The sequence below is a fragment of the Eumetopias jubatus genome, unplaced genomic scaffold (genome assembly GCF_037043125.1).
Source record: "Eumetopias jubatus isolate StellerSeaLion01/CBP00866 unplaced genomic scaffold, mEumJub1_p1.0 scaffold_11, whole genome shotgun sequence".
In the NCBI taxonomy this organism is placed as follows: domain Eukaryota; kingdom Metazoa; phylum Chordata; class Mammalia; order Carnivora; family Otariidae; genus Eumetopias; species Eumetopias jubatus.
The window spans coordinates 117,725,113-117,786,060 of record NW_028274817.1 but is presented as its reverse complement, the minus strand read 5'-3'; the positions used below and the strand labels follow the sequence as shown (position 1 = coordinate 117,786,060).

Sequence of the window (60,948 nt, the reverse complement as noted above, 5' to 3'; positions counted from 1 at the left end):
GATGAGTTTGGGCAATCCTACACTGACTTCAAATGTGTGGTCAAGCTTACAGAAACACCACAGTTTTCTAAGTCGAAGAAAACATGTCCCTGTTTCTCTCCCTCCTTTTCCCTTGAGCCTGCTCTCCAGAGCAAACCGATGTCAACACTTTGGTGAGGGTCCTTGCAGCCGTCTCTCCCCACCCCCACTACACACACCCACACACCCAAATATACACAAGTTCACACACACACACACACACACACACACACACACACACACCCATATGTGTTATATTTGTATCATTCATTTAAATCATTTTATAAATAACTTTCTCCCCCTGAATTTCAGTTTTGAAATTTTAAAGCACAGTCAAGAAATGATTTGGCAACACTTAAGAAATCACAAGTTCCCTTCTTCCCACATAAACTTCTGCAAACTGTGCGCTAGCTTCTGCTGATGGTAAAGCTGCCGAGTTCAGGAAGTTGGCCAGTTTCTTTCTCTTGAGTGTGCCTACTGACAGAGGGCGGCCCTCCCCGGTGCTGCAGGTGACCGAATGAGAAATTAGGACGACGAGAGAGCCCGGTAAGCCACTTCTAGTCTCTTAACACAGCTTTCCTACAAAATACATGATTTCTGACTGACTCTGAAATATGGTTTGGTGGCAAATGGTGTGAACACAGAAAGGGATGAATGGGGCCAGTAAGTATAAAAAGGTTAAGTATTGAAGCAACTCTCAGTGATAGGTAGTAGATGTTAAAAATCAAATGCAGTGGTCTTACTAATGTGAACAGGAGAACGAGCAAATTCCAAGTTAGGAGCTGACTATTACTCTCTGGTCCTGCCAGAAACAATATTCTCTTCTAGAACCAAAGGGTTGGAAGCGAAGTGAGTGGTGGAAGTGTTTTTCCTTTGCTAACTCTACAAAAAAAAAAAAAAAAGAGGACAAACTCTCATCTCACATGTTCCAGTCACTTACTAGGGCCTACGCAAAGCCTGAAATTAATATACTCCTAGGCGCTTAGTGTTCAATATTATTTGCTCCTTTTCTCGTTCGGGATTTTTTAAGTGAACATGTTACCATTTCTACAATTGTATTCTATAGTGTTTGGACATAGTAGGTGATCAGTTTTTGTTACTGTTGAGAACAGTCAGATTGAAAAACAAACTTTACAGTTTTAAGAAGTGATATGTTTTCTAAAAAGTTTGGTGAGATTTGAGAGCAGTTGTAAAAAGTCTGGTTTCGGGGCACCTGGGTGGCTCAGTCGTTAAGCGTCTGCCTTCGGCTCAGGTCATGGTCCCGGGGTCCTGGGATCGAGCCCCGCATCGGGCTCCCTGCTCGGCGGGAAGCCTGCTTCTCCCTCTCCCGCTCCCCCTGCTTGTGTTCCCTCTCTCGCTGTGTCTCTCTCTGTCAGATAAATAAATAAAATCTTTAAAAAAAAAATAAAAGTCTGGTTACAAGAGAATCTCATCCATAATGTACCTCATCTTGTTTCCATGCTCATCCAGTGCTTAGTAAAGTTCTTGGAGTTATTTATTTTTACAGCCATTTAGTGTATATTTAAGTTTTTGAGGTGAATTTTCTTTTTTCTTTTCTTTAAAGTTTTAATTTTATCTCCAGCTAGTTAACAGACAGTGTAATATTAATTTCAGGTGTACGATGCAGTGATTCAACACTTCCGTACAATACCCAGTGCTCATCACAAACGTTCTCCTTCATCCCCATTACCTGCCCCCACCCCCCATCACCATCGGTGTGTTCTCCAGAGTTAAGAGTCTGTTTCTTGGTTTGCCTTGCTCTCTTTCCTCGCCCCCTTTGCTCATCTGTTTTGTTTCTTAAATTTCACGAGTGAGGGAGATCATACGGTATTTGTCTTTCTCTGACTTACTTCGCTTAACATTATACTGTCTAGCTCCATCCACATGGTTCCAAATGGCAAGATTTCATTCTTTTCGATGGCTGAATGAAGTTAATTTTGAAATCCATGTGATGCCCATTCTGGATCTCGAAAGGAAATTAAGTCTGTACCGGAGTTTTATGATGCTTTATCAACTGACTGCAACGGCCCAACAGGGCCACTGACACATGCGGCACCGGGGTTGAAGTTATCCTATTTCTACTTGGCACGTGAAGCTGCTGCGGGAACCACAGCCAATATGATTGTATTATAAGAAAGTGAAAATAGAGTAATAACAACATCAAACTAAGCCTGGAAGCGTGTCCTGCCTCCCTCCCTCCCACTGGAGATATAGGTAGAGGTCAAGGACCTCGCGGGCCCCTGGCCTGAGAGCAGGGGTTGTTAACCTTGACTACGCATTAGAATCACAGGGGAGCCCCCAGACTGAGGAAATCAGAATGTCGGGGGCTGGGCCTGGCTGTTCGTAGCTTCTCAACCTCAGAGCTCTCTCAAGGTGAGCCCAAGAGCCACAGCCTTAGAACAGTGCCCCAACAGCTCTTTCAGTCCTTGGCTTCAAGAGCACAGTCCTTTTGTAGGGGGTGAGAAGGTCCCAGGAAGACCTGAAGCTCCCTCATTAGCCCCTTGGTTGGATCCCAGAAAGCGAAATAAAGGCTCTGAGTGTGCTTCTCTGAAAGGCCCAGGCTGTGGTTCAGGGCGAGGGCAGCGGCCGACTCTCATTCTTCTCCAGGGGCTGCTTCTCATCCTGCCGTGTAGTAATCCTCAACACTGCACGGTGGGGTGGGGGGGCGGGGGTGACGTGGAAAATCCAGACTTAAGGAACATCCGGGCATGTGCGTGGGGGAGGATGGCGTTCCTCATGGTTAGTCTTTGCAAGTCAGTTGGAGATCATTTGTAAGGGCATCTTCAGGTCACCTCCAGAGTCCATTGAGGGGATCATCATTCCAATGGAATGTCTTGACTTCAGCCGAGTTATTAAACAGAGCTGAGGGATTTGTTGTTTTTTAAACTCTTATCTCCAATTTATGACTCTTCTGGGGCTATGAACACAGAGTAAATCTGAACGCAATGACCCGTTGGTTCTGGGTCAGCATTAGCAAGTGCGGGCCGTGCTGACTTTCCAGAAGGTTACAGATCACTCCTGGTGGGTGCGTATGTCTACAGTCAGTGGGTTTCCAGTTGGTCTGTGGAATTACAGACATCTGGAAGTGCCTGGTGGTAGACGGATCGGTGCAGAAAGGCGACGTGGATAATCCACCCCTGGCATTTGAATCCTGAACGTTCCAGGCGTGGCTATGAGGTCTCTGCAGATCGTCGAAACCAGACCATTGCCAACCAGGCGCTTGCTTCTAGAACTACCAATTTGCTAACTCCTCGGGGATCTCTAGGCTCAGCTGCAGCTCTGTCACCTACCATTTGAGTGACGCTGGGTAAATTAGCCTCTCTGAGCCTCAGGTTCCCCATCTATAAAATGGGGGCTTAGAGTAGCGCCCACTGCACCGATTTTTATGAGGATTACATATAGAAATGTGTGACTTGCACTGGTCCCAGTGTTTGCTTCCTGGTAAAGCGCTCACCAAGTGCTCCCTACTATATTTCTTGGAATTCAGATAGCATGATTTGTCATATTTCTGTGTATAGGAAATCAGGATCCATGTCTTCATTGACATGAGCATTTAATGTGCTAGTGGTTTCTTTTCTCTTCCAAAGCCGTTAGCGAATCCATCAGATTTGGGATGGATAACGTATCTATTGATTAATTTTAAGTTTCCTCTAAGGTGAAAATTCCCGTCAACCACTTCTTTCTCAATTTACTTTCGTAATGTCTCCGTGGTCAACAGTCAACTGCAAATGAATCAGAACCCATGAAAATTAGAAATATATCCAGTCTGGCAAAAATTCAGATCTGGTTGAACGCCACATCAGAGCCAAACAGCTAAGTAATTCAACTGGGAGGATTAATCACGTTTTATAATCAATAGGTTCTCTTGATCCTTTAGCATTAGGGGTTATCAGCGGGACCCATCCTGAGAAAGGGGGTGCAGCTCGGGAGGTGGTCTGAGGCAAAGGAAGGCTTTGAAGAGGGAGAAGGAAGGAGGCATCATTGCAGAAAGGCCGTTTGCAGCTTAGGAGGGGGATGTGCAAAGATAAAAAGCTGTTGTATTTCAGGAAGGCAGGCTCTGCCCCCATCCCCCACCCCCAAGCCCCCGCAGACGGTTTTTGCCCAAGATTGTGAAATTGTGTGGGAAAACGTGTGGGATTGAGGTTAGCATTGCCCAGTGGGGGTACTCCCTTTGTGCCCAGCATGGTCCCTCACCCCGCGGGCGGGGTCCTGGGGGTGGCCCCTCACGGTGTCCTTAGCCAAGGCAGACTTTTCTGAACCCTTCTTCAAACTGCCCTGGTCTTTGAAAACTGTTTGTGGTGCCTACTGGTGTCCAAGAAGAGAAGGAAGATTTGAGGGAGGACTAGGGTGGGTTGTTCTCGTTGGGCTGTTTGGGTCCTTCAGAACCCGAAGGTGAGAGCTCGTCTACTGTGCGCCGCGGACCCAACCAAAGAACGGAGTATGCATGGAAAATAGGAAAACGGTTGTGAAATCGCTTCCTCTACAGCTAGCAACCAGCAGTCTTTGGCAGGGAGGGGAAGTTAAGCAGATTTCTGTGTGTGTGCGTGTGTGAGATTCATATGCTTTCTTTAAAGAAACGGGTCCTGGGGCACCTGGGTGGCTCAGTCGTTAAGCGTCTGCCTTCGACTCAGGTCACGATCCCAGGGTCCTGGGATCGAGCCCCGCATCGGGCTCCCTGCTCGGCGGGGAGTCTGCTTCTCCCTCTCCCACTGCCCCTGCTTGTGTTCCCTCTCTCGCTGTGTCTCTGTCAAATAAATAAATAAAATCTTTAAAAAAATAAAATAAAATAAAGAAACGGGTCCTGACTTTTCCCGGGTGTTCCCAGGCAACATGCAGTAAGAGATCCAGGCCGTGCAGACCCAGTCATCCTCAGGGAGCTTTCTAGGCAGGGAGCTCCCTGGCACGTCTGGACAAGGCCTTCTTTGGGCGGCTGGGCCTTGTCTGGGCAGTGGGTCCCACCGGCCGCTCTCAGTCCCCGCTGCCTGTCCTCTCTCCCTCAGGCACCACAAACTCGGTGGCTCAAAACAACAGAACTGTGTCCTCTCACCGTTCTGGAGGCCAGAAGTCCAGAAGCCGGGGGTTATCTGCAGGGTCGGTAGCTTCTTGGCAGCTCAGAGGGAAACGTTCCAGGCCCTTCTCCTGGCTCTTGGCGGTGGCCGGCAGCCCTCAGTGTTCCTTACAAACTTCCCTCTTCTCCTAAGGACATCAGGCGCTGGACTAGGGGGCACCCTCACGCGGCATGACCTCACTTTGACTCGATTCCATTGCTAAAGACCCTGCTTCCAAATCAGGTCGTACTCACAGGTACAGAGGTTAGAGGTTCAGCACGTCTTTTCGGGGGGTTACAACTGAACCCGCAACACTGTCCTTGTCCTCCACCTCGGTCGCTCCTGTTCTGATACTTCTCTGCCTGCAGCTGTCTCCTCACCTTGCCCCTGTGATCTGAGCCCCAGGGCGACACCATGGACAACCAGGGCTGCCTCCTCTTTAGAGAGCTCTTCTTTTCTTAGAAGGCACAGGGCCTAGGGCCCGTGACACTTTAGGGAAAGGTTTTGTTTTCTTTAAAATCAGGAAAATAATATAATCCAGCCCAGATTGTGTTTGTCTATATGCCAACGAGGTCGTAAAAGAGAATTTCTATATATATATATTTTTTTTAATGGAAGAAGGGGCCCACAAAGGCGAAAGTGCCCTTGGGCCCTTGAAAGTCAAAACTTGGCCCTGTTGACAACCACATTCTATTTTCTGATTTACCAGGTGTGCCGAGGAAAATTCAGGAATTGCTAATAGGTCCCCAGTGAAGGAGATTTAAGTATTTTTAAACATCTATTTATTTTAGATAGATACACAGAGTGAGAGCACGAGCGCGGGCATGCCCGCGAGCAGGGGGAGGGGCAGAGGGAGAGGGACAAGCAGACTCCGTGCTGAGCACAGAGCCCGACACAGGGCTCGATCTCACGACCCAGAGGTCACGACCTGAGCCGAAACCAAGTGTCGGACGCTTAACTGACTGTGCCCCCCCCCCGGGCCCCCCAGGAGATTTAAGTATTGCTCCACGATCCCTTGCCTGAAACCTGTGGGCCAGCATGGCGTCAGAGTTCAGAATTCATATTTTAGCAAGACGATATGGTACATGCATGATACATTACAGAACACTTTTAATGGGTCCAGGTCATGCAACGCGGCTATTTCTGTGGTGAAACAAGAATGCTCACGCTAAGTAGCTAAATACAGTAGCCTTAGGTCCTTTCAGGTCAGGTTTTGCTGCCAAATGAGTTATAAAAAAACAAAACAAAGTCTTCTGGTGCTCAGATTTTTTAGGATTTCAGACTTGCAGAGAGGGGACTGAGAATCTGTGCAAGATGGGACCTGCATTAAGAAAAGAAACATGAACCACTGTCCTGGGTGTCAGAGGCATCATTCTATCAATCGCTGTGTCTGACTTTTTTTTTTTTTTTTTTTCTTTTTGCTTGTGATGCTTTCTCTCATGCCAGGTGAATTGCTCAGGTGATGGGTACTGACTGTTATTTCATATTCAAGGGTAGAACGCCAAATAACTGATGAGAAGCTTCAGTTTCAAGGCCAGAACTTTTCCAACAGATGAGTCTCTGCCCAAGATGAAGGGCTGTGAGTCATTTTCGGTCAGAGCGTGCCAACGTATTCGTAGATCCTTTCCGCAGTGCCGGGCTGAGGCCAGGGTGAGGAGAGTTGAGGCACTCATTTGGGGGCAAAATTTAAGGAAGGGAGGATGCCCAAAATTTGCTCCATAATCAAGATAAACAATATTTTATTTTTTAAAACTTTTATTGATTTATTTGACAGACAGACACAGTGAGAGAGGGAACACCAGCAGGGGGAGTGGGAGAGGGAGAGGCGGGCCTCCTGTGGAGCAGGGAGCCCGATGCGGGGCTCCATCCCGTGAGCCTGGGATCATGACCTGAGCTGAAGGCAGAAGCTGAAACGACTGAGCCACCCAGGCGCCCCTCAAGATAAACACTATTTTAATGTTCTATCAAAAAAAAAAAAAAATCAAACTGGGCAACTCCAGCCTGCAGGCTAGTTGCCTGTTTGTGGTGAATAAAGTTTTATTGGAACCAGAGCCGCGATCAGGGTGAGACGAGTGGGGCGGTGCCTCACGAGTGCAGGCTTGGATTCTGTCTTTATTTAACATGTTGAATACTTAGCCCGTCAGAGATTTGAAGTTGTTACACTAGCATTCGTCTTGATGACGAAGTGTTGGGGTGCCCCCTTAAATGTGACACCCACAGCCCTGCTACCATGCTTGACCATTTTCCCAGGGAGATGCTCCAGTCTCCTGCCGGGGTGCCGGAGTGGGGTGTCTCTGCCATGTGACTGACTTGCCCCTGCTCGGCCTTAGCCACCTCCGCCCTTCTCTGCCGCCTCCTGCTCATCTGCCCGCTCTCCATCTTCCTCCGCTTGGGGCCCGTTCCTGGTCTGCGGCGGGTGGTCTCTCTCCTCAGCGGGCATGTCGTCCTTGACGAGCACTTTGGCGGGAGCCCGGCCCTGCCGGGGGTGGGTGGCCGGTGGCAGAAGTAAGTGTCCTTTCCCCTCTCTGTCTCCGGTTCGGTTTTATTTGCAGGGTTGCACTTTCTGTCTCACTCGCGTAATTGCCCCTTTCCCCCTCTATTTGATTTGCGGAGTGGCCATTTCTCTTCTGCCAGGCTCGATGGTTTCTGGTGACACCTTGGTGAGCATAATTCTCCCTGGCACCCTTCTCCCTCCGTCGGGGATCTGGGTCCCTCTGAAGTGCTTTCGGAGCCACTCTGGGCAGCGAGAGGCATGGGGGTGGCCAAGGGGTGGGGGCTGGCCTGGGAGGCGCAGCTCCTGCTGGGCTGTCGGGGGGGGGGGCGCCCCTCTCTCCTCCGCTCCCGCCCGACGAGTGAGCTGGGGCCTGCTCTGCGCGGCCTCCCCGAGGGGCCTGCCCGCGGGGGTCCGCCCCGCACTTTGGGAGATGACGGGGCTTTTGGGGTCCGTTCGCCGCCGTGAGGCCCTGAGGCAGATGGAGAGAGGCTTGGCGAGTCAGGGTTTTCTCCTCAAGTCTTGGCTAGCTGCCTGCTCGCCACTTCCCACTCCGCCCCACTATGTGTTTCCCTTCAAACTGAGGTTATGTGGAACTGAAGCAACTCACGTTCGTACCTCAGGATTCTTGGAAGGGTGGACTTCGGAACCTCAAGCTCCTCACCCACAAATCTGCAGAATATTCTAATCCCTTCCATGGTGCGCCATTTACTTTAAGTTGCTTCAGACTCTCTGGGAGGCCATTTTCACCCTGGGGAAAAAACCCAAACCAAACCAGTGAATGTCAACAAGTTCTCCTCCTGGTCTCTAGTGTCCCCTAGAGGCTTTTCCGCTCACTTGTTCCTTGTTGTAGGAGAGACCCTCGCCTCTGCAATGAGACGTGGAGGCCGCACGGGACAGCTCTGTCCTCTGGACCCGCCCAAGTAACCACTTAAAAATGCCTCTTCTACCAACAGAGCTGTTCATCATGACTTCCGGGAGACGGGAAGAGTCTCCGATCTGGCCTTCCCCAGCCATCGGTTCCTCAGGGCCCCTTTTAAACATGAATTTTGCATGTTTTATTAATGGATAATTAAAAAATCGGAGCAGGCACCTGACAAGCACTGCCTCGGCCAGGTGATCACGGGCCACATGGACGGAGAGTCACCTTGCTACTCTGTGCTCCTGGTGTGATGGGGCTGCAAAGGCACTTTACTTTTGTGCTCTTCCTCCCCAAGACCCGTTACCCCAGGCTCATCATGAAGGAAACAAATCCCAACTGAGGGACAGTCTACATAACCACCCTTTTCCCTATCTTTACTTTTCTCCATAGTAATTTCCACCATCTAACATACTATCCTGTAGGGTAAGCTCCAAACGGGCAGGCATTTTCATCTGTTTTGTTCATTGCTATATTCCCAGCTTGAAAATAATTCCTGACGTAAAGCATACGCTTAATAAATATTTTTGCATGAATGAATACATAGCTATAGAGCTTTTGAACTGCTGCACGGTATTCCCTTGTATGACCACTACTCAAAGGCATTTGGATGATTTCGGATCTTTTGCTATTGCCAACAGCCTTACATTGAACATCCTTGTGCGTAGTCATTTGCGTATGTGAGGGTCTATCTTTAGGATCTACTTCTAGGAATTGCTGAGTCTATGTGTCCAATTTTTTTTTTTAAGATTTTATTTATTTGAGAGAGAGAGAGAGCACAAATGGGGAGGGGCAGAGGGAGAGGGAGAAGCAGGCTCCCCGCTGAGCAGGGAGCCCAATGCGGGGCTCGATCCCAGGACCCTGGATCATGGCCTGAGCTGAAGGCAGAGGCCTAACCGACTGAGCCACCCAGGCGCCCCTATGTCTCCGATTTTGATAAATATTACGAATTTCTTACTGTCTTAAAGGTGGCATTAATTTAGATTCCTGCCAGCAAAATATGAGAACACCTGTTTCTCCATGTCCTCACCTACACAGAATTGGTAAAAAAAAAAAAAAATGGTACCTTGGTGTAATTTTTTGAGTGAGGTTGAGTATCTTTTCCTACGTTTAAAAAGCTATTTGTGTTTCCTTTTCCTGTGAGCTTTTACTATGTCTTTGTCCATTTTTCTGTTGGGTTATTTGTCTTCTTACTTATGCATGAAATGTCTTTATGTGTCAAATCTCTTACTCCCTTATCTGTGATAAGGACTGCAAATAGTTTCTCCTAACTTATTGTTTCACTTTTGGCATTGTTTGCCATGTTTTGTTGTGAGGCAAAATTTTAATTTGCATGTGGTTGCATTGGTCCGTCTCTGCTTTCTTTCGTTTTTTTTTTTTTTTTTTTTGGCTTCTGTTCTATTTTTTCATTGTTCTGGATTAACGAGGCAATGCAGTTAGACAATAAAAATAAATTAGACTGCATAAAGGATATTAGGAAGATAATCGCTATTTGCAGATGGCTTAATTGCTTACCCAAGAAAATCACAGGGAGAAACAACTGTTCTAAATAACCAGAGAATTTAGTATAGTGATTTGGTATAAAATTAATATATGGAAATCAGTAGTCTTAGTGTATATCAGCAAGGACCTGTTAGAGGGTAAAATAGAAGTAATCCATTCACAAAAGGAGAGCAATGAGCAGGAGTCGCCCTATCAGATACTAACATCCTCCCAAACTGTAATTATTAAAACATGTGCTGCCAGCACGTGAATGATGAACAGATTGATGAAGCAGAGAGTCTAGAAATAGATCTAAATACACAGGAAAGTTGGTATATGATAAAAGGAGTATATCAAGTTGGTGAGCAAAAAATTATTCAACAAATGATGTTGCACATCAGCAAAACAAAAGCAACCTACTGAATGGAAGAAGATATTTGCAATGGTATGTCTGATAAAGGGTTGATATCCAAAATACATAAAGAACTTAACACCAAAAAAATAGTCTGATTAAAAATGGACAGAGGACCTGAATAGACATTTTTCCAAAGAAGACATCCAGATGGCCAACAGACACGTGAAAAGACGCTCCACATCACTCATCATCAGGGAAATGCTAGTCACAACCACCATGAGAGCTCACCTCATACCCACCACGATGGCTAAAATAAAACACACACTGGGCGCCTGGGTGGCTCAGTTGGTTGAGCGACTGCCTTCGGCTCAGGTCATGATCCTGGAGTCCCGGGATCGAGTCCCACATCGGGCTCCCTGCTCAGCAGGGAGTCTGCTTCTCCCTCTGACCCTCTTCCCTCTCGTGCTCTCTATCTCTCAGTGTCTCTCAAATAAATAAATAAAATCTTTAAAAAAAATAAAATAAAATAAAACACACACCAAAAAAACCATGTTGATGGGATGTAGAGAAAAGAACCTAAGTGTCCACTGATAGATGAACAGATAAAGAAGATGGAGTGTGCACACACAGCTATAAAAGAATGGGATCTTGCCATTTGCGACAATGTGGATGGACCTAGAGGGTATTATGCTAAATGAAATAAGTCAAAGACAAATACTATAGGATTTCATTTACACGTGGAATCTAAAAAACAAAACAAATGAACAAATAAAAGAAACAGACCCATAAATACAGAGAACACACTAGTAGTTGCCAGAGGACAGGATGGTGGGGGAATGAGCAAAATGGGCAAAGGGGAGTGGGAGGTACACGTTTCCAGTTACGGAATGAATAAGTCATGGGGATGAAAGGTACAGCGTAGGGAATGTAGTCAGAGGTACTGTAATAGCGCAGTATAACAGCAGACGGGAGCTACACTTGTGGGGAGCACAGCATAACGTATGGACTTGTCGAATCACTGTGTTGTACGCCTGAAACTATGTAACATTGTGTGTCAACTCTATTTCAGTAAAAAAACATAAATAAATACGTAAATGATGTTGGGGCCAGCAGGTCTCCATTTAGAAAGAAAATAATGTGGGTCTGCCCCTCGTATTTTATGCCAAAACAATCCCAGTGGGATAAGATATTTTAGTGTAAGAAAATGAAATCATGAAATTATCAGAAAAAAAGATGAGAAAATCACTGTTGATAGAACTGAAGTGTCAAGTGTCCTTTATGGCATACGTTACCCTGGATGATCTGATTCATACCTGGGGCTGTACTTGCCACGACTGCCAAGTTCATCCCTCCCGTGAGCGCTCTCCTCTGAGCCGAAGGGGCGTATATGTAACTGCCTACTGGACCTCTGCACTGCAAGATCACAGACTCAAATTTAACACGTCAAATTAATATTGCTAGAAGCTACAAACAATACCATTTATCAGCTCAAATTTCTGTAGGTCAGAGTCCGGGTGGGCTTGCCTGGGTTCTCTGCTCTAGATCTCATAAGGCTAAAATCGATGTATTGGCCAGGCTGTGAGTGAGGATCCATTTCCAAGTTCATTCAGGTCGTCAATTTGAGTTCTGTGGTTGTAGCATGGGGGGGGGGGAGTTTCCTTGCCAGGTGTCAGCAGAGCAGCGTTCTCAGCTTCTGAAGGCTGCCTGCGTTCCTTGTCAGTGGCCCCCTCCACCTTTAAGTTAGCAAGAGTGAGTCCAATTATTCTCCTGCTTGCAACCTCTCTGATTCTCCTTTCTGCTGCTAGCTGGAGAAAACTCTCTGCTTTTAAAGACACATACAATTAAATTAGGCCCATCTAGATAATCTCCCTTTGGCCGCATGACATAGCGCGGCGACAGCAGTAGTACGAGGCAGCGAAGGTTAGAGGGGCCCTCTGAGAATCTAGGTAAAGCGCGGCTTTCTTTTAGTAAAAGTAAAACATCAAGCAGCGGCACCTGGATAGCGCTGTATTTGAAAATAACTGCAAATAACTGAGAATGCCTGGGAGTTCTGTTCCGCCTGATTTTTCATCTCTGCAGCAACTGGCTCTTCCTCGCCTGCTATGAACTGGCAGTGATCCCTGATCCTCAGAAGAATCACTACCCACATACTAAGGGTATGACATTGACTGTTCATTAACCCTCAGCTTTAGAAGAACTTAAAAAGGAAGCGCTTACCTGGCCAAACTCACAAGAAGGACAGGAGTCGGGCTCTAGTGAAAAATACAATTTCGTGAACGTTGGTCTCCAGACCCAGTGAAATAAAATTTTGAGAGTTCTTTTGACCATAGTGCTCATCACACCAATCACATTAATCTGTTTATTGCATTGTATAACTACCAAAGGTAATATATTCAGCCCTCGGTTAAGAGAGAGCTGCAGAAAGTGAGGCGCTCTACTAAGTGTTACAGAGGTTGCGTGAAAATATAATACATCATGTCTTCCCTACAGAAGTTTACAATATTAGCCAAAGAATAGCTATTAACGCCAATGTTCATATGATAAGGGACATTGGGGGACTGGTAGCCATTCCACAATATTTTTTTTGAGTGCCGTCTACAGTCGAGGTACTGTTCTGACACAAAGACTTCAAAGTGAGGTGGTGTAGTATCATGGCTACTGTTGGAATCAGAATGACTGGAATCCAGCTCTACAATGTATCATCCTTCTGAAAGCCACTGAAGTGCCTTGAGTTTGTTTCTCCCCTCACAAAATGTGGATAACATAGAACCTATCTCATTGTGTTGCTCCGGGCCTTAACATGGGTGAGAAAATGTTTATGGTTAGCACACTACCTGATACTTTGTTATCATTATTAACAGAAGGTGTCCCCATCACAACAGGAGAGAAGAGATCTGGATACGTACCACCGGAGAGGTAGAGAAAAACTGTGGGGAAGGCCAATGAGGGATACGGTTGTGTAGAGAGATGGTGATATAGATACGGTAGAGGTGACTCTGGCCTGCAGATCTCAGATGATACCATAATGAAAGCTGGATCTGAACTCTCCTTGGGACAGGCCAACTTTCATCAAGAGTTCTGCTAATAGGTCGAAGCTACGAATCTATAGCTTGCTGTGCTACAGATCTAGCATGAACCATAGTCATAGGCCAGCATCAGACCCGTTATGGTGATGGGGTATCTCGATAAATGCCTCTGCAAAAGCTTCCCGGGCTTTCTCACCATCATCATCTCAGATAGTTTCACCTTCGACTTCTTTGAGCACCTTGAAGCTGAATGTGGTGAGAAATGGAAATTGTTCCGAACCTGGCACCGGGTGTTGTATGTGAGTGATGAATCGCTAAATTCTACCCCTGAAACCAATATTGCACCGTATGTTAACTAACCAGAATGTACATACAAATTTGAAAAAGAAAAAAATTAAAAAAAAAAATGAAATTGTTGGGCGCCTGGGCGGCTCAGTTGGTTGAGCGACTGCCTTCGGCTCAGGTCATGATCCTGGAGTCCCGGGATCGAGTCCCACATCGGGCTCCCTGCTCAGCGGGGAGTCTGCTTCTCCCTCTGACCCTCTTCCCTCTCGTGCTCTCTGTCTCTCATTCTCTCCCTCTCAAATAAATAAATAAAATCTTAAAAAAAAAATGAAATTGTTCTGAACCTAATTTAACACAGTTTGTTTAATTGGTAAGAGAATTCCTACTTCAAAACACATGCACAGTGTGGTGAAGCACTGTTAATTTCATGGTGAAATGCCTCGTCAACACTGCAAATCTAACTTCGTGCCTCCACTTTTGATTTTCCTTAGGAAAACATGACCCTCCCGTTTTTGCTTCTGACCTGCCTTTTCCTGTGCATCTCTGATTCTTATGAGTTCTTCACCAAAGCAAATTATTCTAGAAGCTATCCTTGTGACGAGAGAAGACAAAATGGCTCTGTTATAGCAGAGTGCAACAGCCGTCGACTGCAAGAAGTTCCCCCAACAGTGGGCAAGTATGTGACAGAACTAGACCTGTCTGATAATTACATCACACACATAACAAATGAATCATTTCAAGGGCTGCAGAATCTTACTAAAATAAATCTAAACCACAATGCCAATCCACAACACCTGAATGAAAATCCTGATACAAACAAAAATGGCATGAATATCACAGATGGGGCGTTCCTCAACCTACAAAATCTAAACCAGTTACTGCTTGAAGACAACCAGTTATACCAAATACCTGCTGGTTTGCCAGGGTCTTTGAAGGAACTTAGTCTAATTCAAAACAACATAATTTGGGTAACTAAAAAGAACACTTCTGGGCTTACGAATCTGGAAAGGCTCTACTTGAGCTGGAACTGCTATTTTGGCAATAATTGTGATAATAAAACTTTCGACATAGAAGACGGAACGTTTGCAAGTCTTACGAATTTGAAGGTGCTGTCACTGTCTTTTAATAAGCTTGTCCACGTGCCACCTAAACTGCCAGACTCCCTAAGAGAACTTTATCTTAGCAATGCCAAGATTAAAATCATCAGTCAGGAAGATTTCAAGGGATTGAGAAATTTAAGAGTGCTAGATTTAAGCGGGAACTGTCCGAGGTGTTTCAACGCCCCATTTCCCTGTACACCTTGTGAAGGAGGCTCTTCAATTCAGATCCATCCTCTTGCTTTTCAAACCCTGACAGAACTTCGCTACCTGAACCTCTCTAGCACTTCCCTCCGGAAGATTCCGGCAACGTGGTTTGAGAATATGCATAATCTGAAGGTGCTGCATCTGGAATTCAATTATTTAGTTGATGAAATGGCCTCTGGGGAATTTTTAACAAAACTGCCCTCCTTGGAAATACTTGACTTATCTTTTAACTACGTAAAGGCGAAATATCCAAAATATATTAATATTTCCCAAAACTTCTCTAAACTTAAGTTGCTCCAGGCATTGCACTTAAGAGGTTATGTGTTCCAGGAACTTAGAGCAGAAGACTTCCAGCCCCTGATGAGTCTCTCAAATCTAAAGACTATCAACTTGGGCGTCAACTTTATTAAGCAAATCAATTTTACACTTTTCCGTAATTTCTCCAACCTGAAGATCATTTACTTGTCAGAAAACAGAATATCACCCTTGGTAAATGATATCCAGCAAAATGACCTAAGTGGTTCCTCTTCTCCAAGTCATGTCCTTAAGCCACGCTCAGCGGATGTTGAGTTTGACCCACATTCAAATTTTTATCATAACACCAATCCTTTAATAAGGCCACAATGTTCAGTTTATGGCAAAGCCTTAGATTTAAGCCTGAACAGTATTTTCTTCATTGGGCGAGAGCAATTTGAAGCTTTTCATGACATTGCCTGCTTAAATCTGTCTTCAAATGGCAACGGTCAAGTGCTACATGGGACTGAATTTTCAGCCGTGCCGCATATCAAATATTTGGATCTGACAAACAATAGACTAGACTTTGATGATGACAACGCTCTCAGTGATCTGCCCGAGTTAGAAGTTCTAGATCTCAGCTACAATGCACACTACTTCCGAATAGCAGGGGTGACGCACCGCCTGGGATTTATTCAAAATTTAACACAACTGAAGGTTTTAAACTTGAGCCACAACAGCATTTATACTTTAACGGAGCAAGACCTGAAAAGCATGTCCCTGGAAGAATTAGTTTTCAGTGGAAACCGCCTTGACATTTTGTGGAATGCTGAAGGTGACAAGTACTGGAAAATTTTTACAAGTCTCAAGAATCTGACACGGCTTGATTTATCCTTGAATAACCTTAGGCGCATCCCAAACGAAGCTTTCCTGAACTTGCCCCAGAGTCTCACCCAACTATACATAAATAATAACGTGTTAAATTTCTTTAACTGGACATTACTCCAACAGTTCCCGCATCTCCAGGTGCTGGACTTGAGTGGAAACAGGCTAACCTCTGTAACTAACAGCCTCTCCAAATTCTCACCTTCCCTGCGGACGCTGCTACTGCATCGAAACAGGATTTCTCACCTGCCCTCCAGCTTTCTTTCCGAAGCCAGCGGTCTGATCCACCTTGATTTGAGTTCCAACCTGCTGAAGATGATCAACAAATCCACGCTTCAAACTAAGACCAACACCAGTTTAACCATTTTGGAACTAGGTAGAAACCCTTTTGACTGTACCTGTGACATTGGAGATTTTCGAAGATGGATGGATGAAAATCTGAATGTCACAATCCCTAGGTTGACAGACATCGTCTGCTCTAGTCCTGGGGATCAAAAAGGGAAGAGCATCATGAGTCTGGAGCTAACAACTTGTATTTCAGATACCATTGCGGCGGTGCTCTGTTTCTTCACGTCCTTAATCACCATCACTGTGATGTTGGCTGCCTTGGGCCACCATTGGTTTTACTGGGATGTTTGGTTTATCTATCATGTGTGTTTAGCTAAGGTAAAAGGCTACAGGTCTCTTTCCACGTCCCAAACTTTCTATGATGCCTACGTTTCTTATGACACCAAAGATGCCTCTGTTACCGACTGGGTGATAAATGAGCTGCGCTTCCACCTGGAGGAGAGTGAAGGGAAAAATGTGCTCCTCTGTTTAGAGGAGAGGGACTGGGACCCCGGATTAGCCATCATCGATAACCTCATGCAGAGCATAAACCAAAGCAAGAAAACCATATTCGTCTTAACCAAAGAATATGCCCAAAACTGGAACTTTAAAACGGCATTCTACTTGGCCTTGCAGCGGCTCATGGATGAGAATATGGATGTGATTATATTTATTCTGCTGGAGCCAGTGTTACAGCATTCTCAGTATTTGAGGCTGCGGCAGAGGATCTGCAAGAGCTCCATCCTTCAATGGCCGGACAACCCCAAGGCGGAAGGCTTGTTTTGGCAAAGTCTGAGAAATGTGGTCTTAACTGAAAACAATTCCCGGTATAACAATTTGTATGTTGATTCCATTAAACAGTACTAACTGGTGTTAAGCCATGGTTCACCAACATAATAAAAATGCAAAGCAATTACCCTTCGGTCTTAGGTATTTATTGCTGTGTAACAAATTACCCCCAAACTTAGTGGCTTACAGTAACACACTCTGATCTTACTATCTCTGGTCAGGAGTGCAGGTGAGGCTTGGCTGAGTCTTCCGCTCAGCGAGAGCGTCTCTCAAAGGCTTCAGGCTAGGTGTCGTCGGTTAGGGCCACAGGCATCTCCCAGGCTTAGGATCCACTTGCAAGCTCAAACTCATGTGGTTGTTTGCAGGATTCAGTCCCTCCCGCACTGTCGGTCAAAGGCTGCTCTCCGTTTCCAGCCACAGGGATCTCTCCCACGTGCCAACTTACTTCGTCAAAGCCAGCGAGAGAGGGAGGTTGCTAGCAAGGTGGAAGTCACCATCTTTGATAATCTAACCAGGGAAGTGATACCCCAACATTTGGGCCATATTCTGTTTGTTAGAAGTAAATCGCAGGTCCTGCCAGCTCTGTGGGAGTCATCACCTCAGTCCAGGGAAACTAGTCTATGACCAAAATGGCCACGGTTGGCCTGCCATCTTGGTCATAGATTGTGAATAGCAGGAGGCAGGGATTATTGTGGACCAGCTTAACAGCTGGCTTGCTACACCTTCTTTTCAATATCTAAGAACTTTTGTAACTATAACTCATGGTTCTGATGTCAAGTTGCTATTTAGATTTATCATATATCCATTGCCACAGGGTTATATTATGCTGTGGTTGCATTAGTCTTTCTTTTACAATGACTTTTATAAATATTGGCTATAATATTTGACCTCTAGGGTTTAGATGATGTTTAAAGGCTAAGAGGGATATTTTCAGTTATTTTTTTATTTCTTAACCATTTTTTTTAAAGTATGCAGCCAAATTAGATGCATTTGAAGTATCTGCCGATTGCCATTGCTGTAAATCCTGAATGATTAAGAATACTTCATTTCACATGGTGAGCATATGTTAAATATACAGTAGGGAAATAGATCTATAATGTAAAAGAAATTGCCATCTACACTGGTTTTTTTGGGTATACTTAAAAAAAACCTCTGGTAAAGACCAAAGGGCATGGGGCGCCTGGGTGGCTCAGTTGGTTAAGCATCTGCCCTTGGCTCAGGTCATGGTCCCAGGGTCCTGGAATCAAGCCCCATGTTGAGCTCCCTGCTCTGCGGGAAGCCCGCTTCTCCCTCTCCCTCTGCCTGCCACTCCCCTGCTTGTGCTCTCTCTCTCACTCTGTGAAATAAATAAATAAAATCTTAAAAAAAAACAAAAACCAAAGGGCAAAAAGTTTTGATGAAGTTTATATATTAAGGTAATTATTAATAGAGGAATTAATTCTATCTTTACTCCCCACCCAGAAGACAAAGTCAGAATGCCTACCTCTTGGTCCCCTTTATGCAGTTCTCCCAAAGGAAACAACCACCTCTACTACCCCCCTGGTTCCTCTGCCACAGCTTATGGCATCCTCTCTCCACTACAGGTATGAATCTTGAAGAGGCACCTTAGAAAATTTACCTGAGAATAACTGGAAATTAGCCAAGCCTTAAAAAATTCCCTTCAGAAGGAAGGGAAGAAAACTCCCCAATGCACCATCCATCCTTAAGTAGTCTCTTAGTTAATCTTGCAGGATGCATTATCTTTAATTATGTGTTTTTAAGGAACTGAACAACCTGGGGGCGCTTGGGTGGCTCAGTCGGTTAAGCATCCAACTCATGATTTTGGGCCAGGTCATGATCTCAGCATCCTGGAATCGAGCCCCTAGTTGGGCTCTGCGCTGAGCGTGGGGTCTGCTTGAGATTCTCTCTCTCCTTCTGCTTCTGCCTCCGCTCGTGCTCGCTCTCTCTCAAAAAAACCCCAAACTGAACAAAATGGTATGTCATAGTGTTATTTAATAAGGACAAAGTGGAAATCAGCACAAGTTTGCCAAGGACAATTTTAGCTTTGTCACATTGGACCCTGTTCTGTGACCATGACCATGATGTTTATAGGACGGTATTTATGCTTGAGTTTGTTGAGGCATGGGGACAAATATCTAAAAGCAGGATCATTCCACGAAGGTACACCCTCAAAAGAATGGTGGGGGGGGCAGGTACAGCTCATTCCCCTTGAAGCCACGTTCATTCCTTGTCTGGTAGAAGCTCATTCGTTTCCTGATTGTTTTGGTAAAAGGAAAAGGTAGAATTTTCAGTAGCATCAGTAATTATGGATCTATGTGAGGCTCACACAGTTTGGTAGTGTTCTGTTGACAGAATCGAAAGTTAATGAAGGTCACAAACAGTTTTCCCCTCCAAGGTATTCTCAAATATTACAACTGTATTAGTTTCCTAGGGCCACCATAGCAAAGTAGCATGAACTAGGTGGCTTAAAACAATGTAAGTTTATTGTCTCATAGTTCTAGAGGCTAGAAGTCTGAAATCAAGGTATCTGCAGGGCCACGCTCCCTCTGAAACCTTGATGGGAGGGTCACTACTTGGCTCTTCCAGCTTCCGGTGATTGCTGGCAATCCTTGGTGTTCTTTGGTTCGTAGATACATCGCTCCAATCTCTGCCTCCAATGTCACATGGCTGTCTTCCTTCCATGTCTCTCTTCTCTTCTTACATGGACACCAGTCATTTTGGATCAAGGGTCCACACTACTCCAGTGAAGCTTCATCTTAACTAAGGACATCTGCGATGGCCCTATTTTTCAAAAGAGGTCACATTCTAAGATACTAGGGGTTAGGACTTAGACATAAAATTTGAGGGGGGCCAGGGGACATAGTTCAAATGACCACAGCTTTTCTTCTTTGGAAATTACTCGGACTTTCGTGGAAGTTGAAAATGCCCTTGTGAATGGGAAGGTCATTTATGATTGTTGAAAGAATAAAGGCAATTTCCCTCTCAGCTATTAATAAAGCTATTGTGGTGATATGGCCAGGTTTCCGCTGTCATTATCCTTGAACTTAAAGCCATTTCCAGTGAGTACAAAAGAAGTTTACACAGTTGTGTTCTCTTCCCCTCTGCCCTTGAGTACCTTTAGGGAATGGGGGAATTGATAAAGCCCCATGTCTTACTCAGCAATCATGTAGTCTTGGAGGGTACAAGGCAGAGGATAACTGTTTTAAACCTGAAGGGGACATCTCAGGACTCCCTGTGCTAAGGACCCCAAATGGAAAATGGTCTTTATAAATGTCCCTCCAGTGTACCAAGAGAAGAGACTAGATTTCAAATTCATAAGATATTAACAGAAAAACAGAAACCAAAATGCCACTTATGATAGCAGAATTTTGCCATTGGGAAGCTGTTTGAGTCTTTTTATTTCTTTTCTAGTGAGAAATGCATTTCTAAGAGTAGAAAGAAAAGACCTCTCTGTCTTATCTTCCCAGTCTTCTCTCCTTTGACATTGTATCTGGACTATTTTAGGGATAACTCCCTAGTTATCACAGTAATGATAACACCAGAAGAGCAGAGATGATCAAGAGTAATGTCTGGGTTTGCAAGAAAAGCCCCAAATGCAGTTGCCCGAGCCAGAAACCTGAGGCTCCTTGTTGACTCTTTCATCTCACTCCGCACCCAACCATTCACCAAGCGCTCTTGATTCAACCTCCTAAATTTCTTTCCCACCCATCCCCCATCTCCAACTCTATCACTGACACCCCATGTCCTGGCCAGCATTTCCCTTTGGCTTCCTGGTATCCACTCTGGCCCCTCCAATTCAGTTCCAGCAGCCAGAGGGATTCTTGTAAAAGGTGTGACTTCCGAATTAAGTCTAAAAACCTTAACTCCTGAACAAGATGCACAAGGCCCTCTGTGACCCCCCATTTCCTGCCCCTCCAGCCTCCGCTCTGAGCACCCCCATCAGTAGCCTTTGGTTCATGCTGAGAACAACCAAATTCTCTTGCCTCAGCCCCCACACACATGCCCCTGCCCTGAGTCACCTCTTCCTGCAGGCTTCACTTAGCTACTTCCTGCTCATCCTACAGGAAGAGGTTAAATGTCACAGAGAGAGGCTTTCCCCTAACTTCCAAATTTCACTTGGGTGCCCCCTTATACTATCGTCTTAGCATTTATCACAAGTTTGGCTGGGTAGATAACAGTGAAATGGATGGAGTGGTATTAGCACATGGGTGTTCCATTAGGACTGTAGGCTTCGGAGATGAGGGAAGTTGCCTTTTGCCCATCACTCTGTCCCTAATGTCGATTACCATGCCTGATACACAATAAGGGCTCTCAGTAAATACTTTTCAAGCAAATGAATGAATGAATGAAAGTTCAGAGAGACTTCTCCAGCTGCGCACTAGGACAGATACGCTATGAGTAGGAGGTCACACTGTCAAATGTCACACTGTGACATCTATGCAGGAGGCTGGGCTTCTTCCCCCTTCATTTTCCCCTTTCCCACTCCCAGTAGCAAGCATGCTGGTTGACTCTTGGGTACCATATAGCACCAACAATCTTGGAGGCCATGATGCTGATTCCAGGAGGCTCTGAGCCTGGGCAAGAGTCACTTGCATTCTTTTTTTTTTTTTTTTTTTAAGATTTTATTTATTTATTTGACAGAGAGAGGCACCGCGAGAGAGGGAACACAAGCAGGGGGAGAGGGAGTGGGAGAAGCAGGCCTCCCGCCCAGCAGCGAACCCGATGCGGGGCTTGATCCCAGGACCCTGGGATCATGACCTGAGCTGAAGGCAGACGCTTAACTGACTGAGCCACCCAGGCGCCCCAGTCACTTGCATTCTTATCTGAATGTCAGGCTGTGGTTCAGAGCACATAGACAGAGAAGGAGCCAAGGGAAGAGGTCATGAAACAGAAGAAGTTGGCTACCACTGTATAGAGATCATGTGATGGTCCATAAACAAATACATCCTAACAGTGAGTCTGAAATCAGGCTCATAGAAGGTGGTTCCTGACGGTATCAGCATGGGCTGGTTTGCAGGTTCTATGGCCCCATTCAAAGCAAAGTTTCCCCAAGTTAATCCCATACCATGTTAGTAAACACGCCACCAAAAATGTTTCCGAGGTCAAATAAGTTTGGGAACTGCTTGGTTATTATAGTATTTCTAATAGGCATTGTGATCTCCAAGAGGGAGCGATATTACACTGTGTCGCAAACTTGTTTGACCATGGCTTCCTTTTTTTCTCGCAAGGCATCTGCTGGAATTAATGTTCTCTCTTTCTCTTTGGAAATGCTGATTTGAAAGCCTGATAGAGAGTCAGCCAAGCTGGTGAGCCCCTGGAAATGTTTCCAGGTGTATGTTGGCAGTCACTATTCTGACGTGGATTGTTTTGTTTTAAAAGCAGAAAGGGGGGGGCGGCGCCTGGGTGGCTCAGTCAGTTAAGCGTCTGCCTTTGGCTCAGGTCATGATTCCAGGGTCCTGGGATCGAGCCCCATGTCGGGCTCTCTGCTGAACAGGGAGCCTGCTTCTCCCTCTCCCTCTACCTGCTGCTCCCCCTGCTTGTATTCTCTCTTTCTAATAAAAAATAAAAAATCTTAAAAAAAAAAAAAAAAGCAGAAGGAAGGGCACCAGGGTGGTTCAGTCAGTTAAGTGTCTGCCTTCGGCTCAGGTCATGATCCCAGGGTCCTGGGATCGAGCCCCACATCGGGCTCCCTGCTCAGCAGGGAGTCTGCTTCTCCCACTTTCTCGTGCTCTCTCTTTCAAATAAATAAAAGCAGAAAGAAATAATAATTTAGGCCACATGCCTTGAGGCTTTAATAGCCCAGTGATTGGCTCCTTGGACTAGGCCTACCAGGTCTCCACATTATTGCTTCTAAAGAGAGAAGTGACAATACAGCAGATTATAAAGTCAGAAGCAGTAAATAATGAAACTGTAAAATGATAGATTCTTCTTTAGGATGAGGTGATTCATGTTCATTTCGAAAACATTAGTAGCCATATGAAGGGTAATTTTAGTGCTTGACATGAACTGAAAACGGACATGGTACTTCCATTGATTGGGCTAACCTTTGCTGTGGCTGAATGAGCTCTCTAGTGACTTAAGGAATATTGTGACTTCAAAGATATTAAATCCAGTGGGAATGACTACAGCGGTTAGTCTCTGATCTGGAAAGAATTTCCACCATTAAATCAGCAAACCAGATCCAGCCAAGTTTGGGTACTCTAGCGATACTGCTTGCATTGCAAACCACCATGAAATGTGTACATGTATGTTTAATGTACACATACAGACGCATGTGGAGAACTATATAAAGATGGTCATTATTGACTGATGAGTGGATATTAAAATACTAAGTGAATGCAATTTCTTTTAAAGATTTATTTACTTATTTGAGAGAGAGAGAGAGAGCATGAGCAGGGGCAGCAGCGGAGGGAGAGGGAGAAGCAGACTCCCCACTGAGCAGGGAGCCTGATGTGGGGCTCAGTCCCAGGGCCCTGGGATCATGACCCGAGCTGAAGGCAGACTGAGCCACCCAGGTGCCCCAATTAACTAAATTCTTAAAAGAGTCCAAGTCATTATCCAATAGCTATAGGTTATAGAAAGCTGACCACTTTTGTCCTTAAACTTGGGAAAAACAAGAGAGGGTTTATGCATACCTGTTTCCCAAAAGTGGCTTGTTTGGAGGAGAAAGCAAGATGTTTACCAGTGTTTGTGGGCGACTCAGCCCTCTCGCTACTTCTTGATTTAATTCTGTCTGTTCCAGCTTTGCCTCAGTGGCTGCCATTTGCACACCGAACAGTGGAGCTCCCCACAGTTCCACATTGGGTAACCCCAGAAACGCGAATAAATCTACGAACAGCAAGAAGGCATCTGTAGAGGACCCATCTGTAGTGGAAACTGTGGGGTAAGGAAACCAGCCCAGGCCTGAGAGTCTCCAGGAACCCAAGTGGCAGCCTCATGTCTCCAATTAAGCTTGGGTTTTCTCATGGCCAATAGGGGATTATACACACAATAAATAAGGGGCGCCTGGGTGGCACAGTCGGTTAAGCATCTGACTCTTGGTTTCGGCTCAGGTCATGATCTCAGGGTCCTGGTGAATAAGGAAAGGATTAAGGTCTAGGCAGAGAGAGGTAGGGGGCCCCTGGCTGGGCTCTGAAACTATTCCTGGCAGGCAGAAGCACTAAGCCGGAGTGGACAAGAGATAAGGAAACAGGCCACCTGGCCCCAGGTGTGAGGCAGTATTTTTCTTTGGTGGCTACAGTGTAATCATAGAAAATGGCCAAACCTCAAAAGAATTAAGTCCCTAAGGGTGTTATCAATAGTCCCTGCTCAGACCAAGATGGCACAACCATCTCAAGGCCACAAGCTCTCTGGTCAGTTCTCAGTAAAAGACCGCCAGTGACAGCCCCCCATGGCAACCCATTCGGGACCCCTCTCACTCTAGAGAGCTCTCTTCTTTCCTTTCTGCTCTCACCTTCACTTAATAAACTCTCACTTCACTTTACCCTTTTGTGTCTGAGAGATTCATTCTTCGACTCCGTGAGATGAGAGCCCTGCGGTCCTGTAACACTGGGGTGGGGCCCCGCGACGGGCTCCACGCTCAGCGGGGAGTATGCTTGACGTTCTCTCTCCCTCTGCCCCTTCCATTTGTGTTCTCCCTGTCTCTTTAAAATCAATAAATATTTTTAAAAATAGTAGAAATAATAGCCATTTGGTGAGCAACAACTCTCTGTATTATATGTATCCTATCTAATCTTTACCGAACTGCCCCCCCCCCCCGTGAATATCACCGTTCCCATTTACAGGTGACAAAGCAGGTTCCAAAAGGGTAAGGGATGTGCCCCAGCCGGCACAGCTTTGTGTCAGAGTGAGGATTTGTACCCAATTCTTATTTGCTTCCAAACCTAAACTTCTTGCACTTCCCTCTCTGTCTCATGTCCTGCTATTGTAAAGGTCAAATTAGATAATAGGGTGTAATGCATTATGCCGATGTAAGAGATCAGTAGCATAAATGCCCTTCCGCCATCCCTTAATTGGAAAAGTATTATGTGTCTTTTGAGGCCTCTTTTTATCTTATGTCATCTTTTCTTTGAAGCAGTGGTTCTTTTTTTTTTTTTTTTAAGATTTTATTTATTTATTTGACAGAAAGAGACACAGCAAGAGAGGGAACACAAGCAGGGGGAGTGGGAGAGGGAGAAGCAGGCTTCCCGCCGGGCAGGGAGCCCGATGCGGGGCTCGATCCCAGGACCCTGGGATCATGACCTGAGCCGAAGGCAGACGCTTAACGGCTGAGCCACCCAGGTGGCCCTGAAGTAGTGGTTCTTAAACTTTGGCGAGTGCATCAGCTGGAGGGCTTATTAAAACAGTCTGGGGCGGGGCGCCTGGGTGGCTCCATCAGTTAAGCGGCTGCCTTCGGCTTAGGTCATGATCTCGGGGTCCTGGGATTGAGCCCCCCATTGGGCTCCCTGCTCAGAGGGGAGCCTGTTTCTCCCTCTCCCTCTGCCCCTCCCCCCACCTGCTCTTGCTGTCTCTCTCACTCGCGCGCTCTCTCTAATAAATAAATAAAAATTAAAAAAAATAAAATTACATAAAACAGTCCGGGGCAAGCCTGAGAATTTGCATTTCTAAGAAGTTCCCAGGTGCTGCTGCTGGTTGGGGACCACACTCTGAGAACTACTGGTCTAAACATCACCCAAGTAGCACACTCAGAATCAATGATTTCCACCTCCACAGTGGATAGCACTTTGCTCCTGTTATCAGTGCACTTCTTTGTTCTGTCTTGGACCCAGTGATCTCATCTCTCTCTGGGCCAAGATGATAAATTCCTTGAAGGCAGGGACCACAATTTTTACTCATAGCTACAGTATCACCCAGAGTATCAAGCACAGTAAATCTTGGCTAGCTGTTGTTTAAAAACACGTGGAATAAAATTCTGGAAGGTGATCCAATAAATATCACTATCACCAATTATCACTAATAATATCATTCTTATATAAATGACATGCACATTAACCTTTTCAGATGCTCGTTTAAGAGTGACATGAACACGGCCCAAAGATCATGTACGGTACTAGGTGAGCGCATCTCCCCGTTCTCGTTACCCCCACCTGCTACATCTGAGGGCCTAGCCTTTTCTGCCTCTGGCCCGGCCAGGGGAGGTCACCGCCACCGCAGGGCACAGTCGGGCTGGGATTCAGCCGCCCGCCGCCGGGAGGCTTGCGACTCTTTCCCGGGCGGGGGTGGGGGGCTGGGGGGGTGTCCCACACCAATGACTCGCTGCCGCCAATAGGTGGCAGCAACAGCCTGTCTAAAGCTTTGGGTTTCGCTTCAGAGTGCGTTCAAGGGCGTGGAAGGCTCATTGTTGACTCTGAAACCCGGCTTCTCACCTCGCTGTGGACTCACATTTTCCTCCCAGCAGCACTACGACAGACTTGGAGCAAACGTGTTGGAACTAAGAGAGCTCAGGAAAGGCCGGGTCGACTGCAAATCGGAGAATGGGCTCTCCCTCATTTAAAAAAAAAAAAAGTTTGGGGGGGCCCTAATCCTACACGGTTTGTCCAGCAATGTCCAGGCTTAATCAATTTAGACATTAACTGGTAAACTCAAGTGGAAGTTTTTTATTGGCTCCGGGTGATGTCACACGAAGCTGGGAGAACTGGTTTTCTCGGTGTGGGGCTTCTTAATCCCTGAAACATCTAGAAAATAAATAAATAAAAAGCTCTGAGCCCTTTCACCTCCTGCCGAACCAGGGCCTTGGGTTGTAAGTGGATGCGAAGCTTTTGCCAAACGTCTTTAAAAACAACAGAAAACCCGAGAAACAGCAATGCAAAGTGGGAGCGAGGAAAATAAACTGCCGGGGCGGCCCTTGGCTGCACCTGGAAACCACCTGGGAGTTTCCTGTGCCCGTGCAGATGCCAGGGCCCCTCCCCAGGTTCTGAGGAACTGGTCTGGATACCACCTGGGCGCCTGGAGTTTGGCAAGATCCCCAGGTGATGCCAGTAGTGCCGCCAAGACGGCATGCCATTGTTAGATGTGTGGCTTGGCCTCCCGAGTTAATGAAATTCTCACACCCGCCAACTAGTGTACATTCCTTATGCCTTGAGCACAGTTAAGATAAAACCCAAGGCTTAGTTCAGAGAAAGTTAGCACAGGGGCAGAGGGATAGGAAGCAGATTGAAACTGAACATAAAGCAAAGTCAGGTGTTTTTTTCCTTTCTCTCTCTCTCTCTCTCTCTCTCTCTCTCTCTCTCTCTCTCGAATTGCCACCACTAACTGCTCCCAGAGAATAGGGGCCTGTTATTTACTTTATCCATTTTGGAACAAAGCACTTGTATTTGCTGACCTTCAAACACTTCCACGTTGTCTAAAGGGGGGGGGTTAGGGTGCACCCTGATTTGCAGCGTTCGCTGGCTGACTGCAAGCTACCGAGGTGACACCGGCAAATACGGAATGGGGGACTCACGATCCATCACACCACCCCTGTCTTCACCCCAGAGGAACCTTTATGCCCACCCGGGGCTTTCCCGTTTTTAAAGCATTTTTACAGACACTCTCTCATTCAATTCTCAGGGCAACATTGTGCAACGGCGGGGTGGGGATGAGAAGCCTCCGGGCTCAGAGAGACTGAAACCAATTGCTGAAGGCTGCGGAGTGAGTGACCCAAAAAATGGGTAGGGTGGGCAGAATAATGCCGCCCCAAAGATGGCCACATCCTAATCCCTGGCACCTGTTGAGTAGGTAAGCTGCAGCTAGAATTAAGGCTGCTAGCCAGCGGGCCCTAAAGTAGGGAGAGTCCTGAGTTAGCCAGGTGGGGCCGGTGTCATCACAAGGGTCCTTAGCCCTTGCACGTGGAAGAGGGGGGTGGAACAGGAGACCAGAGGGAAACGGAACGGCAGGCGGAGGGGCGGAGAGAGGCAACACTGCTGGCTTTGCGGATGGAGGAAGGGGCCACGAGCCAAAAGGCAAGAAAGCAGATGCCCCCCCCAGAGCCTGCAGAGAGGGACACAGTCTTCAGTCCCTTGACTTTGGCCCCGCGAGACCCGCCTGGGCTTCGGACCTCCAGAACTGTAAGCGCATACATTTGTGTGGCTTAAGTTGCGAAGTGTGTGACAACTGTTCCGGCCGCCAAAGAGCCGAGCTCAGTTAGGCCTCTTCCTCTTCAAGTCTCAGTGCACATTTCAGCTCCGGGGGAAGGTGGGGAGGCTGCTTTTTCTTGCCCTTTCTAGGCCGGGGCTTTCTCCCCTGCGCTGCCATAATATCTGGCTTTGAGCACTTACCCTGAGGTGCTTATGTTCTGCATCCTCGGCCTCATCCCTGAGGGCAAGATAGCATGCTCTCACTTTGGCCTGCCTTTCCAGCAGCGCCGTGCCTTCCCCAGGAGCAGAGCGTAAGCCCCAGCCCCAGCAAGCCTGAATGTGGGGTTAGATGAATGAACGCTTGACTCGGACCGTAGCAACCGCACCAGCCCTTCGTCGCCACCAGAAATGCTGGCGCTGAGCCGTTAATGCTGCGGGGTCGTTCAAAGCCGCTCTTGGTGGCATCGGGAGCTACCTGCCCCACTCCCTCCAGTGCGCCCTGGGAGGTGCAGGAAAGAGCAAGACGGCCCGTCTCCCCATGCACCCGCACAAATAGCCTTGCCCCCAGCCCGGCGTGCGTCAGCCCCTTTTGCAGAGCAAGGAGGGTTCTGGCTCCAGAGCGCAGAGAAACAGGCATGATGGATGGGTTCCCGGAGCCCCAGACTCTGCTGCTCCCATCTTTGTCTCAGCAAAGCCTGTATCGGATTTGGGCCTTCGAGCTAGTCACTTGTTTACTCTGGCCTCATTTATCAAACGTGAAGAAGAGCCGCTCTGTGCTCTGCTTGCTTTCAAGGCTTATGAAAAAAGGAATAAAAGAGGTCTGGCCAGGCCTTGAGTCCTGTCACATAGTTGATCCCCTAGAAGCCGATGTGACCACGTGCTAAGAAGAGCCCGGGCTACCTAGGAAAGTTCACGTTGACACGGGAAGTGAAAGCGAATTGCGTCACTTTCTGTCATGTGACAGCTGTGTGCTGCCGAGCAAGTCCCCGAGCGCCTGTTTCCTCAGCGGTGAGGTGGCGATCATGACAGGTCCCGTTTATTACCACTTCCCATGCAGCCCACCCTGTCCCATTCAAGCCCTTCGCCATTACCCTTATTATACCGTCACACAGCTTATCAGTGTTGGAATAGGGGCAGGCTACGTAATTTGTGAGCCCAGCAACCTTCTTCCAAACTGACTAAAACTCCTGATGGCAGCAGCAGAACATTGGACCAAGCCTGGGGCTCGCACGACGTGACCCCGCAGGTTGCACAGCCAAGAAGCCGGCCCTGGGCAGTCTGACTCCAGAGCCTTCTATCTTAGCATCTGTGCCATGATGGGCGTCTCCTAAGGTGGTCGTGAGGTTGGAAGTGAGACTAATGCATTCCTGGCAGAGGGAACAGCATGAATAATGGTCCGGAAGTGGACGCCTGGACACGGATATGCCTAAAGAGTGATAAACCCTTGTGGCTACCGCTGTGGTGACTTGGCGGAAAGAGAAATGTGCCGGCGGGTAGTCCTGGTTCCAGGCTGTGGCACTCCGGAGGCCCTTGCACTTGAAGCTGCTGGTGCTGGGGAGCGCTGGAAGGTTTAGAAGCTGGAGGCCATGTGGACACAGGTCAGGGGACTTACCCTAGGGGGCAGGGTGGAGCAGGGCGGACTGGGGAGAGAGCGCCCCCTAGAGGAGGCTGGTACAGCAACACTCGGGGGCGCCATGAAGCGGGGCTCCTGGAGAAGGGGCAGGGGAAACGGGGAGAAGCAGACAACTTCGGGGTAAATGGAAATGACAGGTTTGGGTTACAAGCTGGATATCAAGGACCGAGGGGAAAAAGAAAAAGCTTCTGATGCCTGATGGCCTATCCTTTTGTTTTGAGGACATCAGGCCCATCTGAGCATGTTAATCACATACACAAAGTTTGCCTTGGAGCACACAGCAAACAGGATACATTTCTTGAGGAAGTAGAAACTCTTTGAGAAGGAAAAAAAATCAGTTTAATTTCCTAAAAAGAACAGCTGTTACTGTCTATAAACTCAGTCATTTCTCAATTTGGGTTTTTTTTCCCCTGAAATCTTCCTTTCTGATTTTCCGAGGCATTTATCCATTCTTTGATTATGATATAATCACGTATCCTATAGCTCGTATTTGCAGGTAATTATGTCCTATAATAATTGTACATCTCAGAGGAAACCATACAATTAAATACAACCCCCCCAAAAAAAAAATCTTCTTTAAATCTCTACCATATTCTTCTCTCAAACTTGGTAGGGCCCTGAGAAGTGGGGCACCTCAGGCCCAGCTGCCTGGGCTCAAATCCCAGCTCCCACTCACTAGCAGTGGGACTTTGGTCAAGTTAGGGTAACCTGGATCCCTTCTCTCAAATGGGGGTAACAATACTAGTTCTTACCTCAATCCTACTGTGTTACTGAGCAATGCCTTGACTAGTCCGTGGCTTGCAGAAAGGAGGCCATTAATGTCACTTATATTCTCTAGATGATCTACAATGATCCCGAGTGACATTTAAGACCAGAAACATCTACATGAAGTTATATTATCATTATTATTACGTGTCTATCCCCAGTGGGCCACAAAGGTCAAGCCTGGAAGGCCTAGAAAGAAGGGCTCGTGGGCTTTTCTTCCCACATGGGCTGACAACGGTTTTTGACAGAGTCAGCAACCTGAGGTGAGGTGAGCAAGGCCACAGAGGAGAGGAGAAACAGATCTACATCCGTACCTGTTTTGAAAGAGGAGCTCTCTGGGTTAATAACAGTCTCGCTACTTTTCATGATGCGGGATTGGAATTTTGCTGCCCCAGTATGGTTGTGGCCGAGCATTCAACAGGCACTCATTCAGGCCCCATGTTGTTATGCGCTGGAGATACCGAGAGAAAAAAGACCTGGGCCCACCACTGAGGGGACCCAGCCCGACAGGGAGCGGAGACAGGGAAGAAACAAGCGGCAAAACAGGGACAAACGTCACAAGAGAAGACTTTCCGAGGCACAGGAGTATGAGGAGAGCATTCTGCCTCAGGGAGTAAAGAAGGCTTTCACCGCCCCCCCTCCCCCCAGGCCGGCATTTAAGCACAAGTCTCTAAAATGGCTGCCAGACAGGGAACTTTCTGGGCTGACGGAAAAATTCTGTATCTCGTTTGGGATGGTGGTTCCACAGGCACGCGTGGTCGCCAGTACCCATCTTAAGCAGCCATAAAATGAATGCACTATGTTTTATGTAAATGAAACCTCAATCAAGTTGAGTGTGAACAGAGTCCACACGTACAGGCACTGTGTTGTCGCGACAGCACACTGCCTGGCACTTAGTGGATTCTCTGCTGAATGACACCCTGACGGGCTGAGCGTGTGGAGCTTTCTGTGTCCCCGGGAGCCAGCTCCCTATTGCTCCTGGGTCTGAATCCCGCCTTTGTCCGGCCACCAGGAGCCCAGGGCGGAAGCCGGCCTCTGCAGGGGAGGAGCCTCCGCTAAATACGCTGACCTCGCCAGGCCTTAGGGGGTTCAGGGAAGTCTTTCTGCTTACTCGGCTTCTGGTCTGAATGCAGGGCCCTATTGGCCGACCAGCTCCAAGCCCTGAGGGCACATTTATCAGTCGGTGGCTCCCATCTGCCCTAGGAGTTCGTGGCCTACGACTCTGCTGGGCTGAGCTCTCAGCCCCCTCCCCCAATGCCATCCCCCCCCCCGCCCCCGCCCTAGGCGGCAGACCCAGCTGGGGCAGGGCTGGCGGGAGCTCCTAAGCCAGAACCGTGAGGCCTGACACTTACCAAGGCCTGTGTGTGTGTGTGTGTGTGTGTGTGTGTGTCTGTGTTTCAGTGGATCTGGATGGACAGACAGCTAAAGTAGTGATCAGTAAGGCGTGTGTGTGTGTGTGTGTCTGTGTTTCAGTGGATCTGGATGGACAGACAGCTAAAGTAGTGATCAGTCTGTGAAAGGGCCTCAGTTTCCCCCCCCCACCAAGGTAGGGTTGCCAGATAAAAGATAGGACTCCCAGTTAAATGGGAATTTCAGAGAAATAATTTTTAACTATGTCTCAAATATTGCACGGGATAACTTTTCCTCAAAAGTCTTTGTTATTCATCTGAAATTCCAATTTAACTGGCTGTGTTGCATTTTGATCGGCTACATCTAACCACCCTCCTGGGGTGAGGCGGGCAGCCGAGAGAGAGGGGAGAAGAGCCTATTTTGCTAAACCCGCACACAGCACTCTCAGGGGAGCAAGGGGGGGGCCAAGCCTTCATGGTTGTTCCCCGGGGCATTGGAATCAACGTCCATAATGGGGATCACAGGGTGGGTGCGAGGCTGCTCTGCTCGACTTATCCAATCATCCCATAATTCACACAGGAGAACAGCAGTTGGCAGAACAGGCTGTGAATGTGCTCCATTTCCTCCCCACAGCCACCTCCGCTGTGTGGCTCCTCCCTCCCTTCTTGAAGCCAGCTGGGGTAGCCCGGGCGGGTGGGGGGGGGCGCTGGCTGAGAGGGAGGCAGACACCCCTCCTGCACCACCCGCCTCACCTGCTTTCCCAGGCTCACCCCGTCCGCTACCCACGTGGCCCCCTCCCTCCTCAGAACCTTCACCTCAGGGCTGCCTCAGCAAGGAACTCTCTAGGTCGGCATAGGAGAAGTCAGTGGAAAGTTACTTGCACATAAACGGATGGACGGATGATGAAAGTCCAGGAAACCGCAGTTCCTCCCCTGCCGGGGCACCAGGCCAGAGGCCAACCTGCTAGGCTTGGGACCCACTTCTGGCCTCACCACATGCCCAGAGACCTTGGACGAGTCACTTACCATGTGCCCCAGTTTTGCATTTGTAGATGGGATGCAGCTGCCCAGTCGTACCCTTCTGGGGCTGCCAGGAGGCAGGAATGAGCTGGCAGATGCAAAATACTGGTAACGTTTAAAATGAAGCATCCGTACAAATTTATGGTGGTGCAACCCGGCTAGAGGTGCTTCTACTTAGAGAAATCCAATACATGAATATTCTGACACACACACATCGTTGCATGATTCAAAGAATAGCTTCTCTACCTCACTGAAAATATGATTCGGTTCACCAAAATGTAACATTGTGATGGCATTTTACAGGGAAACATGGAAGACATAGCTTCTGTAATTGAACTCGGTGTGTGCTTCAGCTGCATTCTAGAAAGGAGGCCTATTGCAGACCTGTCTACAGTCCCTTTGATTTAGGTTTATGAGGGTTATAGTCTTAGTAACTGCCCTCCTGCCCCTTTAAGAACAGAAGTCCTTCAATTGCACATAAGCAGGAAGTGCCCCTACTCTGTCTTGGCTGTGTGTTTCACTTCCTTCCAGAGGTGTTTTCTTACTAAAGAAACCCCCAGTCCAAGGTCATGTCTATTTCTTTCAAAAGCATACTCAACTGCCTTTGTGTTGGTTTCATGAAATTTCTGGGGCAGGAAAATACACAAATATATATATATTTTTTTACATTTTATTTTTAAATAGCCCTTATTTTTTAGAGCAGTTTTACATTCACAGCAAAACTGAGTGGAAGGTACAGAGATTTCCCAAATGCCCCCTTTCCACACACGTGCACAGGCTCCCCCATTATTGACACAAATAATATTTTTAAATATATAAAAGATGAAGGTAAAACATAAATGGTGTTTTAAATATTTTAAAATGTAAAAGTAATACATGCTTCCAGTAAAAATGCAAGTGGTAGAAGATTCTCCATTCCCCTTCCCCAGAGGTCGCTTCTGTTAATAGTTCTTAAAATTCCCTTCTGGAACTTGTCTCTATAACCTCACTTTTTTTATTACACAGAGATAGATCATACGATATTTATAAGGTTCTCTTTTTTCTACTCAGGAGTATACATGAGGGGCGCCTGGCTGGCTCTGTTGGTGGAACATGTGATTTTTGATCTCAAGGTCCTGGGTTCGAGCCACATGTTGGGTGTGGAGATTTCTTAAACAAACAAACAAACTTAAAAAAAAGTGTACTTTGGCTATCCTTCCATGGCATCATGAGTAAAGCTGCCTCAATCTTTTTCTTGCTTTATTTAGAGAGACAGAGAGACCGAGCAGGGGTCGGGGCCAAGGGAGAGGGAGACAGAGAATCCCAAGCAGACTCCACACTGAGCAGGAAACCCAACGCGGGGCTCGATCCCAGGACCCCAAGATCATGACCTGAGCCGAAACCAAGAGTCGGACGCTCAACCGACTGAGCCACCCAGGGGCCCCTCGGTCATTTTCTAGCGGCGGTATAACTTTCCATTGTTTGGGTACTCTATCATGTATTTAACTAATTTCCTAATTAATATACACTTAGGTTAATTCTAGCGTTTCCTCTTACCTACAATGCTATGGGGAAAGGATATATAGGTATGTGCATGTGTACAAATATATAGACACCTATCTTGGCATATGTGTCCGAATATGGCCCTAGAAAACATTTCTAGCAGTAGAACCACTGGATCAAACTGGAAATGCTGTTTCGACTGTGAGAGCGGCTGGTACCCCTGAAAAGTCTTTATACCAGTTTACAATTCCAGCAAGAGCACGTGAGCGCGGCTCTCACTCTTCTTTCCCTGCCTTCTGCCCAACCTCAGACAGTACTCAACATTTTCATTTTTGTCAGTCAGAAGGGGGCAGAGAGGGCCTGGTTGTCTGATTTGCATTTGAAAGCCTGCAACCCAGGGGCATCTTCCCGTATTAATCCTGACTCAGTGAGGAGGGGCTTAGGGGCCAGACTTTGGAACAGGAGAGAGCTGGATGCCATCCTAGTTCAGGCACTTGCCAATAGTGATGTGCAGGGCCTCAGTCTTTCCATCTGTAAAATAAGCATCCTGGGGCACCTGGGTTAAGCGTCTGCCTTCGGCTCAGGTCGTGATCCCGGGGTGCTGGGATCGAGCCCCGCATTGGGCTCTGTGCTCGGTGGGAAGCGTGCTTCTCCCTCTGCCACTCCCCCTGCTTGTGCGCACGCGCTTGCTCTCTCTCTCTCTGACAAGTAAGTAAATAAAATCTAAAAATAATTAATAAATAAATAAATAAAAATAAAATAAGCACCCTAAGACCAAGACCATGGGGTGATTGGAAAGGCTCCAAGAAAGCAGTACAAGTGGCCAGCAGGGCAAATGTTAGTGTGCTTCCCACCAAAGCAAAACAAAACCCAGAAAACCCAATTTCAACTGGCCCAGTCCGAGGCCCGGGAATAGTTTCTGCGATGTCTGAGATCTCCCCTTCTTACTTGCTGCCCCTGCTTGAGGGAGGAAAATGCAAATAAAATGCTGAAAGAGAAAACTGACATGATCACATCAAACGGTGCGTCTGACCAGCAAGTGACCTGGGGCGTGTTATGTCTTGGAGCCCGTTTCTTTTCTGTAAGATGGGGTGTTCTCTTTACCCAGCCCAGTCGCTCGGGGAATCAAAAGGGCCACAGGACAGTGCCTGGCTCTGGCAAGCACTCTGGATGACCCGTGTGGTTGTTCCTAGCCACAGAGCCCCCCCCCCAGCTGCTCAGCCCACGTCCCCCCAGCAGGACAGGTGAAGTCCCCTGGACTCTGGATGATGCACAACACCTACTCAATGCCGGCCTCGTTGAGGGCCCTCGGGGGACCATAAACACGGCAGTAGGAGCACTGGCTGGAAGGGCAGCCTGCAGCTTTCTGGCCTGTCCTTGGAGACAGAAGTCTATCCTGCAGTGCTCAGCAAGCAGGTGGAGCGAACAAGCCCCATTTCCCGTGGCTGGGGTAAGACCTTCATGGGCCTACTTTGTGAAAAGATAACTGGCCATGTTTTATTCTTTTAATTTTCTCCTTTGGAAGCGGGGTGCACTCTGAATCCTGTGGGGTGGTTCCAGTGACATCAAAGTCACTTGCAAGCGGGGTCGGCACTGACACGGTTTCCTTCAGTGCCACAGACTCTCACGTGGGCTTGTGAGGGGTGGGGAGAGAAATTCACCTCCCCCGAGGCTACACCTAATCCCACCAGTGCGGAGGGCTATGGTCCAAATATTCGTGTCTCCCCCCGATTCACATGCTGACATCGGAACCCCCATGATGATGATAGCAGGAGGCGGCCCTTGGGGAGGTGACTAGATCAGGAGGGCAGAGCCTTCCTGAGTGGGACCAGCGCCCTCTCCCTCCCACCACGCGAGGACAGGACAAGAAGTCCGTGACTGGGAAGAGGCCTCTCACCCGACCACGCTGGCCCCGATCTTGGATGGCCGGCTTCCAGAACTGCGAGAAATAAACGTCTGTTTTTTGTAAGCGCCCCAGTCTGTGGGATTTCCTTGTGGCGGCCTGAATGCACAGAGACCCTGAGCTCGGCACTCTGTGAAGACAGGTGACACGGCCACACCACGTAGGCAGTAGAGCTGTGGGAAAGAGCAGGTCTCAAAAACGAATAGCTTCACGGTGGAGAAGCCTGGCAGGTAACACCTTCATCAAGTGCTCAAAGTGAACACCGCCAATAACGGGTCAGGCCAACATCATGCGCCTCTGGACTCAAGACCCCGAGAAGGTCACAGCCTCCCTTGTGTAGGATTCCTGCCAAAAGGGCAAAGCCCAAATCTAATCATCAGGAAACATCGGACAAACCGAAATGAAGGGGAAATCCACAGAACAAGTGGCCTGTTGTCTTCAAAAATGTTAGTGTCGTGGAAGAGCCAGAGAGGCTGGGGAAGTTCTAAATTAAAAAGACACTAAAGGGACGTGCCGTCTAAATGCAATGCATGCTCCTGGACTGGAATCTGGACCAGAAGAAAAAATTGCTATAAGGACGTTATTGGGCTAATAGGCAAAATTTGAATAAGATTTGTAGATAGCAGTATTGGAGCAATGGGAATGTGGCTGTGTCGGAGAATGTCTTGTTTTTTGTTAGATTCGTAACTTGCTCTCGGGGTTTAGAAGATAACGTAGAGAATGATAAAGCAAATGGAACAAAATATTAACAACTGATGAATCAGGGGGCAAGGTATACAGGAATTCTTCATTGTATTTTTGCAACTTTTCCGTAAGCCACCTCATTATCATAAACAATCAGGCACAGTCCAAGGGGCTCACCGGGAATAACAAAGACACTCCTACCACTTGGGAAATGGGAAGGGTTTAGACCAAGGTCAGTCACATTTGTTGATGACGCAAAACCAGATCCAGCCTCCTAGCTATAAGAGTAAGACATTTGTGCAAACATCTCTGTAGAGTACAAAAGACAATATTCAAACATTAAAATACCTCCTTCTGGCCCAAACTAAAATTGTGCCCCAGTCTGTAAGTAGACAGAAAAATGGAAAGATTTAAGTCCAAATGTATGCTTTTTCTTTGTGCCGAGGACGACGGGTAGTCAAAAAAGGGGGATGGGGGTGGTATGTCAGGAAAGCCATTCCCATGAATGAGGAAATTTAAGGTCTTCGGAAGCCTAGCATGCAGGTTCAAATCTGGGCAGTGGATTCTTGGATGACAAAACTAAGTAACCAAGCACAAACTACCATCACCGTCCCTGCCACGAGCACAACAAAACCAGGAGTGCTGCTGCTTGCTAGCATCCAGTACCAACAAATCGTCCTCTAGGGAGCTACGACATTGCTCCTAGATGACTGACTTTCATAAAGGACGGGCCTGGGCTCCTTCTCATCTGACGCGAATAAGCTGCTTCCTGAAGTATTTGACCTCCTGCTCCTAAAATCATGCCGAAAGGACTATAGGCCCACGGCTCAAAGTAAGGAGTTTTGGTTTCTGGCCGTGGCTCTGCTAACCAGCTGAATGCCCTTGGGCAGGTCACTTGACCTCTCTGTGCTGGGTTTCATCCTCTGCAAAAAATTGATACCAATACCTAGCCCCTTTATCAGCGTAAGGCTGCTTTAAGGATAAAATGACACAAAAGATGCAAAAGTGCATTGACAAAGTTCACAAACACCAGATAAATGCGACTCGTGTTACATAAGGAATTATTGGAGCCCAAGATGTAAGGTGACACCTATAAGCTGGTCTTTTTTTTTTCCCCCCGCCCCAACTGTTGTCCAACTGACAGGTTGCTCTGAGCTAGTGCCTAAGCCCTTTTGAGTAAGCCGCTGGTATGGACCGTGGAATTGAGGCTGGGACGAGAAGGTGCAGGAGGCAATGGTAAGTTACATTTCCAAAGCGGATATTCGGTGGTTTATCTGGTTCATTGGTAGCCACCCCATTATCTCTTCCATTCCCTCTCAGAAATTCTGTTGGTGACTTTTTCTCATTTGAGAGACCCTCTCCCTTCGATAGACTAGGGTGCACAGACATCCAAGAGAGCTTTGCAGAGAATCCAGGGAGTCCATAAATTTAGAAAGGAAAAAATTACATCTTTTCATTCACCTCTAACTAAGTGTTAGCATTTCCTTCAGGGACGCCTGCAAGCAAGTCTCTAAGCGTGGGCTGCCATATCAAAATACCACGGAACGAGCAGCTCAAACAACACACATGCACTTCTCACCGTTCGGGAGGCTGGGAATCCAAGATCAAGGTGCGGGCACATTTAGTTCCTAACACGAACCTGCTTCTTGCTTGGCTTACGGACAGTGCCTTCCTTCAGACAAACGTTCAAGTCCATAACGACAAGGAAACTCTCTAGCATTAGCAGTTCCTGTGACTGTGTCAACAACAGACACCACAGATATTTTTCTATCTGCTAACATTTTGCAGATATCTACACACGCCCCACTATTTTGAATTTATGCTGGATCTGAGACCGACTACGGGATTGTGTGATTTAATGCACAAAGCAGCACGTAAATGACTCCATCACAGTGTTTAATAAAACTCTTTTGGTAACTGTATGGCAATCTAATTGCTTTCATTCATTTTTTTTTTTTAATTTTAGGTATTTACATAATTCTGAGATAGGGTCTCTGGGCTTCACCAGATTGGCACGGCACAGAAAGAGTTAAGAACCAGACTCTCACCCCACCCCTGAGTCCCCTCCCATTTCCTCTGAACCAGACACAGGGGTGTGAGGAAATGGGACTATGATTTACTTTTCTTACTTCCTCTCTCTCTCTTTTTACACCTCCCCCAACTTTTTTTTTTTCATCGAGGTAAAGTTCACATAACATGAAATTAACACTTTGAGAGCAAACAATTCAGTGACATTTCATACATCACCCTGTTGTGCAGCCCCCTCCTCCTCTGTCTAGTTCCCAGACATTTTCATCACCCTAAAATGAAACCCTGTACCCAGACAGCAGTTGCTCCCCTTGGCTCCCCCCTCTCAGCCCTTGGCCACCTCTAATCTCCTTCTCTCTCTATGGATTTGTCCATTCTGGATGTTTCACAGAAATGGAATACTGCCATGTGTGGTCTTTGGGAGCCGGCTTCTTTCACACAGCATGCTTTCCAGGTTCATCCATGTTGTAGCGTGCACCGACTTCATTCCTTTTTATGGCGGAATACTGTCCCATCAGATGACTACACCGTATTTCATTTATCCATTCATCCATCAATGGGCACTTGGCTCCTTCCACCTCTTGGCTAATTGGATTGGTGTTGCTATGGACACGAAGACAAGTATTTGTTTGAATACATGCTTTTCACTGAATCTATTTGCTAAAGTGCGACTTAGTAACTGTAGGGTCTGTGAATCTCAATTGTCCATACCATCTTGACCAATTCAGACAATTGAGTCCTGGCTATAAATGGCACAGTAGACGCCTAGAACTCAAGCATCCTCTCTTGGTACTTTCATTTGCCCCGCGTTTGGCCTTCGTGTGAGAAAATGACATCCTCCTCTTCTGGCTTGGGTGCAAATTCTATCTGTGGAATTCCTCCGCAGGGAAGCCTCCTGTGAGTGAAGGCATCAGAGAGCATTGGAGAAGTGGGCAGAGATGGCGGTAAAGGCTGGCTCCTTCCCTGGCCTTGGCACACGCCCGGGAATTCTGACATGCGAGGAAGCTAAGAGCCGCAAGCATCCCTTGGACAGGACAAAACTGCCAGGCAGAAAGGAAGGGAGGAGACCTGGTGGGCGTCCCTGGCACAGGCCCTAGAAACGTGTGGTGATCGCCAGCTCCAAGGGCAACTAGGCTCAGATGGAAGCTTAGCAGAGGGCGCAGAGGCCGAACCATCCCGTGCACACACTCAGACCTTCTCACACCCAGGTAGCACATGCGGGAAGGATCAGAGAGGGCATTGCAGGCAGAGGAAGGGGCACGTGAGTAGATGGGCCCGTCCCTGGGTCCTAGGAAAAGCTAGGGAGGGCATTGGGGGCACACAGAGAATGAGAGGGGCTGGACTGGCTTCATAACTGGTACAAAATGAAAGGGTGGGGCCCTTTGTTCAAAATTATTAACAGTTTCAAGATGGCGGCAGCAGAGCGCGAAGCTGAGCAAAGGGTCTCTGGGAGTGTGGGGGCCTTGTGCCACTGCATAGGTCACACGCCCTTGGAGCCAGCCCTGCAGAGGGGAGACGGTCTGGGTCAGCCAAGGAGGTTGATCTTGGCCTATGTGATCGAATCTAGTGCCCACCTGTGCTTCATTTTCCTTGCCACGAAGCCATTAGCCACCTTCTGCTGATGGTGTGGGAGCTATATTCTATTTAAAAAGCATTGACGTCCCCAGAAGCAGCACATTAAAATACATAAACACTTACTACTTGCTAATGATAGTTCTGCTTCACGACAGAATTAAAAAGTGTATCACTTTTAACACAGAAGGCCATCAGGAGTATGTAATGCCTCCCCTTTCAATTATGTGATTTGACCTGCTAATTTCTTGTAACCAGTGTAATATGAATGACTGCTGGGAAAAATATTAAAGTAGTGAAAAGCTGTGTGAAACTGCCAATGTTCAAGATAAGAATTCCCTTTATTGCGAGTGCACTGGGCTCTGTAGGATGAGGCAGAGAGCAGACTGAATTTGTGTAATGAAATCATTTGACAATTGAGGCAGGCAACTTTTTAATTTATATGATACATGACCATGATATCTGTGTTTCAAAGTTTTAGTGATGGAAACGTTGGATGGTTTATTGTGATGGGACAGAACTTTACCCTCAGCTGGCCTATACAACAAAAACTAAGGGCCTTATCTTAGGAGTCCAGAAAAGTGGAATATTTAACTGAGGCGGCTTCTGAGCCAGCCAGTCTGAGTTCGAACCCTGCCTCCGGTTTTTGCTGTGTGGTTTCGGGTAAATTATTTAATCTCCCCAGGACACCCTCATTGGCAAAATGAGTAACATAACAGTGCCTCTGCCATGGGGTTGTGTAAGGGTTTAGGGAGATTATGCATGGAGAGCTCCCCTGTATATGGTAAGCACTCAGAAAATGTTAGCATTACAGACAGGACTGCTGCTGCTGCTGTTGTTCTTATTAATTATTATTATTATTATTATTATTATTATTATTACTGTTATTATTGAATCTGGCCGCCACCTGCCTCCCCACCTTATTTCCTGTCACTTTCATTCTGCACAAGCCCCAGCCAAACAAAGCTACCTACCGCCCCCGTATATGCTTGAAGCTTCTCTGCCTGCTTTTTCTTGCCCTTGCTGTGCATAGACTGAGCAACCACTTGGAGGGGATGTTGTAGAGGCGAATTCAAGCCACGGCAGGGAACTGGGTTGAATGAGATCCCCCTGAAAGTTCCTCCTGGCTCTAAGATTCCATCGGATCGACAAAGTGAACAGGAGAGTTAGCGGGCACGTTTGACATTCTCTAGAGCGTTCTTTGATTCCTCTCTGCTTCGCCGGTCTCCTGCATTCATTTTTAGCACACTAGCCGAGGGAACCTTCTGTTCCATCACACTGAGCGCAGGGTGGAGCTGCCGCAGGTGGGAGTCCTGGAGACACGCTCAGGTCGGGGACAGATGGCCCCGTTGGGCGTGCAGAGGCTCGGGAGACAGAGCCTGTGTGTTTGATCGCGAGCAAGCTTGCTTAGATTCTCTGAGCTTCAGGGTTTTCAGTAGTAAAATGCGGGTATTAATGCCCACTGCAGAGGGTGAGAATTGCATTAGATATGGTACACAGAGAGCCCACTGAATACCCCTTCCCTGTCGTTAGTTAGGGAGGGGACTCGGGCTGTGCCTCTAAGGGGATTTACCTGAACCGACTGAGATTGCAGGGTCACCGGGGAGAGTGGGGTGCAGGCAGGGAGGGCAGATGGTAGGAGGCCCTGAAACCGAGACAAAGGGACCTGGGCTCGAGAAAGCGAAGGGTTGGGAGCCTTGCTGTGGTCACTTTCTTCTGTTCCTTTCAGCGCTCTGCACAGAATTTAATAGGTTAAAAGTAATAGGACTAATTTTTCATGTACCCAGACCTCTGTGGCTGCTTCTCCAGCCTTGGAAATAGCTACACATCTGCCCCAGGCCTACCCTGGAAAGGGAAATAAAACAGAGTGTGCCCTGACACCTCTTCCTGGTTGCACCGGGCATGGGCTTTGGAGGTGGGCCACCGTCCAAGGCAGGCTCTCTTGGCCCACGGGTGCCGGGTGGGTTCTTCTCCCCGAGAGCCCTGAGCTTGTGGGAGCGCACCCTGCGGTTCTGTTGCTGCTCTCAGCCTCTGTCTTTCCACTCGGGATTGAAAACCCCCACCTCCATGCTGGTCGTGCCCAGCACACGCTAACCCACTTAGAACGGTAGCTTCTGTGAGGCGGGAAGTAACCCTGACATGTGAAACATTAATACCGACAGGTCTGAACGATCTGGGGAAGAAAGCAAGGTGGCTCGAGCCACAGGCTCAGAGTTTGGCCAAGCCGGGTTCAGGAACCTTCCTCACTCAAGCAAGTCAGTTCAATGCAAGGCCCTAACTGTTTGAGCAAGTGCCCTCTCCCAGGCGCTGCGGGAAACAAAGCAGCCTGTCCCCTCACATGCTTCCTGATGATTCTCAGGCGCAGACTTGGGGGACCCGGAGCGGGACGGGGGGGAGGGGTTGAAGACTTTTATGAAACCCTTAGCACAAATAACAGACAGTGGCTACCGGCTGAGTTATCACAAGGATGGATCTCTAAGCTCAGTTTCCCCATCTGTAAACCTCTCTTCATTGGGGAGGGGGGCAGCAGGGGGGAAAGGCAGAAGCAAACGTAAAGCACCCATGACCGTGTCTGGCTCTTACAAGGCATCAACCAACGGGGGTTGTTAGTTTTTATTTGCTATAAAACTAACAAAAGCTCTCATTTTTACTGGTACTTTTTAAGAGAAATGACGAATCTAAAAACCTCTAAAATTTGTAATTCCAAACACTAGACATTAATTTTTTTCCCCTCAACTTTCCATCCTAAATAACAATAATACAAAGCACTTACTAAGTGTCATGCACTGTCCTAAGCCTTCAGGGCTCCCCATGAGCCCCATGAGGTAGGTTACTGCAATGATCCCATTTTACAGATGAGAAAACTCAGGCCCTGAAAAATTAATTCACATGGCCAGGGTCACACAACCCTTAAAAATATTCCTTTAGTTTGCGTTCTCCTTCATCTGCCTCCCCCGCCCACCCCCCCACCCCCCGGGGCTCTCTCTAGGTCGCTGACCAGGGGCAAGGCAAGCCGAGTATGGAAGACTCTCTTCCTTTTAACGAGTCCCCTTCTTTTTTTCTGTCAATATCTAAACACAACGGAAGGCAGCTTGCTACCAGACGAGAAACGTTCTCCACGCATTTCCAAATTTCCACTCCTGCGTCTCTTCTGGAGACATGGCTCTGTAAGGCCTAAGCCTTTCTAAGGAAAAGGCCCTGGGGAGAGGCAGCACTGGGTTGGTAGTGGCCTTCCTTTGTACCCAGAGACACCCGGGGGGCGGGGGGAAGAAGTGATTTCTGACGCCAGCTGGATGAGGCAACATGGAATCATGGAACTTACAGAGACGGTGTATCATGCAACTGCCTGCTGCCACAGGCCAAAAATTCATCCTGCATGATCTTGAACGAGCTTTCCCCGTCAAGGGAGCTCTCAGGCCAGTCAACTAGGGTCGGGTCAGGGGGGAGGTGTAACCAGAGAGGTGACATCCTGTTTAGAGAGCAGAATGGCCACCACCCACCAGAGCATGAACTGAGGAGACAGTCACCTGCCCCTGCCCCCCCTCCCGCCTCCCCCACCCCAAGAAGGAAGTCAAGTGAATAAAGAAATGGGGAAGTCCGAGCTGCTCCTGCAATGGCTTTTGAGGGTCTGTCTAACACTTGACTTTAATCCCCACAGGACAAAAGCCTCTGCCATAAACACGACTAGCAAGGGGTTTCTGGAAGCATTTCCTCAGGATGAGGAAAGGGATAAAAAGTATTGTGCGTACTGCTTTGCGTCTCAAAATAATCTCAAGTAGGTCCTTTCCAACCCGCGGGTCTTTCTGCTTTCACGTGCCATTTGCGGGCACAGGGCAGGGTGTTCGCGACTGATTCCAGAGGCAAGGGGGTCCCTGGTACTCACAGGCAAGGTGCCATTTTGAAAACTGCTCTTCTCTATCGAAATCTCCCATATTTCCGGATGTAACTTAGAAGTGCCCTTCAAAAACATCTTGTGCTGAAAAGGCTCTCTTCAAAACAGAGTGAGATTGTTACATTTTAATCTTTCGATTTTAGAGATGATGGGATTGCAGTCTTTGGCACTGGACACGGGCCTCCTTAGCAATCGCTTTTATATTTAGGAAAATAAGGAACAGGAAAGTAAAAGAACTTCCTTATTGTCAGGCAGCAATTCAATAGCAGAGCTTGAACTTGACTTATTTTTCAAAGCGGGGAGGCGTTGTGCACTATAAAATCCAGATAGATTAACCTCCAACCAGCAAATATTTCGGTTATTTTATTCGGGTGCTCACCAAAAATTACAGCGATGAAAAAATATGCATGTTACAGTGAGGAAACTTTTTTGAAAAGAATCACTTAAGGGTGCTTTACCTCCCACCCAATTTCAGGAGAAGCCTGGTGAGGAGACAAAGAGGCCCGGGGTGGGGCGAAGGCCCTCGGCTGGCCCGAAAGCTGAGTCACAGGAATCGCACCCCTGCAATGGGCGAGGCCCTCCAGCGCGGCCACCGCACCCTCGCTCGGGGATGTCCGCACCAGACAAAGCCAGCTTCGCTGTAAAGGAATGCCTGGCCCCCTAGGTGCCACCCAGGCCCTTAGTTATCATGCCCCGGTCCCCAAGAGCAGGTTGGCGCGGGTGCTGCAAAAACCCGTTAGGATAAAATAGACCTAGGGAGGGACAATGCATGATGCAGGAAGTGCTGGGGGGGAGGGGGCTTTGGCTCCTCTTAATTTTCCGCCGTCGTTGCGGTGAGGGTGCACTGGTGCACGCGGGGGGGTCCCCCAAACGCCAGGCCGGCCCCCGGACGCCGGGGCCGAGGCGAGGCGCGAAGGAGTTAAGCGGCCTCGCGGGTGACGTCACCTCATTTACATACGAGCGCGCATATAGCTGCGCGCCGCGCGCCCCGCCCGGCATTCGGCGGCGGCCACTGAGCAGATCGGACTTCGCTTGTACGCGCACCTCGCTCCGGTGAGACCCGGGGCCCCTGACTCCTACCCTCGGTCCCTTCCCGCCGGGCGCCCGCGCTCGCCTCTCGGCGCCCGTCTCCCTACGGAGGCATCCCTACAGCCGAGCCCAAAGGCTCCTCCCGGGGAAGCCTGCCTTGGGGTCTTGGGGATGCCAGGCCCTTCCAGATGCTGGGGAACGGGGTCGGGAGCTTGGTGATTTAAAGACAACCCCCCCTCCAAGCCGGGTGTTTGGCAGTGCAGTTCCGAGGGAACATTTTTTTTTTTTTTTTTTTCCTCCCGCCCGGGGCATTCCGCTCTGCCTCTTAGGCGGTGGTTAATCAGGAACAGAAAAATCCTTTGTTCCAACTCACACCCACCCAAGCCCGGAGCTTCAACAATTAAGTTTTTTCTGTAGCCTCTGATGGTTTCTTGGGCCCTGTCTGTCCAGATTTAAGGTGGCTGGGCTATACTCTGAAATTGGGGGGGGGGGAAGGGGACAAACCAACCCTTCTTGCAGGGGAATGTGTGCGGGGGTTGCCGAATTGCCCCTAAACGCAGATCAAGCCTGATTTATGGGGTGTGGGGCAGCTTGGTGCGCGGCCGGCTGCATTGTTGAGCGCGAGTGAGGAAGCAGTAGGGCGGTGGTCGGGGGCGCCGGCTGCAGCTGCCGTCTTTGTGAGCAGAGAAGAAAAGCAGCACGGGCCCACATGTTTGGGGGGCTCATGGAAAATGGAAGCACTGTGCAGCCTCGGCTTCATTTTAAGAATTTTTACTCGATCCCACCATCCGCGCTCCCGACCTGAAATGGCTTCACTATTTATTTCTAGCTAGATTTTAATTTTCAAACGTTCTAACAAACCCACGTCATCATTCGAAAGATTCGTCTCCTGATGGGAGGGCGATATTCCTAGTTTGGCCGCCCCGCATTTGGAAATAATGAAGAGGAGGGGTTCTTTTTCTGTGTAGAAAGAGGAAGAGCTGTAGCGTTGAATGAAAGCGGAAGGAGGCAGAGGTGGGGTTTCAGGCAAGGGATGCGAGGGCAGAAGCGCATTTCTGAGCCGGGAGAGAGAAGGGTGGGTCGCTCGCTCGATCTCACCCTTCCTCTTGGCTTTGTATATGCAGCTTTCTCTGCAACCATGTCTGACAAACCCGATATGGCTGAGATTGAGAAATTCGATAAGTCGAAATTGAAGAAGACAGAAACGCAAGAGAAAAATCCACTGCCTTCAAAAGAAAGTAAGCGCCCCCCCCCCTTTAAGAAAAGGCTGGGCGGGAGGGAGGATGGGAGGGGCTGGGAGAAGGGCCGGGACTGGGAAGGGAGGGGGCGGGGGGGGCGAGGGAGTGCTGGGGAGCAGCTGACAGTTTTTATGATGAATGTGGCCTGGAAGGATTAATTAAAAATTGTTTTTGCAGCCAACAAACAGGGCTTTGATAATTTAATAATGGATATTTGGTATACCATATTAATACGCAGTATTATACCATTCTATGTTAAAATGTTTAATGGCCATATTTTCGCGATGGGACGACTTGATACTTGGCGGATTTTTATATGGGAAGACCCTGTAAATGAAAAGTACGATAATCTTACACTAGGGTGTGCGGAGTCGGCCTAATGAGCTCCCTCCATCTTTTTTCTTTTTCTTTCCCGTCACAGCGATTGAACAGGAGAAGCAAGCCGGCGAATCGTAATGAGGCGCGCGCCGCCGATATGCACTGTACATTCCACAAGCATTGCCTTCTTATTTTACTTCTTTTAGCTGTTTAACTTTGTAAGATGCAAAGTGGTTGGATAAGTTTAAATGACTGTGCTACCCCTTTTCACATCAAAGAATCGAGAACTACTGACAACGAAGGGCGCCTGCCTCTCCCATCTGCCTGTCTGGCTGGCAGGGAAGGAAAAGAACTTGCGTGTTGGTGAAGGAACAAGCTGGGTGGGTCGACAGTGAAATCGAGAGTAAAAACCAAGCTGGTCCGGGGTGTCCTGCAGGCTGTCAAATGCAGTTTAATCAGAGTGCCATTTTTTTTTTTGTTCAAATGATTTTAATTATTGGAATGCACAATTTTTTTAATATGCAATAAAAAGTTTTAAAACCTGGCTGGTGTGACTGTTTGGTATCTGGAGGGAGCGGCTTACTGGCAGATGAAATCTTTGCAAAAGGGCCAAGAGTGGTCTCCCTGGGGAATGATAAAAAACATCTGGTAGTTGGGAAAACCGGAGAGTGCGTAGGAATGACTTTCATCCAGGTATGTGCAACCGGTATTTCATGTGTGCTAGGTGATGGGAAGGTTATTTTCTTAGGCTGCTTGAATTCCTAGTAGGAGTCCTAGGAAAACTGCTAAAAATATTTTTGCAGTTCTGGCCTTTTCACAGGGTTTGCTAAGCCAACACAGAATTAATTGCATCTGATGGAGAAAATGAAGGCGCTGGTAATTCACAGCGCAGTGTTTGTTTCGGGTATCAAACCGAACTTGGTTATTAAGCCAATTACCAGCGTTGACACAATTAGGATTTAAGCAGTTTGTCATAAGGTGAAAATTTTTAACAGCTGCTCTGTAAAAATTCAAGACGTGCTTCCTTGCCTGACGGCTGGGTCCCCAATACTCCAAATTGCTTTTATAAAATGGTCTCTGCACTTCACTTTAAAAGTATTGAGTCCTCAATTTGGATAATGAGAACATTATCGATTTAAAGGACACTAGGACAGCGATGAAATTTGTGCGAAGTTGAAGTTCCCTAGAATTTAATTGGTACATCTCAAGGGTTTGCCTTTCTTTGAGGCTGGTAACTCCTCATGAAGTACGCGTTTGAACCGGTGGGCAAAAGCCAAGCCCTTACTCTGGGACAGTTAACGTACAGAAAGGGGGGAATGAGGTGTCAGCTTTTCAAAGTAAAGGGATGTCGTTAAACATCCTTAATGGATTCTTCTGTCAGGGTGCAAGTATTTTTTCTCAAGAATAGTATCCCTTTTCTTCAATGGAAGCAGCATATGAGGATGACTATCCACCCAGTATCTCAGCAAATGTCCAGGAGGTCAAACACTGCCCCCCACCCCCACCCCCGAGACTGAAGAAAAGGCCCTTTTGGAAGGAGAGGGTGGAGGGTCAATTGCTGATCAGTATTAAACCGGTTGATTTCATTTCCTTTGCCCAACACTTATTTTGAGAAGTGCACAGGAAACCATTTACCTGTGGTTTAGACAGTCAACCAGACCATCAGCTAGAGGCGGGTCTGTATATCGCGAGGGAAGGGCTGTGTGCCCGCGGCTGCAAACCTCGAAGTGCCACAGGCTGCTCGCTGGAGAACCGAGCAGGGAGCACGAAGGTCTGGGAGCCTTCTCAAGATGGAGCTGGCCCTCCAACCCTGCTTTTTCTAACCCCCACACTGCAAGGAAGGGTGTGGGCAAAATGAAAATGCCCGAGGCACAAAGATAAGCCAAGCCCACAGGGGTTTTTGCTGTGTACCTTTTTCAGACAATGGAGAGATGAAATCAGGTTTTAAGAAATTAGCCCCAGCGTTCTCCAGTTCAAAAATAAAAAACGAGCATTAAAAGGGAAAAGAGATGATTCATGAAATGATGAGGGAGAAGGGAGAAGACCTTCCTGTGCTGAGAGGACAAAGCTAAAACACAGCGGGGGCTGGCGGGGCGGGGAGAAAAGAAGAAAGTAAAATGAAAAATCTGGTAATGATTGAGTTTGGGCTGCGTGGTGTGTGGGATGGGGAAATGCAGAAGCCTCGGCACATATCACCCTGTGCACTTAAGTGCTGCACGGGGAGGTGGGGGGCACTTTAAAAAAATTTTTTTTTTTTTAGATTTTTCTGAGTGCGTTCTTTTTTCTTCCCAAGAGAGGATCTTCCCAGAAGGGTCTGGGGTATTTATGAATCCATAGGGGAATGTATACTGCTATTAGGAGCTTGAGGTGGACAGTCTTCTTCGGAGACGCCAAGGGGACTGGACTGGAGGTTCCCCATTTGACAGAGGGTCCGCTCAAACTGAAGGAGACCCTGGCCACTGCATCTTTGACCCTCTCCCCTCCCCCAGGAGGAAACGGGCCAAGGTTGGTTATGTAAGAGCCGAGGGTCACACAGCCCCCGTGTGGGACTTCTGCAAATCTTGAATTGATCGGGCCCAATAAAGCAAAAAAAGAGGAAGTGAAAAGGGGCTCACCAGAGGACTCTCGGGACAGAGCCTCATTCATTTCCAAACCTGGCACATTTCTCAACTATCGTATCCACGTTGCTCAGTCCTCCAATGCATAGAATTTTAAAGCTACTTTATTCTTTCAGGAGCACAACACAGCTTCTGGGCTGTCTGCAACGACAGACTGTGCATTGAGGGGGTGGGGGTGGCGGGGAGGCAGGCAAAGTCTGAGACACGGAGCCCCCCTCTTCTGTACGGGGCCTCTTCCGGTCCTGACCACCACAGCACCCTCCCCACACCTTTGAGAGTTAGATATTGTCTCCTTCAAATGCACTAGGAAGATCTCTTGATTTCCCTAAAGAAGCATCTAACTGCTCAGGACGCAAAACAAATAATTTTCTACCCTTTCTAAACGTATGGGGCCAATTTTGTGCTTACTAGAAAGAACAGGAAATTTTGGAAACAACATTTTGGCAAAAAACAAAACCAACAAAAACCCCACACCCAAAACTTGCGCCTTTCTTAGTTTAAGATTGTAAATTGAAAATATTAATTTTGTAACTTTGCAAGCACTTAGCACTTGACTTACCGTAGTAGCATTCACTGTCCTAGCAAGAGAATAAGAAAAAAGCCCTCCCCAGCGCCCCGTATCTCTCACTTTTAAGAGAGCCTCACAGTGCAATCTAAGAGAATTAATAAACACACCGATTTGAAGTTCAACTGTATTTTATTTGAGTGTCTTGAGAAGAGGCCACATTACAAATTGAAGACACAGATGTGCAACGCAGTAAGAGGAAAATGTTTCTAAGGCTTATATTTACCTGGCTTATTTTTTCCCTGGATACTTACTTGTACTCTAGCCTCTTAGGTCTCTAGTCATACAGTTGTGCCAGGACCGTGCCTACTCTTGGCTTCTGAGACTTTTGCGGGCATGATATGTGTGCACCCTACGTTTCTACTCCTGTGCTTTCCCTTCTGTGTCCAACAGGGCCTTGCCTGGGAATGGGCACATCTTAGGGCTTCAATATACACTCTTCTCCTTTTAATGGATGGAGAGTTCAGGTAACGTGATTGTTTTGGGGTACCTTTGAATATGCGAACGTCATACTGAATAGCCCAATTTTAAATATATATATATGTATTTTTGTAAACTTTGAAGTGGTGTTTTATAATCATTGCTACTGATAATTAAACAAATGGTTGTCAGTGGCCAATGGCCAAAGAAAGCCGTAACTTAGAAGCAGTCATACCAAATTCCACGGAATGTTTTTCCTTTTTCTGTGACAGTCTCAGACTAGAATGGCCAGCCAAGCACATTGGCATTGATTCCATATAGTAAGCCTCATTATGCTTCTGCTTGGCCTCATATATATATATTTTTTAAACTATTTTTTAATCAAGGAGATTATACAGGGGCATTTTCCTCAGTACTTATCGCTAATCCCCACCTAAATGTAATGCAAAGAAATTCACAGATAATGTGGAATCTCCACTTGTGAAACCGAAGAATTATTTTACAAATATATTTAAAGAGCTTGGATGGCTAATTGGCCATTGTCCTTGGCTGTGCTGATTTTGAATCAACATTTATAGCCAACTACATACTATTAAGCCAGAGCACTGGCTCATTAGTTCACCCCACCCATATTTATTGAATGTCCAGTACATGCCGGGTATTTATTAATATTATTATTTTATTTGCCACAGAGATACAGTCATGAGGAAGATGCAGTCCCTGCCCTCATGTATGTTCCCTTGGCTAAAGGTGTCCTTTTCATCTCTTTCTGAGTAGAAAATGCTAAGAAATTTTTCCTTTTCATTTTTAGGGTGAATGATGAACCTAAGAGCTTTGAGGTTTTTGTAATTTAAAAGAAAAAACAACAACATGTTTTTTTAAGTGAACTCTATGCCTAACATGGTGCTTGAACTCATGACCTTGAGATTAAGGGCTGCAGTCTCCACCAACTGAGCCAGCAGAGCACCCCAGGGCTTTGAGTTTTCAAATATTTATTAAAATCTATTCTTTGGGGGGCGCCTGGGTGGCTCAGTTGGTTAAGTGACTGCCTTCGGCTCAGGTCATGGTCCTGGAGTCCCTGGATCGAGTCCCGCATCGGGCTCCCTGCTCAGCGGGGCGTCTGCTTCTCCCTCTGACCCTCTTCCCTCTCATGTGCTCTCTCTCTCATTCTCTCTCTCTCAAATAAATAAAATCTTTGAAAAAAAAATAAAATAAAATCTATTCTTTGGGGCGCCTGGGTGGCTCAGATGGTTAAGCCTCCGACTTGACTTTGGCTCTGGTCAGGGTCATGAGCCCCACATCGGGCCCTGCACTCATCAGGGAGTCTGCTGGAGATTCTCTCTCTGCCTCTCCCTCTGCCCTCCCCCAAATAAATAAATAAATCTTAAAAAAAAAGTCTATTCTTTGCTTTACCGTGGACTTTCCCCCCAAATGTATCTATAACGATTCCATTCAAACCCCTCCAAAAGCTCAATGGTGAATGAAATTTGATGGAAACCAATTGATTCTTTGCAGCACAATCAAATATTTTATCGGCATAGAGAGATTGGGCATAATAACTCTTGCTTGTTACCTTTTTATTTCATTTTTTAAATTTTTTATTGTTATGTTAATCACCATACATTACATCATTAGTTTTTCATGGAGTGTTCCATGATTCATTGTTTGTGCATAACACCCAGTGCCCCACGCAGAACGTGCCCTCCTTAATACCCATCACCAGGCTAACCCACTCCCCCACCCTCCTCCTCTATTTCATTTTTTTTTTAATCTTTACACCCAATATGGGGCTTGAACTCACGACCCTGAGATCAAGAATTGCATGCTCTACGGACTGAGCCAGCCAGGCGCCCTTTGCCTGTTACCTTTTGATAATCCTTTGGGAGGGATGCCCAAGATTCATGAATGGACTGAATGGATATTATTTTAAAATCTTTTTCTAGGATTGTATGATTTAGATGCCGACTTTCCAGAGAAACACTTCTTCTTGCCAAATTCGTACCCTTCTTTTGTCAGCCTTCTTTCTCCAGTTCAGCTGTAAGATAGCTGGGGCAGAAACAGTCACTTGAATGTTGCAGTCCCCCCCCCCCCACCGAGAACGTTGCAAAATCATGACCACATCAGGATATCCATAAGCATAGTGCTTCTCTGACCCACCGCTGGGTCACATTTGTTTAGTAGGGTTCCATGGCTTTTTTTTTTTTTAAGATTTTATTTATTTTTTTTTGACAGAGAGAGACACAGTGAGAGAGGGAGCACAAGCAGGGGGAGTGGGAGAGGAAGAAGCAGGCTTCCCGCGGAGCAGGGAGCCCGATGTGGGGCTCGATCCCAGGATCCCTGGGACCATGACCTGAGCCGAAGGCAGACGCCCAACGGCTGAGCCGCCCAGGCGCCCCAAGGATTCCATGGCTTTCAACAGAGAGGGCCAAGTTCTGTTCATGATCTATTCAAAGCACTTGGAGCTATTCCTGTCACATTATTGTCAAACCACAGGAAATTAGGCCTTTCCTCATTACCACACAGAGCTCTGTAAGTGGCTGATACCCTTGGGCTACACAGAGACTTCATGATAGCGTTTTCCCCATCTAGAAACCAAAATAGTTCCGAAGATTAAAAAACATATTTATATAGAATCTCGAGGGCCATTGAGTTATTTCAATCTAAAGTAATAGCTTGCAAAATAATAGTAATAATAATAATAAAGTAACGGGTTGCGTGAAGGGTGGAAAGAATCATTCTTTGTTTATTCAACAAACATTAATTGAGCACCTCCTGCGTGCCCAGCCCTTTTCTAGTTGCTGGGAACAGAGATCAATCAGACCCAGGCCTGATGGGGGAGGTAGGCCCGGGTGAGTGAAGAGCCAGATACGGCTTATATAGCAAGAGCCATGTATCTGTTCATTCGCCCAACAACTATTCGTTGAGCTGCCTTTTTTTTTTCTTTGCCAGGTGATACAGTGAGCTGAGAGATACCCTGGAACTAGGTAAAGGGCCGCTAGGCCTGGCTGACACGCTTGCAAACTACCCTCGGGCAATGGGAAGTTACGGGAAGTAAAACCACTTGGCCCACAGGAGACCACATGGGGACACTTTCTGCGCAGAAGCAGAGCCATTTGCAGGGAAGGGCAAAGAAGAAGCTGTCCATGCCGGTTATCCAAAAAGCAGATTATCAGAGTGACATTAACCAAGTATAGGAAGTTAACAAGTCACACTTGTATTGGTATTCCTTAGTCTACATTTCAGTAAGATGGACTGGACCACCTCCGCGTTATAGGCGCTCTTCCTGTTGACTTGCTACCAAGTTTCATACTGGTATGGACAGAAGATTAGTATATTTGAAATGGTTAAGACGACATGTTTTTGGTGGAATGGCCGGGATGTGCAGGGTCTCTCACTAGGGTTTGCACATTCAAAGCTGGTTTTCAATCATGTATTGGTTTCTCGAGGCTGCTGTAGCCAATTATCACAAACCCGGCGGCTTCAAGCAACAGAAATTCGTTCTCCCACAGTTCCACAGGCCAGAAGTCCAACATCAAGGTGTGGGCAGGCCATATCCCCTCCGAAGGCTCTAGGGGAAAGTATTTCCTTGCCTATTCCAGCCTCTGGTGATCCGGGTAGTCCTTGGCTTGTGGTTGCGTAAATCCAGTGTCGGCCTACATCGTCACATGGCCTTCTCTGGCTCTGTGTCTTGTCTTCTGTCTTTTCTAAGGACACTCGTCATCGGATTTAGGGCCCACCGGGTAATCCTAGATAATCTCATTTTAAGATCGGTTACTGTACCTGCAAAGACTTCTTTTCTATGGGAGCCTGGCTGGCTCGGTCGGTGGAGCATGAGGGTTTTTTTTTTTTTTTTTTTTTAATTTGAGAGAGAGAGAGCATGAGAGGGCGGCGCGGGGGGGGGGGGGTCAAATGGAGAAGCAGACTCCCCACCGAGCAGGGGGCCCGATTCGGGACTCGATCCCGGGACTCCAGGATCATGACCTGAGCCGAAGGCAGTCCCTTAACCAACTGAGCCACCCAGGCGCCCAGAGCATGAGGCTTTTGATCTTGGGGTTGTACGTTCAGGCCCCACGTTGGGTATAGAGATGACTTGAAAACAAAATCTTAAAAAAAAAAAAAAGACCCCTTTTCCACAGAAGTTCACATTCCCAAGTTGCAGGGATTTGATGTGGAGGGAGCTTATTGGAGGGGCTGCCATTTGACCCACTAGGAATCGTGACAAATAGGACCCCTGGTAGGAGCATTGCCCTGGGATGGCAGGCGTGGTCAAGTGGCGCACCACACTGTGGGCAGGGACCTTTTACCGAACAACTGGGTTTGTGGGAGGAGAGAGGATAGCTGCAGGTTTTTCGTATTAATCCGAAGGTTACTCCACGCTCCGAGGATTGATACGGAAAACTTACAGGAGCTGTGAATGAGTGGAGACAAAGGGGCATAGAATGGAAGGAACATCAAAGGTTGGGGAATCATTTATATGTGGACTGTGATTACAGAGGTGAGTAACATGGGGGGTCACAGAGGAAATCATTTGGGCTGGTACAGTAATTTGAAATGTCTTCAAGGTGAGTGAAAAATAGCATTGGGGAAAATAAGTACATATACCCTTATAAGTAGTTGGAGAGGCCAGTCCTGAAAATTAAAAAGGAAATAACCAAGTTAAAAAAATATAAACTGGATTATTTAAAGGAAGGATTATAATGTATAACCCTGAACTTTCACTTTACAATTGTTGACTTTGAGCTAAGATGATGACAGCACTGTGAGTTCATATATGACAACAGAAATTCTCAAAACCATACATAGATGCCTAAGGTATTCCTCTAAGATTCCACTGACTTTCTCTTTGAAAGCTCTGTGTTATAACAGAGAGGCACGAATGTGGACACGCAAGGACAGACGCCCTGGCAACTGATGTTGGGAACCTTCATCCAAGCAGGGCTGCTTTTCTGGAATGGGTCATGAAGTTTCCTAACAGGAGAGATGGACACCCGACAGTAAATTTCTTTCTTTTTTTTTTTTTTAAGATTTTATTTATTTATCTGACACAGAGAGAGAGAGAGAGGGAACACGAGCAGGGGTAGAGGCAGAGGGAGAAGCAGGCTCCCCGCTGAGCAGGGAGCCCGATGCGGGGCTCGATCCCAGGATCTTGGGATCATGACCTGAGCCAAAGGCAGATGCTTAATGACTGAGCCACCCAGGCGCCCCCCGAAAGTAAATTTCTTTAGGTCCTCAACCCAAGTTTTATCTTTTTTTTTAAAGACTTTATTTAAGATTTTATTTATTTATTTTACAGGGAGAGACATAGCGAGAGAGGGAACACAAGCAGGGGGAGTGGGAGAGGGAGAAGCAGGCTCCCCACTGAGCAGGGAGCCCGATGTGGCGCTCCATCCCAGGACCCTGGGATCATGACCTGAGCTGAAGGCAGACGCTTAACGACTGAGCCACCCAGGCGCCCAAGATTTTATTTATTTATTTGAGAGAGAGAGGATGAGAGAGAGAGAGAGAGCACATGAGGGGGGGGAGGGTCAGAGGGAGAAGCAGACCCCCTGACGGGCAGGGAGCCCGATGCGGGACTCGATCCCCGGACTCCAGGATCATGACCTGAGCCGAAGGCAGTCGCCTAACCAACTGAGCCACCAGGCGCCCCTCAACCCAAGTTTTAAAAGAATGAATTCTTCATATTAGAAAAAGGTGAGGTCAATCGAAACTAACTCAGACCTCGAGACCCATCTATCTGCCTCACGGACTACTCCACACTCTTGACCATATTCCTTTGAAACAGCGATGATTTCCCCCCCCCTCCTCCTCTCCTGCTAGCTGACCCCTGTGCATGTTGGCGTCCATGTATGTTCAGAATTTCTTACGTGTTGGGCTTGACCGTGGCCCCGGGCTGCCAGGTTCTCAGCCACCCAATTAGGGCCTCACGGCGCTGGGAGGGCCGCTAGGGCGTTAGGTCACGGGACCAGACGAACAAAGCCCGGGAGGGGCCGGGGCTTAGCTAAGGAAGGCAGGCCGGAGGGGACAGCTCCAGACTGGACAGCGGCGGACCCCCGACCCCAGTGCTGCCCGACTTGGGCCACACCTTAGAGCGAGGTTTTCAAACCACACGCCGTGTCCCCTTACGGTTCCAGACAATCAATTTAGCTGATGCTTGCCAGACAAAAATACAACAAAAGCCAATAAGCTAAAAGAAACCTGCCAAGGAGAAACGGAACAGGAATGACCAGACTCTCCTGCAGGGTAAGGGTAGGTGTTGTTTGAGCGAACTTCTGTTTCAGTTATCCGTGTGGGAGAGTGTGTGTGTGACATAAAATGTTCTTTTCAGCATGAGCCAGAGTCACACTTTCAAGACATCCATTCCCCGACCTCCTGACTTCTGATGGCCTCGTTCCCTTTCCTTTCTCCATCTGCCTTCCACTCCTCATCAGTCACTTCACCGCCGATTTTGAGCCTTCTTCCCATGTCGTGCTGCGTACCCCAGTCCTGACTCCACTCCACGAGCCTATGTTTACCGTTCCTTCATCAGGCTCCCAAGTGCTAACAAATAAAACGATAAAATGATTTTTCCATATAGCTACTACTCAACTTGGCACCTGTCTCCGCTCAGCTCCCCTTTAGCTGTGCAACCTTGTTTAGGCTTCCTAACTTTTCGGAGCTTTGCCTTTTCTCATCTGCAAAGGGGGGGAGGGGCTGGTTCTACCCCGCGGGCTTGCCGGGAGGGCGGAAAGCAACAGGGGCACCTCCCACGACGTGCTAGGTGCTCAGCAGGTGGTCGCTTTTATAATCAGCACATTCTCTTCCATAACCGTAGGACAAGGATCAGGTTCAGGAAATTTAGCATCCATGCTGGTATTATCTGCTACAAAGTCCTACTTAGATTTTGCTGGTTGTTCTATTTCATGTCTTTTACAGCAGTTTTCTTCCTCCTGGGGGGGATCCAACGAGGCTCCCGCATCGCAGTTATTCGTCAGGTCTCTGTAATCTACAACAACCCTCCTGCTGTGCTTTGTCTTTCTCGACCTTCACGTTTTTGAAGGATACAGGCTGGTTTGTAGAATTTCTCCCCACTTGGCTTTGCCTGATGTTTTTTCACAGTTCCAATCAGATTGCTTGGGGTAGGAATCCCAAGGTCAGGGACCTTGTATCCTCGCTGCCTCCCAGAGGACGCACGTGATGTCAGCTGGTCCCATTTACTGACCATGATGGTGATGGCTTGTCCACACGGGTGCCACCAGGCTTCTGCCCTGTCAAACTGTCCTTTTCCCTTTGTAATTAGTGAGTAGCCTGTGGCGAGACACTTCGAGGATTCTTGCCTGAATCGATGATCTCTATGATGTCAGCAAAAGTGAACTTCCAATGCTATGGATTCCTTCTAATGTGACTTCTCCTATTTCTGTCCCACCTTCTACGCATACACCAATGAATGCAATTTCGAGATTTCATGCTAACAATATGAAAAATCAAAGCAGCTTCTGCACGTAGGCCTGGGGGCTTGTTCGGCTTGACCTGTCTCAACATGAGGGAGGTGCCATGTCGTAAGGAATATTGCCACAGGCCCTTTCAAGGTGTGGCTGACGCAGGCAGGCCTGTGCTGTCATGCTGTCTGTAGGAGTCCGCTCCGGGCTTGTCTGCGACCAACATTCTCTCTGTCTTTTTCTTAAGATTTCATTTGTCAGAGCGTATAATATCTAGTCCATATTTTGTTTTTGTTTTTGTTTTTTAAAGATTTTATTTATTTTCTAGAGATAGCTCGCGAGAGCACAAGCAGGGGGAGGGGCAGGCAGAGGGGGAAGCGGACTCTGCGCTGAGCCGGCAGCCAGGGAGCCCGATGCGGGACTCCATCCCGGGACCCTGAGATCGTGACCGGAGCTGAAGGCAGACGCTTAACCGACTGAACCACCCAGGTGTTCCCCCCCCTTTTTCTTAAGATTTCATTTATTTATGCGACCAACATTCTCACGTGACATGGCTGTGATTTTTAAAAAGGGATACAGATGCCTATGTGTAAGTCATTTCCGTTCAGTTCAAATCAGATCTTTAATATTAACTCGGATCTACTAAAAATATTACTCATGATCTGGCAGGGAAAGTGCTGGCTGGTAGTTCTGCGTGGCTGCCACAGAGGCTTGAGGGGCGGCTGGAGCAGATCCTTCTCAGGTTCCCGATGGACAACGGATGTGTGCGTTATAAAGGACAGCTGAACCCAACTGGAATAATCGGCAGGGCCCTCTGCAACTGCACCACTGAAGAAGGCTTCCGCTCTTTCTCTGAGAACCGAGAAGCAGCTTCAGATTTGTGAGTTTGACTTGGGTCAGGTGCCCGTGTTTCAACAAACCTTAAACAAACATCACCTGCTCCACTGGTCAAACACCTTCCCAGTACCACCAGCGCGAGAGGACTAAACCGTAGGAGAGCTTCAAGGATGTCTGGCCCTCTTCCACTGTCTGCCTGGAAAGAATGTCTTCACCCCAACACTGCTGTTTGCTTATACCCATGGTGCCCTATCCTATCATGAGTCTTGAGGTCAGTGTCCAAGCAGCTGCATACTAGAACAATGACTCACCCCCAAAGTCATTTTAAGGACACCCTGGCCGCGTATTTGTTATGGAAACCGGGGGGGAAGTCTGTGTTTTCAATAGGAGCATATCCTCAAGAGAGCGTCTCCAGTATGTAATTAAAAATAATGAAAATTTTCTTTTGTTTTTTGGGGAAGTGGGGAGATAGCAGTTGACCTTTTAAAAGTGTTTTTGATGATTAAGTTTTGGACATAACACATTTATATGGTACGAATATTAAAACAATATGAAAAGTATATTCCCATTCAGATGATTTCCCTTTGTTCCCTTTGGGTGATGCTTTTTTTTTTTTTTTTTTTTTAGTTTCTTGCTTAACCTCTAATATATATATATACGCAAAAGCAAATAGATATTTTTATCTCCCCTCTCACACAATTTAAGTCTTTCTAATACAGTATTCTTAAATTTTAAGTTATAAGAATAATATGTATTTAAGATAAACGGAACAATATAGAATGAACTGAATGGAAAAGGAAAAGTTCCCCCAACCTCCAACTCATTTTCCAGAGGTAGCCACTCTTAACAGTTCTATGTGAGCAATTCCAGATGTTTCCTAACCGTGTATTAGTGGCAAGAGCTACTTGTTAAATTCTTCAGAAATTTGAGAGCTGGTGGTTGAACACAGCCACTATTCAATATTAAGTTATATAAACTTACAGTGAAATTATATTAAAAGTTAAGGTAATAAGCAACTCATCACTGCTTATTTTACTGCATTCTACTACTATATGCTCTCCTGGTTAATAACATCTACTGTGTATATCTGTTTGGTGGAACTACCATAAAATGGTAGTTACCAGTCATCTCAACTCCTCTTGAGAACTTTAGGCCTCCATTGACATAGAATGTGAAAGAGAATTCATCAAAATCAAAAATTTAAGTTAGGACATGTAAAGATGTAACTAAAATGTCAACGTGATTGTTTTTAAATTTGAAGCGAGTAGGCATTATAATAAATGACATGGCTTAGTTAGAAAAAAAAAAGTTGGCTAACTCTCATGGAAGTTTTTTGTTTGTTTGTTTTGTTTTGTTTTTTATCCCAATGCCCAAGTAGACAAGATCTGTCCTCCCTTATCCTGGAAAGTCTCCTCTCTCATCCACCTGCCACTTTTTTGGTGTGTTCCAGGGTCTTCCCTTGTCCCGAATTTTCCTGCGCTTCTCTTCACTCTTATTTTTTCCTCTGGTTCTATTTCTTTAACCTGTCTCTTAAATACTGGTTTGTCCAAAGAGCTAATCTTTTTTTTTTGTTTTTGTTTTTTAAAGATTTTATTTATTTTCTAGAGATAGAGTTCTCTATCTGTGGGACTCGATCCCGGGACTCCAGGATCATGACCTGAGCCGAAGGCAGTCGCCCAACCAACTGAGCCACCCCAGGCGCCCCAGAGCTAATCTTGACCTTACGCTCTTTCTCATCTATATTCTTTCTTTCCTCAAGGCTTTAGTTACTCTCTCTAATCTGGTGACTCTGTGTCTCCCTAGGACTCCATCTGATTGACTCTCTCTGGTGCCATCTGCCTAGACATCTCCCCATGAGTGTTGTTTAAAGTTATCCTGTCTACAGAACTTGTCCAAGTTGGTCAGTGGCATTACTGTCGTTCAAGTCACTCGACAAGTCAGCTGCGCCTTGTCCCTCATGGCT

The 60,948-nt window shown here is 47.2% G+C and overlaps 2 protein-coding genes and 2 long non-coding RNA genes across 5 annotated transcripts; 3 read left to right on the top strand and 1 right to left on the bottom strand.

The window, feature by feature from the left end:
- The first annotated feature begins 421 nt into the window (after positions 1-421).
- TLR8 (toll like receptor 8) lies at positions 422-17,290 on the top strand. The gene is made up of 2 exons (XM_028114962.2): positions 422-564; positions 14,116-17,290. Exon 2 carries the CDS (start codon positions 14,122-14,124, stop codon positions 17,239-17,241), a length of 3,120 nt encoding a protein of 1,039 aa, XP_027970763.1. The 5' UTR covers positions 422-564; positions 14,116-14,121; the 3' UTR covers positions 17,242-17,290.
- Positions 7,159-38,814, bottom strand: LOC114218027 (uncharacterized). Of its 2 annotated transcripts, XR_015769490.1 has the most exons (3): positions 38,633-38,814; positions 11,627-11,726; positions 7,159-8,308 (listed from the first exon to the last, which is right to left on the bottom strand). It is a non-coding gene; the product is annotated as an uncharacterized LOC114218027 (long non-coding RNA). The 2 variants fall into 2 exon arrangements; XR_003611096.2 differs by lacking the exon at positions 11,627-11,726.
- Positions 28,965-41,466, top strand: LOC114218026 (uncharacterized). The gene is made up of 3 exons (XR_003611095.2): positions 28,965-29,815; positions 38,198-38,289; positions 38,544-41,466. It is a non-coding gene; the product is annotated as an uncharacterized LOC114218026 (long non-coding RNA).
- A 4,029-nt stretch (positions 41,467-45,495) lies between these two features.
- On the top strand, positions 45,496-47,674 carry TMSB4X (thymosin beta 4 X-linked). The gene is made up of 3 exons (XM_028114987.2): positions 45,496-45,598; positions 46,699-46,812; positions 47,234-47,674. The coding sequence occupies exons 2-3, from the start codon at positions 46,713-46,715 to the stop codon at positions 47,266-47,268; spliced, it is 135 nt and encodes a 44-aa protein (XP_027970788.1). The 5' UTR covers positions 45,496-45,598; positions 46,699-46,712; the 3' UTR covers positions 47,269-47,674.
- Positions 47,675-60,948: the final 13,274 nt, after the last annotated feature.

What these genes read in the sequence shown, in the direction of transcription:
- TLR8 (XM_028114962.2), top strand. Translation starts at nt 14,122, where the DNA reads ATGACCCTCCCGTTTTTGCTTCTGACCTGCCTTTTCCTGTGCATCTCT.
- TMSB4X (XM_028114987.2), top strand. Translation starts at nt 46,713, where the DNA reads ATGTCTGACAAACCCGATATGGCTGAGATTGAGAAATTCGATAAGTCG. An exon ending in TCCACTGCCTTCAAAAGAAA is followed by an intron (nt 46,813 to 47,233) that starts GTAAGCGCCCCC and finishes TTCCCGTCACAG; the next exon opens with CGATTGAACAGGAGAAGCAA.